Source organism: Arachis ipaensis, chromosome B8 (genome assembly GCF_059453495.1).
Source record: "Arachis ipaensis isolate K30076 ecotype BB chromosome B8, ASM5945349v1, whole genome shotgun sequence".
Classification (NCBI taxonomy): Eukaryota; Viridiplantae; Streptophyta; class Magnoliopsida; order Fabales; family Fabaceae; genus Arachis; species Arachis ipaensis.
In genome coordinates this window covers 69,186,826-69,258,914 of record NC_142443.1, presented here as the reverse complement: position 1 = coordinate 69,258,914, position 72,089 = coordinate 69,186,826, and the positions used below count along the sequence as shown (strand labels likewise).

At 37.0% G+C, this 72,089-nt stretch overlaps 1 protein-coding gene and 1 non-coding gene across 5 annotated transcripts; both read left to right on the top strand.

Moving 5' to 3' along the window:
* Positions 1-15,736: 15,736 nt before the first annotated feature.
* Positions 15,737-23,972, top strand: REV7 (DNA-binding HORMA family protein). Of its 4 annotated transcripts, none has more exons than XM_016315922.3 (5): positions 15,737-15,885; positions 15,966-16,046; positions 16,168-16,280; positions 17,764-17,953; positions 23,647-23,972. In XM_016315922.3, exons 1-5 carry the CDS (start codon positions 15,855-15,857, stop codon positions 23,847-23,849), a joined length of 618 nt encoding a protein of 205 aa, XP_016171408.1. In that variant the 5' UTR covers positions 15,737-15,854; the 3' UTR covers positions 23,850-23,972. The 4 variants fall into 4 exon arrangements, 3 of the variants coding, with proteins under 3 accessions (XP_016171408.1, XP_020965187.1, XP_088353711.1); XR_015896898.1 differs by having other exon boundaries at positions 15,745-15,885; positions 17,774-17,953; positions 23,668-23,790; XM_021109528.2 differs by having other exon boundaries at positions 15,745-15,885; positions 15,966-16,280.
* Positions 23,973-43,966: 19,994 nt separating this feature from the next.
* Positions 43,967-44,074, top strand: LOC148548461 (small nucleolar RNA R71). Its single transcript, XR_015898164.1, has one exon. It is a non-coding gene; the product is annotated as a small nucleolar RNA R71 (small nucleolar RNA).
* The last annotated feature ends 28,015 nt before the right edge of the window (positions 44,075-72,089 follow it).

The following is a 72,089-nucleotide window of genomic DNA, read 5'->3' as shown; positions in this document are numbered from 1 at the left end:
AGCATACTTTTGTGATTTCTCTGTAAATTGTGCTTAAATATAAAAATATGCTTTTTTATACTTAAATTAATCAATTTTATTCTACTTTTATTCTATTCAATGCCGTGATATGTTTTGTTGAGTGATTCCAGGCACAATAGGCAAGAATGGCTAGGTAGAAGTGGAAGAAAGCATGTAAAATGGGAGATTTCATGTGTAAAATTCGGTCAAACCGTAGGTTAATTAAGAAATAAATTAAATATGGAAAAAATGATTAGAAAATATAACAATCATAATTTGGCAATTTTGATATGATATTTGGACCTAGTGGATTTTTCTGAGTCAGAGAACATAGTTTTCTGAGTAAAAACACGAACCGAAAATTTGACTGGCAGTACCGGCTGAGATCTGTCTGGTAATGTAGCTGAGAAAACTAATTTTTAGTAAGAAAGATTAAAAAGTTAGAATTTATGATTTAGAAAGTAAAAATATCTAAAGCGCGATTTAAAATGCTAATCTTAAAGGTTTTGGCCCAATGGGTTATATACGTGAACTGGGCCCAAGTGGGACCCAAGCTCAAGGTATATAAGCATCATTTATGAGCATTGAAGCTCGTTTAACCCTAAAAATGAGAGGGAGGGGCGGATAGAGAGAAGAGAGAAAGAAAACCTAGCTTCCCAAACTTCAAATCACCATAACTTTCTCTCCGGAGCTCTGATTGATGAGCCATTTATGGTCACGCGTCGCTCTTGATGAGCTCTTCAATTTTATCTAGGTATTGTAGTAAGAAATTTCGAAAATTATGCCCAATTTCCATTTCTCTCTCCATTTCGTGTTTTTCGGTTGAGTTTTGAGGAAATCTTATAATTTTAGTTGTTTAGGAGTACTCTAATATGAGCTGTTGGTGATATTCATCACAAAATTCAGTGGGTTGAGGTAAAAAATCACTAACCCTTGTGATTTACTAGATTTTATAAACCCTAGGTTGATGTATGTATGATATTAGTTGTGTTAGAGTTGTTGGGTGAGATTTTGGTACTCTTGGAAACTTAAAATTGGCTTGTGAAATTCTTGGTGGAGCTTGGAGCTAGTGCTTGGTGAAAAATTTACAAGGAAGGATCAAATTGGTGTGACTATAAGAGGTATGGTTTTAGTTTGATTTAGATACCGTATAATGTGGTATGAAATCCTAAGCTAGATGCCCCTAGGATTAGGTTTGAATTGAGTATTTGGATGGATTATGGTATGTGACATGTTATAATAATTGATGTTTTGGATGATGCATTGTTGTTGGGTTGACTGAAATTGGTGTTGTTTAGGGAATTATATGATTATGAGTTCATGTATATTGATTTGATGAATATTGGGCCTGAGGCCGTAAATTTCGGGCCGGAGGCCGGGAAAAGGTAAAAACGGTAAGTAATGATTGAATTGTGTGATAATGTATGAGATTGAATAAAGAATTGGTATGAAATATATGCGAAATTGATTGATTAATGAAATAGTAAAAAATGAGGTTTTTGAAATGTGGAATTGATGTATTTGAGTTAAAATGTATAGATGGAGTAGGTTTGGATTTGGTTGTGTGTGAATATGTGACTTGAGTTGGTTTGGATTTATTTTGTTGGTTGAAAATGATTGAGGCTTGTGAATCATTGAAAAATTGGTAAATGTATTTTTTTTGGTAAAAATAGATTTTTGGCTAACTTGGGTGGGCCGTAACTTGGTCCTCGGAGTTGGAAAACTTTCAAAATTAGATTTTTATGAAAATTCATTTATCGATCCTTTCAATGGTTCAAGAATGGTTGAAAACAAAATCTTGTGAAAAAAGTTATGAGGTTTTGAAAAATAGACTAAAAAATTGATTTCTGTAACATATCAGATTTTTTGTTTTCTGATATGGATGCGTACGCAGCCTTTGACATGCGTACACTGGCATTGGCCTCTGCCAAGTGCCTCTGCGTATGCAGACACTACATGCGCACGCGGAATGGTCCAAAATTGGGGTCATGCGTACGCGACACGATGCATGCATATGCGACTTATTAAATTTTCACCTTATTTGTACGCAGACCTTTGCATGCATACACGGACACCCAAGTTTTCATCCTGTGCATATGCACACCACATGTATGCGCGTACACACACCTCCTAGAATTTGAAAAAAATGTGTTTTTATGGATTTTAACCATTCTTTTAGCCTCCTAAACCTTTATAAACTTCGATATGGGTCTAGAGCCGGTGAAAATGAGGATGGAAGAGTTAGGGATAGAACCCAATGGGTTGAGTTAGTAAAATTGAAAGAAATAAACAAGATGTTAGGTAAGAATGATGATTATTATGAGATTGATAATGAGAATGATGATGATCATGATATTGATAATGATAATGATGATGATTATGAGATTGACGATGAGAATGATAATGATTATGAGATTGTTATTTGAGCTTGATTCTGAATTTAATACACCTGCCTGGGTAGATGCAGTGGTATTGATCCACTTGCTCTGAGTTTGGTTTGAGCCTCCTAGGGTAGATGCAGTGGTTAGCCCCCCACTTGCTCCCAGTTGAGAATGATTTAAGATTTGTGAAATTATCTGAGTTTTGGATTTCCTTGGGTAGATGCCATGGGTCAACTCCACTTGCTCCAGGTAGAGATCCGAGATTCTGTTTAATCCTGCATCGTAAGTGTGGCTGGACACTTGTACCTTTCCGGATGAGCTCTCCCCCATGGATATATTATAATGAATAATTGAGATTTTGAGCTTGGGGATGCGCAGTCGCAGGGACTGTCCAACGGTTAGCTACCAGGACATGTCGGGTTGGCTATATAACCAACAGATGATATCATCAACCATAGGGCAGGCATACATCATTTGCATATGTTTGACTTGTATGGGTTTGCTTACATGTTTTGGACTGTCTAATTGTATATGCTATGTTACTTGATTATATGCTATTTGCTTTACTTGTACCTACTTGTGTATTACTTGTTTGAATTGCTTGTGTTTGTACAACTGAGAGGTCTCTCAGGCTAGTCATGGTTGACGCTGAGGGCTGGTACTGTCTCTGATTATGGCTCTGTTTGTTAGAGAATTGAGAAGGTTAAGAATTGTTGACTTAGACGTAGAGTTCCCCTTATGTTAGTTGCCAAGATTATGGATCAGAAATAAATTAAGATGGATAATATGATGTGTGGAGAATTAATGTTGCCTTATGCAATATTTATTTGGCACTTTTACCGTATTGGGAACCCATGGGTCAGGGGTTCTCATTCCGTATATATCTCTTATTTTTCAAATACAGGTCCAAGTGCTCAGCAATGAGCTGTGGTTCATCTGAGAGATGGCGAAGATTATTATATTTCTGCGTTATTTTGTTTAGAATCTCTCCACTTTTGTTTTGAAAAACTTCTGCTATGTATTTAATCCTTTTGAAAACTTGCCTATAGAGGCCTTTATGTATCTTTTGGGAGAGATAGGAGGTACTATTGTCAAACTGTTTTTAGTTCTGTACCCTAGCCGGCCTAAACTTCGCAGGTCGCGACTAGTGGCTAATTACTTATGTTATATATCTATATTCTGACTTTATCTTATTCTTCTTTATGGTTTTAACTTTATATTGCTTTCAATTCTCGCTTTATCTTTTGTTTTATCGATGCGTGAGTGTTACAACTTCGCGACTTTATTTTGTTCCTCTTCAGGCTTCTAGTTTAATATTTCCTTTCAATTATATATATGTATGTATGTATTATAATTCACCTGAGAGTCGTACCACCTTAGTATCATTGACTTATGACTCGAGCATAAGGATTTAAATATTAGGGTGTTACATTATGGTATCAAATCAGTTCATTCTTGTGAGCCTGAGGGAAGGACTGCTTATGCTTTAATGTATACTCTGAATTGTGCCTATGCTATTTAGAATATTTGATTGATATGTTTAGCATGAAGTTCATGAGTATACTTTTGGGAAATTGAAGTACTTAACTTGAGATGTTGAGACTGATTACCTTGATATCACTTATTTTGTGTGGATAGGACTCGAGATGGCAACTCGTGGACAGGGTCGCGACGAAGAGGAAATGAGGAACCCGCTCTTGCTGGTAATCAGGCCAAATTTCTGGCGGCAATGAACCAACTTGTCAATACTATGCAAGCTAATGCGGCGGCTGCCAACCAAGCGATGGAAAGGATGAACGGAAATGGGAACAGTAATGGAGCTGGAGGGAGCTCAACTGCAGGTCCGATGACATTGGCAACCTTTCTGAAGGTTAATCCTCCAACCTTTAGAGGATCGACTAATCCAACAGAAGCCGACAACTGGTTTAGGGTAATAAAGAGATTATTGCAAGTGCAGCAAGTACCTGAAGGTCAGATGGTGGGGTTTGCTGCTTACCATCTGACTGGAGAAGCTCAAAAAGCAGAAAATTAGGGAAGGAAAGAAAGGGAAAGAGTGCGAGTGAGGATAAGAGGAGAGGGAAGGAGGGAGACAGTGCCGGCGGGTTGGGTGCCGCCGTTGCCGCCGCTATCATGAGCAAGAGAGAAAGACAGAGGAAGGAGACATGATCCACAAAGGAGAGGGAGGAGCCACCGTCGAGCCACGCCTCGTCGCTGTCGTTCACGCGTTGCTGTTGCCGATCGATGAGGGTGAGACGCGGGGAGAAAATACTGTCTTACACCGCCACGCCTCACTGCCGTCATCGAACCTTCATCACTGCCGCACCTTGTTCTCGTTGCCATTAGGGTTTGTTGCTACTGCCATTAATAGAGTTGCCGCTGGGAGGAGAAGAATAAGGATAGGAGGTCACTGTCGCGTTCTGCCTGGTGTCGCCAGCGTTGAAGTCAGCCGCTACCACCGTCGAGCTTTGTTGGAGCTGGTGCTGATTTTGGGGGGGAGACTTGCTCAGTTCTGCCTCTGCTTCTGGTTCTCGCAGCTGCCAGAGCCTCTACCGCCATCAGAGCCATCAGCATCATCATCCTTCTTGTCTTAGTCTCAACTCTGTAATTCCTAAACCTACCATGCTTTTATCGTTATTTTATTTCAATTTTGTTGATCTCTGCCAAGTTCTAATTTCATCAGTAAATATATCTCTGTTTTAGTACTGGCATTGTATTTCTACTATTTCTTGCTGGTTCTAATGCCATTGCCGGTATTGCTGTTAATTCAAAATAAGTGGGTTTATCGCGTTTGATTCGTAAGTTCGGCTAATCGAGGTAGGGACGATTTCTTAAACTCAATTTACTATCAAGAATTGTTATAAGTAGATATTAATATAAAAAATACATTTTTATTATTTCGTATGTCTTATGGATTGAACTGCGTCTTAAATGGATGCAAATACTTGTTTGAACGGTTTATTGATTGATTGAAGATGTTTAGTCAGGTTTTTACTTGGTTTATGTTTGTTATGATGATTATTGGATTGTGACTATTCTGATTATTGAGTTGAAAAATTGGTTTGATTAAATACTATGAAAAGTGGTTTTCTTGGTTTGGAGTTAATTTTGATATTGAAAATGAACCGATACAGGAAGTGGATTTTGTTGATTTATCGGATATGATTCTGAGATTTGAAAATGCTTTTTGGTATTGAAATTAGTTTGATTTAATGGAAATGGTTGAAAAGAGTTTGAGAAATTGTTTGGTTGGGACTCGAAAAGGGTGGCAAAGTCCGAGTTTTAGAGGAGATGCTGCCAAATTTTTTAAAACTCTGATAATTTGTTTGAAGCATTCTTTAAAAAGAAAATTGGATTTAAGAATCATATTTTTTCATTTCGATTTATTATGGAAAGAGTTGTTTTAAGTTTGATTTATTGAGGAAAGAAGTATGTTTCAAGTTCGAATTATTAAGAAAAGAATTATGTTTGAGTTCGATTGTTAAGGAAATAACTACGTATGTGGTTTTGATTTATTAAGAAAATCTTTTATGTTCTGCCTATGATTTATTAAGAAAATATTATTCTTTGATTTTCAATTTAGTAAGAAAAGAATTATATTTTGAGTGTGATTTGTTAAGAAATGAATTATGTTTTATTTGGAATTATTGATGAGTAGAGTGAGAGGTGTGATAGTGAGAGTTTATGACGGTTTGGAATTTCACACAAATAATTCTGTTGATAGTATAGTCCAAACCGACAATCGATCCTCACAATCAAATTTTAATAGATTTTGGTTGTCACAAGTACAAACCCCAATGAAAATTAACCGAAGTATTTAAACCTCGGGTCGTCTCACAAGGAATTGCAATGAAGTGAATGATTATTGGCTATGAAGATGCAGGAGGGTTTGATTGATAAAAAGGGCAAGAAAATAAATGGCAACAAAAGTAAAGCAAGCAACTAAAGAAAGCAATTAATAAAGAGACATTCATGGCAAGGATTGAGTTATATGCTTTCTATCCTAGTCACTAACAATAATTAACAAGAATTTATCCTATTTTGTCATCTCTAACAATGGAAGAAGGTACAATATTATCTTCACACGAGAGAAAGTCAAATAAGACTAGCTAATCTCAATCCAAAAGTCCTAATCAACTTACTAATTGAATTAGCAAAAGATTAGCGTCAATGGAAACAATATTAGCTAACAACTCTAGATCACCAACGTAAGTTGGGTATTCATGACTCAAGATCACCTAATTTCTCTTTCCAAACCAAGAATGCTCAAAAAGCTACACTAACATCCAACCAAGCATTTTGTCAAACACTTGGAAGGCATAAAAGGAAAGCATAATAAATTGCAAGGAAATGTAAATCTACAATTATCCAATTATAAGAAAACAATAACAACAACTCAATTAACAATAAAAGAAAATCAAATATGAAAATGCATTAAATGAAAGCCAAATCCAACAAGGTGCTCATTAATGAAATCTACTACTATCCAATACAAGAAATTAACAACAACAACTAAGGAAAGCACATTGAGCATGAAATACCTCAAAATTTCATTAAAGATAATAAAAATTAACAAGAGTTCATGACATAAAGCAACCAAAATGAGAAATTAACAAGAGAAAAGAGAAGAATTAAGACAATACAACAAGGAATTGTAAAGAAAACAAGATGAAAACAAGGAATTAAATCTAGATCTAAGAGAATTTGACCTAATCCTAACCTAATTCTAGAGAGAAGAGGGAGCTTCTCTCTCTAGAAACTAACTACATGCTTCCTAATCTACAACTAATTGCTCTCCCTTTGCCCAAGCTTGAATTCTGCATGAAATAGCCTTAGGAATGAGTTAGATTTGGGCCTGAAAAGCTCAGAAATCGCCCCCAGCGTTTTCACTTTAATGAGGTCACATGCCTACTGTGACGCGTACGCGTCATGTCACGCGTACGCATCGCCTGGCGACCTCATCTTCACGCGTGCGCGTCTGTCACGCGTGCGCGTCGATGTATGCACTCCAAATCCTTGTTTTCCCATGAATTCTCCATTTTGCATACTTTTCTCTTCACTTCTTTGATCCATTCCTAGCCTTCTCAACCTGAATTCACTAACAAACACATCAAGGCATCTAATGGAATCAAAGATGAATTAAAATTACCAATTTAAGGGCCTAAAAAGCATGTTTTCACACTTAAGCACAAAATTAAGGAGAATTAAAAAACCATGCTATTTCATTGAATAAATGTGAGATAAGTTGATAAAATTACCCAAATTAAGCACAAGATAAACCACAAAATTGGAGTTTATCAAGGTGTGATGGGAGGAATTATAATGATAGAATGCGAATAAAGAAAAATGATGTTATGATCTTAAAGTATGACTTATGAATGATTATGAATGAACTAGAATGAATATGGTAAATGAGTCATGATTAAGGATGTTTGATGATGAGTATGTGTTTTCTCTCTGGTTATAAGGGTGACAGGGCACTTATCCCCTCTAATGGTGACATGGCACATATTTCCTCTAATGGTGTCAGGGCACATAATCTCTCTAATGGTGACAGGACACGTATTCCCTCTAATGATATTAATGCGCAACAGAGACACAGTGTCCGGGTTACCTACCGGACATGTTGGGTTTGGCTATAAAACTGACAAATGAGCTCATTAGTCATAGGCCAAGCATATATCATATGCATTTGTATGCTTTGCTTGAGTTTGAATTTGTTTTAGTTTGCCTAATTGCTAAACTTTTATTAATTGCTATCTATACCTGTGCTTTCTTTGTCTATTTTGCCTATGTTTATTCTAATGTGGTACTTTTGAGATTATTGGTGATGAATTGATAATTGTGTTGATTGATTATGTGATGGGGCTAAAGGCTGTGATTGGTTTCTGATTGAGGTATTAGTAAAGTATGAAAAATCAAGTTGGTTCAGCATAGACTTAATGAACCTATGCTTGGAATAAGTTGGCCATTCATACAATATAGGAAACTGATTGAGATTTTTCTTATAAGAAAAGAAGAGTTTTGGATTTCTGAAAAAGTTAAATATTGTTTCTTTGAAAAGGTTTTGAATGATTAACAGTTGGATTTTAAAAAGACTCATAAGACGAACGATAATCTCTGCAATCGAAAAACTGTTTTCTTTTAAATATCCTCTTATAACAATTCTTAAACCCTCTACTGAGAACCCTTTCGAGGACAATGTTCTCACTCCCCTACAAAATTTCTTTTTCAGTGACAGGTTCAGGAGCTTTGGCGCGAAGCCGCGACCGATCTACAAACTTTATATATATGTTGTACTTTCTGTTTGTTGATTTAATTGAGACTTTACCCCTCGTCAATTGTCATTTGAGATTTTAGAGGGGCAGGATTTGTATTTAAGAAGTTTTGTTAAGTTTATGTATTTATTATTATGTGAACATAATTATGTGATTAAGTGGGTTAACATAAAGAGTTTTTGATTTCGTAACTAAGGATTCGGTTTATATTCACAAAGACCCAATATTAAATAAATATAATATTAAATTAACAAATTAGAGGTAAGTAACACCTGAGCTTTTAGTACGATTATGAGGTGTTAAAAGTAAGGGTGTTACAAGAACCAGGGATTCTCGGCATGGTAATAATACCCACAAACATAATATATAAGGTCTTGGGAAAGCTCCTAGAACTCCGACACTCAGATTTAAAACTTAAAACTATAATTGAAAACCATAAGCAAGGTAAGTTATCTAAGGCATTTAGGCTCTAATTCCATTCTAACTTAACCCCTCAATTCTCACTTTCCTCCAATCCTCAAAAACTCTAGTGGAACTGCCCTCGTCACTCCTCCGCCAGATAAGGGGCCTCTCAACTGCACAGACAAACAATATAGACAAGGAAAATATAAGTAGGATATAGATACAGCAGGTAGAAAATTTAGCAATTAAGCATAGTAATCACGAAGGCAAACTCAAAGAATGCACAATCAGACAAAACAAACATATGCATATGATGTATGCCTGTCCTATGGCTGATGAGTCCCATCTGTCGGTTATAAAGCCAAACCCGACATGTCCGGTAGCTAGTCCTGGACAGTTCTTCGTGCGCGTATCTCCAAGAGTCTATGTATAGTTTTTTTCTCAATCATTTATCAAATTCAGCTCATTGGGAGAATTTTCGGGGAGTTAAAGTGCCCGGCCACATCTTGCGACGTATGGTCAATAGAGTATCGAGTCTCAACTTGAAGCGAGTAGTGGCTAGCCACTGCATCTACCCAGGGAAACTCGTGTCTCAGATAAGATGCAAATAATAATTCAATATTAATCATTCATTATCAATTTCCATCATCATACATAACATCATCATCACTACCGCACTTCCCCAACAACACATCATTTTTTTTCCAAACCTTTTTTCATCGCCAAGTTAACTTCTCCTCCAAGTTTACTCCTCTCCCAATAATTAGAAACTTAATTTATGACCTTAGAAGGTAACTATAAAGGTTTGGAAATTGGAAAATAGTTAAACTAACAAGAAATCCACTTTTTCCCCAAGAACAAGGGTTTGCGTACGCATGCATAATCTCACGTACGCGGGGGTGTAAATTGCCTAACTCGCGTACGCGACCATCATCCGCGTACACAGACCCCCCGAATAGCAAGGATATCCCGCATCGCATGGCTCTTGTCCGCGTACGTGGGCTTGAAAAATCACCTCTCACGTACGCATGCACACGCCCGCGTAGGCGAGATGTTTGGACAGAACAAAATGCTCGCATCGCGTGTGTGTGCCGCATACGCATGCCCCTCAAATTTTGTAAAAAGCTGTTAAGTTATGCAGAAAGTACTTTTACACTCTGAACCTCTGACATCCATAACTTTTTTGTTAAAAATTGTTTTTAGTCCGATCTTCAAAAGACGTAAACTTCACGGACCCAATTTTCATGTAAAACAAGTTTGACAAACTTTGAGGGTCCGAAAGCCAAGTTATGGCCCGCTAAAATTCAGTCAAAAATTAGGTTTTTCATCAAAATCACAAAGCTCTATTTTTACCAATTTCATTTCAAAAACAATGCATTATTCCTTAAAACAACACTCATTATGTATAGAACAGGTATATTATCATTCCATTTCCACCCCATTACACCAATTACTCAATTATCTCATTTGCTACTGCGAACAACCCAAATTCAAACCACATAACTCATCATTATACATTATCATCATCAGACACCAAACTCATCAAATAACAAAATCATCATTCATCAACTCATTCTCAATATAATTCCACGTTTACATCAAGATATTCACGCATTTCCAACATATCTTATGGTTATCTAACCTATGTTTTCACGAAACATTATATATTATCTACGAGAAACCAAAAACCATACCTTGGCCGATTCCTCCCTAAGCCAAAGCTACCTCAAAAAAGAAAAGTCTCAAGCCTCCACCACCAAGATTTCAGCACCCAAGGCACAAACCAAGCTTCCAATCTCCTCAATTATGCTCCAATGTCACATATATACTACCTAATTTATACCATTACATTCATATTTACAAACTCAATACTCGACCACATATAATCAAAGAATTTACTAGGGTTTGAGGGTTCTTACCTTACTCATACATCAATCAAACAAAACTCACTAATTTTCTCAAGTTAATTTTATCCTAAAACACCAAAATAACCACAAATCTCAATACCCATAGTTTAATTTTAAAAAATTAGGGAGAAGAGAGGATGATAATGAAATCAAGTTAGTGGCCTTTATAGAGCTCGACGCGGAGGACGCGTGACCGCAAGCGGTGCGGCAATCGAAGCTCTGGATCGAAAGTTATATGAGATTGAAATTTTGGATAAGGGTTTGAATGTTCTTATTTCTCCCCCCTAGGTGTTTTCAGCGTGAGTTTCATATGGTAAGGAAGGAAGATGAGCTAAAGCTCATATGTGTTAGTGAGTTGGGTTGGGCCTTGGGTCCAATAGGAGTCCGATTCGACCGGTTTGGCCCGTTTAGCCCAATTTTGGGCCAAAACCTTTAAAATTAGTGTCAAAATTTATGTTTTAATTATTTCTACTTCATTAAACTATAAAATTCATTTTTTCTAATTTTTTTATTAATAATTAATTTATTAGCTAATTATTCACTAATTACGCAGGGTTTATAGCTCCCACCTATCACTTTTCTTTAACGTCCTTAAGTTAGACGATCGGTAAAGCTCTTATTAGGCAGCTTGTGCTTGAATTCTTTCTTGAATCCCTACCAATTCTTGAATTTGATATATGCTCTGGGATCCCAAATTATGGATGCGATTCCTTGAAGAAATTCCAAGCTAAAGAAGAGCCTAAAAATGGTTAATCATTATAGTACTTTCTGGGGTCCCAAATTCTGTAAGAAAATCTACCTTCTTGTTGCTTATCATACTTCCCTTAGAGTAGTCAAGATTCTAAATGCCTCCTTAAGCTCCATATCTTAACCTTGAATTTTTTTACTTCTGCACCACTCTCAGATCTCATGCTTTAATCTTTTATCACCCATAAATGTTGGTTCTTGTTTCCAATCAATAACCAACATGTTCTCACTTTGTTTTTCACAAAGAGTTCTAAGTTGATCATCCGTTTCTAACGAAGCATATTGATGTAGGCCAAAAAAGTTAACAGATGAGATTTTTATCCACTCAAATTGTGTTTTGGATGGTGACTTAGTAAGAGAGAATTCTAATGGATGAGGCAAGGTGATATTCACTCCCTTTGACTCTTTCTTCACAACTTTCAACTCTTTGTAAGCTTCTACTTAAACTACTATTTCTTGTTTGCATACATTTTCCGAAGTTTTCTCCTTATCATGAAAGATATTCATGGAGGGTGTACACATTTCTCTCAAATAAAATTATTACTTGTCAAGGATGAAGGGACATCAAGGTCTTAAGGTGCCAAACCCACTTATTTTTACTACTTTCAAGTGTTCAACTACCTCCTCATAGTCAATAAACTCAAAGTTTCCATTCTTTGGCAATATATCCTCCAACTCATTACTACAAAGTGTGGTGAACCATGTTTTGAGTAAGCGAGCTTACGTCTATCCGATTTATCAATTCTATGGGTGGTCCATGTTCCTTTGTTATTTTCTTTGATACTCCTCTTGCTTATGGATTAACAAGTGGAGTACTTCTTCCATATACCGACCACAAGATAGAAATTGGGTTTGTTAGTCAAATAGAGGTGGTTGAAAAAGTGACTCATAAGAGCAATAATCTTGGAATGACGGAGGTGGTAGTTTGAGAGGTTCATATGAGTAATAGTGTTAGGATGGTTGTAATTTTAAAGGTAGATATTCAAGAGGTTCATGTAAGTGGTGGTAAGGTGGTTATAGATTTGGATTCCACAGAGCTATTTAATGATGATAGAGTGTGATTTGACACTACAAGAAAAATGCTGAATACCATCAAAATATGAATAAAATTCGACGGTAAGTTAATTACCGACGAAAAGAATCCGACGGTATAAACCTCGCCAGTAACTAGTTATCGTCAAATTTTACAATGGATTACCTTTCTGAAAAACCATTTGGTTACCGGCAGATTTTTCCGACGGTAACGTTGTTGCCACAATATCCTGTTTTTCACACTATTACCGTCGGATTATTCCCTCGGTAAATTGATAAATCCATATTTACGATGAATTTTGTATTGAGAAAAATGAATTTTATCAACTTATCTTGCATTTATTCATTGAAATTGTATGTTTTTGTAAATTTCTCCTAATTGTGCTTTAGTGTAAAAACATACTTTTTATACTTTAAAATTCCTAAATTTAATTCACTTCTATCTCATTCGATACATTGATGTGTTTGTTGAGTGATTGAAGGTTTAGAAGCAAGAATGACTTGAAGAAATGAAGAAAAAGCATGCAAAAGTAGAGGAATCATCAAGAAATGAAGATTGGAGATTTTCATAGTTGTACGTACGCATGGTAGATGCGTACGCATGACCCCAATCTCATCCCTCACTTAAAATGGCACGTGACTGGCGATTTCTAGCCCAATTTTAGCCCAATCCAACTTATTTCTGAAGTATTTGAAGGCATGAATACATGGGCATTGAACCAAGCCATAGTCTTAGTTTAGTTTAGAATCATGTTTTAGGATAAAAGTTTTAGAATCTAGGAATTTAGAGTTTTTAGTTTAATTCCTCCTTAAATTTAGATTTTGATCTTGTTTTAATTTAGTTTTCTTTACTTCTTATTATTCTAGCATCTTAAAATGTTTAGTTTTACTTGTTAGTTTCTTTATTTTTGCTAATTTTAGTTTATGAACAATTGTTGATTTCAATTCTTCTTTAATGATATTTTTATGTTTATTGATGTTTCTTCTAGTTGTTATTATTGCTTTCTTGAATTTGGTAGTTATAGATTTTATTGTTATTGTAATTTATGATATTTCCTTTTATGCCTTCCAAGTGTTTGCTAAAATGCATTTCTTAGTTTTACAGTAGATTTTTGCATTTTTGACTTGGAATTGAGGACTTAGGTGACATTGAGTCATTGATGTCTAATATTGATTGGTAACTTAGGGTTGTTAGTTGGTTTTATTTCCACTGACACTAGTCTTTCACTAAGTTTAATTAGTGAGTTGGATAGGACTTGTGGATTAAGATCAATTATGCCTATTTCACTTTCTCCCGATGTTTGGGAATGACGAAGTGGGATTAACTCTTCTTAATTATCATGTTTGCGGTCGATGACATAGATAGGAAACCTTAACTCTCAATCCTTACCAAGATGCTTTTTTAGCATTTGAATTTCTTATGTGCTTTTTAATATATTGTCATTTAATTACTTGCATTTTGCCATCAAAACCCATTTTCTCATAACCAATGATACGCATACCTCACTGCAATTTCTTTTAGAGACGACCTAGGATTTAAAACTTCCGGTTTTTATTGATTTGTATATTTTAAACTCCGACATGGGTTATTTGTTGGTTTGGAACTATACTATCGACGAAGCAATTCTTTTTGAGAGAATTCTGAACCAATGTTTGGCTCGCGTCATAAATTCGACGGTAATATCAATATTGTTTTTAAAAAAAAATATTATGATGCAAAATTTTTAAAATTTTTTCCTTTTTAGTTTTAATTTTTTATTTAAACTTATTTTTTCACACAATTAATAGTCAAATTATAAATAATAGATACTAATTATTTAATATTAAACATCAAATGTTCAAATAAATTAAAAGTCACATAAATTAAATATAATGAAACAGTAAAACAAAGCCCTAATCACCAAAGATAAGTAATTATGAGTAATTTATATTATTTTGTTTAAAAATAATTATGGAACTGTTCTTATTGTTCGGATATTATATTTTTTATTTAATTATTCAATATTGTGTTTATTATTGTTGCTAATTGTTGGTGTTTGATCTTGATGGTTCTGATTGTTGATTTTTATTCACTACTGTTTTTTTTTTATTGTTCTTGATTGTTGCTATTTTTTTTTACAGTGATGTTTATTTGCTGTGTTGTTGTTTTTCATGCTATTTTTGTAATCTTATACTTTGTGCATCTTAATTTTTTGCATTCTCTGAGTGATTATTTAATTAAAGAATTGCTCCTAATAAAGTTAAAATAGATGTTTGAGAGAAATAAATAAATCACCATTTAGGAGTGTGTGATTCGGCCAAGTAGTTTAAGGTTTTTGAATATGGCTCTTCTCTTTTAATTTTGATGATTAATAGCAAATTTTAATATTTGTCTTTGATATTGGATATTTATTTAGTTTGTATTTAGATTTAGATGAGATTATAATACTTTGGGTAATGTAATACTTTTAATTTGGATAAAATTTTAAAATTTATGTTAGAATATAATTATGTTTTAGTATGTTAATTTATATTTAATTTATTATTTTATTATAAAATGGTTATTTCGATTGAACCATAATTAAATTGATTAGACTAACAAACTAATGGTTTGTTTGGGTGAGTTTCTAATAAAAGATCTTTTTTTGAGTTATCTTTTTTAGAAGATCTTATAGAAAAGTAAAAGTAATTTTATATTTGGATATCTCTTACAAAAAGATTTATTTATCTATCAATTATGTTTGGGTATAACAATATAAAAATATTTTTTTGTTTATTTATTACATGAAAAGTATCTTTTTTTAAAAAAAAATCTTTTAAAAAAAATATAAATTACAACTTATCAAAAAAAATATTTTTTTTATTTTTTTAGTATTTTTATTTTTATTATAAAAAATTTACTAAACACATTAAAAAATAAAAAATATTTTTTTTATCTAAATAATGGTACCAAACGAGCACTAATAATCAGTAACTAAAATGGTTTAATGACCTGTCGGATTTTTATACGCTTGATAATTTCATGGCCCATTTTTTCGAAACAGATTTGAAGTTTAAGGTTTAAAATAAGCCCTTACCATCTCTCTGATTTGTAATTCGTCCAAATGTGTAGTTGAATAGCATTAGTGATTATGCAGCGCAAAGAGAATGAAACTCCACAAGGTTTTGGAATTTTTCAATTTTTATTTTAAGTTGTGCGTAACATGGTGATTGGTGAAGTTGTGTTTATGAAAAATTTGCAGGGCAAGCAGCTTCTGTTTTGGTTGAATTCTTGGAGGTGGCTATTACCGCTGTTGTGTTTCTTAAAGGCGTTTATCCTTCTGGTTTCTTGCTTCCTTCTTTGGATTCTCCCTCTTCCATGCCCATCATTTCTTTTCTTCTTCTTCTTCTTCTTATTATTATTATTATTATTATTATTATTATTATTATTTGGTGTTGGAAAAGGTGCATTTGAGAGGAGAAGGTATATGAATGTGGTGGTTCAAAGAGCACGCCATCCTCAACTTAGATATTACATACATGCTACTGTCTCAGGGCTTCTTCCCTTTTTACAAAAGGTTAGGGTTTCTTCATTTTGGGAGTTTCTATTATAATTCTTTGAAGTTTTACTCAGCCTTGTAAGGATTGTTGTTGATTTTCTTGCTTTGATATTAAATGAGCTGATATAGGATCTTTGGATTGTCATGTGGATTTCAGAATTAACATGAAATGGGGTATATATTGTAGTTTTACCTATTGTTAAGCAATGGCATTGTAACATTGTGATGATATAGCCTCCTAGAAGTATTCCTATAGATCCTCCTAATTCAAAATGTTGTAATTATACAATATTCAAGGATAATTCAATGTACATGGTAAGTATAAAGTAAGGAGGATTTTTAGGCATACCAATTAGCAGGTTTGATCGTTTCTTTTGTATTGAATAAAATCTATAAGTAGAGTCGGAGTGCAACTAAGACTAGCTTCTGCGAAATTTTTAAGATTTATATTTGGATCTGATCTCATCTCTTCTACATACTTATCAATCTTGAAGGTGATTTCAGTGAGTGTCTTGTCATGATATCTACTTAAAGGGGAAAAACAATAGTACTCTGTTGGATGAAATAGAGAGATGATTCGAGTGTTGTTATTGAATGATATAGGAAAGTCATCTTAAGTTCAGGAAAAATTTTGCTATACAGCTATAGGACCTAAGATCTTGTATGGAATTGAATGTATGAAAGGCCAACAGTGTAATAAGCTCAATGTTGTACAGGTTAGGATTTTGGAATGCATGAATGAATATACTATACAAGGAAGTGAATGTGATGAGAGGACCTATAGAAGCACCAGTAAGAACTAAGAAGAGTATAACTAAAATTCTAAAAGTGGCTTCGTGATCTTCATTTGATACATATAGTTCACCTCTCTTGGTAGAAAGTACTTTTATATATATTATGATAAAATCCTTTGAATTTTGGTAGAATGTAAAGTAAGGACATTTTGGTGTCTAGGCAATTATTTTTTGATAGAGTTTTTATAGAATTTTGTGCTAAAATTTTGTTCATAACTAACCAACTTAAAAGTTATATGTTTTGATGCTGTAGGCTTCATCTTACACCTAATTATACTTAATCTAAATCTTTGCTCTTTTCTTTACTTGCAATTTATATGCTTGTGTGCTAGTATGAAACAGCTCAAGGATGTTATCTATTAGAACTGAGTGCAATGCTTATATAGTTATGTCACCTATAATTGTCACCTATAAAGCCACTTATTATGCTTAGAATGTTATCTCTTTATGTTCTATTGGTTAGGTAGTGATTCCCGTGTTAGTTTCTAGTATGTTCGAATAAAGCCAGGATAATTCAATGTATGCTTAGAATAAAGCCACTCCTCAATGCACAAAATCTCTCGAATTAGAGTACCATCCATTAAATATTTACTTGTTATTCTTCTAAGAAATATTTGATTGCAGAATGCTTAAATAATCCAACTTTCTTTTCCAATTGCTTTCTTACGGAAACCTGGTTGATTTTCACTCATCCCTACCTTTGTTAGGGCATGGTAGATAGAGTAGCTGTTGTTTTTTTCAACACTGACAACGTTCCATTGGAGAAATTCATATTCAAGCTCACAGTGAACCAGTCGTATGGTTCAGCCGTGGAAGGGGTGGACCTTCAGATCTCTCTTAGATCATTCCTTGCCAAGCTGTCAGTCTCAGAATCTCTTACTAAGAAGCTTCCTCCAGGTGAATTTTAGTATCGTGCAAAGTATCTCTTTCTAGTTTCATAGTTTTTTTCCTGTGCTCTTTTGGTATAAATTCATGATAATCCCTCTCCCTCTTGTATGTATGAAAAAATGCATGTCCACATTGACATACCTCATGTTTTGTGGTTTATATAGATTTGTATTTTTGAATCAAATCTAATGGTCATATTTGAATAAGGCCTACAAAGCCATCAATTAGGAGTCAAGAGTGGATCAGATGGACAATAGTCCAGTAGGCAAGGTAGGAAGATACCCAAGAAAATTTTAGAAGATATTATTAAGAGTGATTTGATATAATTGGGTTAAACACAGTTGTTTTTAAGAATGTTAGATATATAATCATTCATATTTCTCTTCCTATCCGTTTAAATTTTTGAAGAAAATGGTATCATAACTTAATATCAGAACTTCTATGATCTAAAAATCTAGACTTTGATCCTTGTTAACTGATAAGAATATATAGACAAAATTGAAAGGAATAAGAAAAGATGGATGAACGATAAGAAAAGACACAACGGAAACACAAAAAAATAGATACAGGTTTTTCTACTAAATTTTTAAGAACCCTGTTTTTAGCAACCTAGGTCACCGAAAAGGATTTCTTACTAGACCTTGACCTTCAAACTTGTCCTTGACAACCTAAATCAATTGGTGAAAATTGAAAGATAATTTAAATCAGATTTGATTTTATTGTATTAGATCAAATTTGATTTAAATTTAAATTTCTAAAAATATGATAACCAATTTAAATCAGATTTGATCTTATTAGATTAAATCAGATTTAATTTCATTTTTAAACACCTAAAGATACTACTAAACAAATCAAAATCAAATAAAATCTTTTGATAAATCTTAGCAACAAATCAAACTAAAATATAGACCTAATAAATTTGAAACTAAATACTAATTTTGTGATTTCCACTAAACATGAAAAGTACTAGTGGGTTTCTAATTGTCGAGATTTAGCCCAATAGACCTTGTCATGTCTCCCTTAGTTAGCAATTGATGCATCTTTTCATGTATGAGTACTGTCAAGTTCCCAAAACTCTCCTTGAGCTTCTTTTCTTTGCACGTGCCCTAGTGATGGAGCTTTCTGGAAGTGTGAAATCTCCATTCTATCCTTTCGCCTTAGGATGCTTAGATTTTCCTCCCCCGCATGTATCATTCCCTCCTTCTTTAAAGAGATTTGTCCTCAAATCTGTATCCATATCAAAAGGAGAAAGATCAAAAACATTGAAAATGGTGGAGACATTATACTCATCTAATAGATGAACCTTATAGGCATTATCGTGGATTCTCTCAAGCACATGGAATGGGTCATCTCCTCTAGCATCAAGTTTAGACTTTCTTTGAGTAGAAAATCTCTCCTTACTCAAATGAACCCAAATCCAATATTCTGATTTGAAAACTATATGCTTTCGACCCTTATTTACCCTTTTAGCAGTGGTCTTGTTCTTCCTTTCAATCATGCCACGAGCCTTCTCATGTATTGTTTTAACACTCTTAGCCTTGCTTGCTCCATCTAAGCTAATAAGATCATTCAAAGAAAAAAATATTAAATCCAAAACAATTAGAGGGTTAACATATACAAGTTCAAAGGGCAAAAAATCAGTAGAAAAATGAATTGTCTTATTATAAACAAACTCAATAAAAGATAAATAATTTTTCCAAATTTTCAAATTCTTACCAACAACAGTATTTATTTACCACTTCAGTTTGACAATCAGTCTGAGGATGACAAGTAGTACAAACAACAACAACAACAACAACAAAGCCTTGTCCGACTAGGTGGGGTCGGCTACATGAATCAAACGACGCTATTGTACTCTGTCATGTATCATGTCTACAGAGAGACCGTTTATATGTAGATCTCGTTTGACCACCTCATGGATGGTCTTCTTAGGTCTTCCTCTACCTTTCATCCCTTGTCCATCTTCCATCTCATCCACCCTCCTGACTGTGTGTTTTATCGGTCTTCTTCTCACATGTACAAACCACCTGAGACGCGATTCAACTATCTTTTCTACAATGGGTGCTACTCCAACTCTCTCCCTTATATCTTCGTTCCTTATTTTATCCAATCGCGTATGACTACTCATCCATCTCAACATCTTTATCTCTGCCACACTCACCTTATGTTCGTGCTCCCCTTTGGCCGCCCAACACTCTGTACCATAAAGTATAGCCGGTCTTATAGCGGTGAGGATGACAAGTAGTGTATAATTATTTTGTTCCCAACTTACTCCACTAACACTTTTCAATAATGACTTAAGAATTTTACATCACGATAAAAAACAATAGTTTGGGAAATGCCATGTATGCATACATCTCAAAAAATCAGATCAACAATGTTTGTTGCATTATCAGTTTTATGACATACAATGAAATGGGTCATTTTACTAAATCTATATACCACAATAAAAAGAGTATTTCTATCTTTTCTAATTCTAGGTAAATCAAGAACAAAATCAATAAATATATCTTTTCTTGTTTACATGCAATACATTTAGCACAAAATTTTTTAACATCTCTACGTATGTGTAACCAGTAAATGTTAAGATAATACATCTCAAGTTTTATACACACCAAAATGACCCATCAAACCTCCACTATGCGATTCCAGAATAAGTAACTCCCTTATGGAACAAGTAAGCACACAAATTCTATCACCTAGAAAAAGAAAACCACAATGCTTGTATAATTTGTTATATACACCATTCTCACATACAGCATATATAGGGGGCAAAACTAGGATACAATTCCTTCATACACTTAAAATGTAACAACTTAGAAGGATAGTGATTAAGAAAAAAATTCAAGGAATTATACCCACTTGGCATGTCTTTTGTTCAGTTTTCTTGACCCTTCAAGTGTTTTAAGGATTCATGGTCAATATGCATCACAAATTCCTTAGGCAGCAGATAATGTTGCCAAACTTCCAACGCTCGCACCAAGGTATACAACTCTTTATTATAAGTTGAGTAGTTGAGACGAGCTCCATTCAAATTTTCATTGAAATAAGCTATGGCTCGCTTTTCCTACATCAAAACAGCACCTATACCCATCCCGAAAGCATCACATTCTATTTTAAAAGTCTTTAAAAAATCCGATAACACAAGAATTGGTCCAGAACACAACAAATCTTTCAAAGTGTTAGAAGCAATTTCTTGTTCTTGTGTTCATTAACTAAAATTATTAACAAAAGATGTAGGTTTTAGATGGGAATAAGAATAAGAACTTGCTTCTAACACTTTGAAAGATTTGTTGTGTTATGCATTCATTCTTGTGTTACCGGATTTTTTTAAGACTCTTGAAATAGAATGTGATACTTCCGGGATTGGTATATGTGCTGTTTTGATGCAGGAAAAGTGAGTCATAGCTTATTTCAATAAGAAGTTGAAGGTAGCTCGTCTCAACTACTCAACTTATGATAAGAAGTTGTATGCCTTGGTCCGAGTGTTGGAGGTGTGGCAACATTATTTGCTGCCTAAGGAATTTGAGGTGCATTTTGACCATAAATCTTTAAAACACTTGAAGGATCAAGAAAAGCTGAACAAAAAACATGCAAAGTGAGTAGAATTCCTTGAATCTTTTTCATATGTGATTGCCTATAAGCAAGGTAAAGAGAATGTGGATGTGGATGCATTATCTAGGAGGTGTTCCTTAATCACTACCCTTACTTCTAAGTTGTTAGGCTTTGAGTGTATGAAGGAATTGTATGCAAGATTTTGCCCCTATATATACTACATGTGAGGATGGTGCACATAACAAATTCTCTAAGCATAATGGTTTTTTTTTTCGAGGTGATAGGATTTGTGTGCCTATTTATTCCATAAAGGATTTATTTGTTCTGGAATCACATAGTAGGGGTTTGATGGGTCATTTTGGTGGATATAAAACTTTGGATATGTTATCTGAACATTTTTATTGGCTACACATGCGTAGAGATGTTGAAAAATTTTGTACTAAATCCTATTATCTGTTTCTATAATTTCATAAGTTGATATATCTACGAATTTTGTTCTTGGTTTCCTTAAAACTAGGAAAGGTAGAGATAGTATTTTTGTTGTGGTAGACAGCTTTGGTAAAATAGCTCATTTCAATACATGCCATAAAACTGACGATGTAACAAATATTGCTGATCTATTTTCTAAAGAGGTTGTGCACTTTCATGACGTTTTCAAACTATTATCTCTGATCCTTATGTAAAATTCTTAAGTCATTTTTGGAAAGTATTGTAGGTTAAGTTTGGAACAAAATTATTATACTCTACTACTAGTTATCCTCAGACAGATGGTCAAACTGAAGTGGTGAATAGAACATTAGGGACCTTATTGCGTGTTGTTGTTGGTAAGAATTTAAAAACTTGGAAAGATTGTTCACCTTTTATTGAGTTTGTGGTGAATAAAACAATTCATTCTTCTACTGGTTTTTTGCCGTTTGAACTTGTATATGGTTTTAACCCTCTAATTGTTTTGGATTTAATGCTTTTAGCTTTGAGTGATCTTGTTAGTTTAGATGGAGCAAGCAAGGCTGAGAAGATTAAAACAATACATGAGTATGCTTGTGACATGATTGAAAAGAAGAATAAGGCCACGGCTGAAAGGGTTAAAAAGGGTCGAAAGCATATAGTCTTTGAACCAGAAGATTGGATTTGGGTTCATTTGAGGAATGAGAGGTTCCTACTGAAAGGAAGTCTAAACTTGATGCTAGAGGAGGAGATGGCCCATTCCAAGTGCTTGAGAGAATCAACGATAATGTCTATAAAATTGATCTATTAGATGAGTATAATGTCTCCGCCACTTTCAATGTTTCTGATCTTTCTTCTTTTGATATGGATACCTTGAATCTTTTTGAGGAAGGAGGGAATGATACACACGCGGGAGGAAAATCTGAGCATCGTAAGGCGAAAGGGCACAATGGAGATTTCACACTTTCAAAAGGCTCCATCACTAGGGTAAGTGCAAAGAAGCTCAATGAGAACTTTGGGAAATTTGCAGCACTCATACATGAGGAGATGCATTAATTGCTAACTAAAAGAGAAAAGACAAGGCTCATTAGGCTAAGTCAGGACAGCAAAAAACTCACTAGTACTTTTAAAGTTCAGTGGAAGTCACAAAATTAGTATTTAATTTCGAATTTATTTTTGTCTATATTTTAATTTAATTTGTTGTTAAAATTTGTCAAAAGACTTGATTTGTTTCGTAGTCTTTAGGAGTTTTAAATTTAAATCAAATTTGATATAAACTAATAAGATTAAATCTGATTTAAATTGGTTATCATATTTTTAGGAATTTTAAATTTAAATCAAATCTGATCTAATTCATTAAGATTAAATCTGATTTAAATTAAGTTATCTTATGAAAATGAAAAAGAAATAAAAATGAAAGTTTATAAAAACAAAATTCACGCAAATCTAGAAAAAAAGTCTTGCCTGAGGAGCCGAGTTATATATATAACCATTTATATGTCTTCTACTAGCTTAAGTTTTGGGAGAAGTGATATCATAACAAGTACATTATATTATTGTTTGATTCATGTAACTAACCTCATCTTAGAAGATTAAGCTTAATTGTTAGAAATGGTTTGATGCATTTGTAAACCATGTGCTGAATTCTGTTCTGTCATGCTCAAACTGAATTCGATGTCTCAAACACTTTCATCTCTAAACAGATTGCAGGTGGGAGATCACAGGCAACTTCCAATTGCTTCCGGAGACAGGCACAAGCAAGGAAGCTAACTCATGGATCCCAACCGGCATTAAGCAGTGGGAGCAGCCCCCTTTTATAACTCCTATCAGGTCAATGAGTAGCGACCCTTTGTGCTTGCAATTTTACATTGAGCATCCAAGTTTATCAGAATCACCAGTGCTTTGAGAAGGGAACTCGGAGCTGTAGTGCATGTGCATATATATATATAACCATGTTATAGTAAGAAGCTTTAATTATGTTGCAAGTAACTATATATAGTTTAATGCAATTTTCAATTAGGTTTTTATAGTTGAAAAGTTTTTAATGATATTCTATAAAATTGAGTAACCAAGTCTTTTAAAAAAGCATAGTGCCAAAAAAAAAAAAAAAATTGGACAGAACAACTTACTCAATTCAGCCAAAAGTTTGGTAGCCATTTTTTTTCCCAATCAACATTTCAAATCTAAATTTATTGGTTTTATTGTCTTCTTGATTCTTCAGATAATGTTTGATACTGCATACTTCTGTTGGAGAAAAAGTGTTTTGCTTTGTTTTATAATGACCAATTAATAATGAGCTTGAATAGTTATCAACTTATCATCAATTATAAAATTTAACCAACCTCCAATATATTAAGTGGAACTGAAATGTACATTATTACTAAAAACAATATAAACTGATAATTGTCAAAGCACCTAGGATATGTACTATCATTCAATATTTAGATATTTTATTTATGATTTGTGAATTTGATAACCATAATTTTCTCTAATTTACAAATGATTTTCATATATTATTTTAGATGTCTTCAAAATCATATTTTATATATATATCAGTTCAGGTAATACAGTTGTTGGGTAGCTATCACATCAGCAAAGGCTAGATATTTCTTTTAAAGGGTGTTAATTTCATGGTGCATTCCTAAGTGCTAACATTGACTTGTGCTAACATTCCTAAGTGCTAATTTCATGGTGTTACTTTTTCTTGCTAATTGAAATGGCAAAGCATTTTGATTAATTGAAGTGATTCAATACCCTTTTTCTTTTTTTCTTTCTTTCCTATCAAATTATGGGTATGCAAATTCAGTGACTAAGAATGCAACAAGAAGGTAGATCTTTTTTTTTTTTTTTAAAAAAAGAAAAGGTACTATATAGAATTATGCCTTATAAATGAAAGAAAGTATTTACTATATTTATGAATGGATTTAAGAGCAAGGATATGATCATTGTTCAAAGCTTTTTATTGGTCCAAGCGAAGGTAGAGCATTTCCTTACTTTGAGCACTTTTTTTCTGCAATTCGTGTTATCAACTATGTCACCCACTTTTTCGTGCTTATTGGGTTTGGGAGGCATAATTGCAACCACCCACAATTTAATCTCATTTTCGAAGATTTTCTTGGGTGTGCTCAACACCATGAGACTAACTTTTTGAGTTGGTGATCATTCATATTAGTCTTCTTTCAATTCTTTCTCCATTGATTTCAAGCGATGTTAGAATAATCCATGTGCATTGAATATACCATATTGTACCATTCGTACTATTCTTTTTCGTCCGAATTTCCAATTTTGTTGTATTGCCACGGTTTCCTATGGTGTTGACCCTAATGTCTCGTGTTTATTTGAGATACTTATTATATCTTAAGGATAAAGAATATAGAAAAAATATGAGTAAATCGTCAAATTAATCTCCGAAAGATCATTCATTTTCTAAATTAGTTTTTTTTTAAAGATTTTTTTTAATCAAATTTGTCTTTCAAAGATTTTAAGTTAGTCATTTTAGTGCTACCATCACTTCCATTGCTAACGGCATCAAAGTTTGTTAACGTGACATGTTAATTGACTCCACAATACACACCTATTAGTCCTAATTGACAGTTAACATGATAAGTTTATGAAATTCGATCAAATAAACTCCAAATTAAGAGATTCCAATGCCTCAAGCTCTTCCTTCAATTAGATTTTGATTTGATCTAATTTCATAAACTTATCATGTTAATAGTTAATTAAGATTCCTATGTATGTGTTGTAGTATCACTTAATATGCCATATTAACAAATTTTGGCGCTGTCAATAAAAAGAATTATTGAAGAACTAATGCGATTAATTTAAAATATTTAAAATACAAATTTGATTAAAAAAATAAAGTTTGGGTGCTACAATCTAATTACCAATTACTAATTACAAGTTAAATGTATAAAATATCCATCCTTTTGTTAAATAGATATATTAAATTCATAATTCATTAGATACTTTTTATTTAATATCAACTAAGCATGTAGAATTTGATCAATTTTTTTCCTGTCATTAAAGTGGAAAACTGAACCAGCAATTCTCTTTTTTCATCGGAATATTTTTGTAAATAGAGAATTATTGTATATAATATACTAATCATAAGGTCCGAGCAAAATTTATTCTTTTTTTTAGTTGCATTCTGTTTTGCTATGTTTTAACATCACAAAATAACCAAACAAAAATTAGTCATTGTAAATATATATAGTTGCATCATTATATTAAAAGATTTCGAAGTGAACGTTGGTTTAAAAATAATATATTTCTTTTTGTTAAATGGATTAGACAGTTTTCAATATTAGGTATTACAAATTTACTTACCTCATATTCACACACACAATACTAAGAATTTCATTCACTACTTGGCCTAACCAAATTTTAAACCAAAATACATTTGTTACAAGACATACATGATGACTATTGAACAAAACTTTGTGTGCACAAACTTATTGTTAAAATGCATTGCTATGCTTCACAATATGATTGATGCTAAAAAAGCCCATTCAATGAATATATTAAAAAAAGGAAAGAAAGTGAAGCAGACTGAGGAAGGTAGAGAGTTCTCTGGAGACATGGCCATTCCGCCGAGGGTTGAGGAATGGATGATTGAAGATGAAGTAGTGATGGATACAGGAGTTGAAGGAGTCAACATAGAAGCAGTGGTAAGTATGGGAACAGATGGCCGAGAGAAAGAATGCGGAAGGAGAACTTTTGCAAGCATTGTGAAAACTGGCAGAAATGATCAAGCTGACCCTGCTCCAGAAAGAAGGGATGTTGAGGAGGAATACGCTTCAGACCAAGAGGAAAGTCAAGATGATGAGGAAAGTCAAGATGATGAGGAAATAGTCATAAAGCCTTCTCTTTATATGCAACTTGGTTATTGGTGAAAGCATTAAAAGAGAAATTAGGAAGGAATGGTGGGATTCCCTCATTGTCAAGCTTATGGGAAGAAGAATCTCTTTGCAAGCTATAAAGAGAAGGCTTGAAATAATGTGGGGAAAAAGAGAAAGTTTAGAAGTCATCAATTTGGGCTCTAATTTTTTTCTAGTAAGGTTTCTCAACTCTGAAGACCTCGATTTTGCGCTCACAGAAGGTCCTTGGAAAATTTTAGATCACTATCTTATAATAAGACTACGGAAACCAGATTTTGATCCAACGAATGCTACGATAGACAGAATAGCAGCCTAGGTTCGTCTTCCTGGATTGGCTATTGAATATTACAACAGAACTATTTTGGGAAGAATTGGCAACATAGTTGGAAGAACATTGAAAATTGACTCTAATACAGTAGAAGTCTCAAGAGGAAAGTTTGAGAGAATCTATGTGGAACTTGATTTAGACAAGCGCTTAGTATCGTAATACCAAATCAATGGAATTAATCATACTATTGAGTATGAGGGGCTGCACCAAGTCTACTTCGAGTGTGGAAGAGTGGGACATGAAAAGCAGAACTGTCCGGAGAAGAAAAAAGCTCAGGTAGCCATGAATAAGGATAATGCAGTAGCTATTGAACCAATGCAGGGGGTAGAAGAAAGGGGCAATGTGGTCCAACAAAAAAATAACAAGGACAAAGAGGTAATTTCTGAAACAACAGTAGGCTTTGGGCTGTGGATGTTGGTTCAATGCCGTACACGTGGCAGAAGAAATGCGAAAGCAGGAGAGGGTACAAGTAGTGGGGGGAATGGTAGAGGAAAATGACAGGTTAGTGGAGGGAATACCAGATTCGTTGTACTGCAAAATGAAGAGGTAGAGAATGAGAATGTTCCAACGGAAGGAATATGACCTAGGCAAAAAGGAGCGTGCTACTCAAAGAATTTCTAACGCGACCCACTGTGCTGATACTCGCAATACAACCAAACCCATTTTGAACCCAAAAACCCAGAACAACAACTCTACAACCCATAAAGCACAACTTATAAAGAAAAAAAAACACAACCAGCAACAGTTAACCAAAATATACCTACTCCTAGCCCATTTTTAATTTCATCCCCTTCATTTAACCTGAATGCTTCACTTGGATCCAAGCCCATATCCACAACAATCAACACTACTATCTTATCCCAACCAAAAACCCACTTCCAAGAGAATTGGAAGGACCAGACCCCAGATAGCCCACTCCCAACAAAGGTTATTAATGAAACACCATTATCACCCTCTCAAATGGAGGAACCTCCTGATCCGAAGCAAACAGAAATTGAATCTTAGATCCAGATGCTCTCTCGGAGGCTATAAGAGAAGTGGAGAGAATAGAAGAGAAGCATGCTGAAAAGCAAAATGCTGACATGCAAATGGAAGAAACTTTCCAACAAGGAGAGGAGATGCAATGTAATTAGTTTGTCTCTGCCTTTTGTAGCAGGAGTCATGTATAGAGGTCACTTTTCTTTCTACTCCTCTAGTGTTATTATGATCATTTTAGCCTGGAATATTAGAGGAATTGCGAATCAAGCTTCAATTCACACCCTTAAAGAAATTGTTAGACAGAAAAAACCTTTTATAGTGTTATTATATGAAACTCAGTGTAGTGGAAGAAAAGCTAAGGAGGTAGTTAAAGATCTGGGTTTTAGATTTTCTTATCGGGAAGAAGCTGCAGGTTTCAGTGGAGGAATTTGGGTGCTTTGGAATAATGATTCCCTTACGATTAATGTAAAGGAGTCTTATTATCAATTTGTTCATATGGAGTTAAATGAGCTTGGTCACAAGCCCTGGGCGTTAACTGCAGTCTATGCTTGTCCACAAGAAACTCTAAGAAGAGACTTGTGGGAGAAGTTATTTAATTTGGCTCATAATATGGGAAGACCTTGGATGTTGGTGATTTTAATGACATAGATTATGAGTATGAAAGGAAGGGGGAGCTTGGGTTGATACAAATGCTTGTCGAAGATTTCAGAATTGGGTGAATAAATGTAATTTGGTGGACTTAGGATATATGGGGTCCAAATTCACGTGGAAATGCTCAGCGTGATGGTATGGAAAGAGTCTTCACAAGACTAGAAAGAGCACTTGCGAATACAGATTGGAGGAGGAATTTTGGGGATGCTAGAGTTGAAGTCTTACCCAGGGTGAATTCTGACCATCACCCTCTCTTGGTCAGACTAAAGCCGGAGAGATTGGATTTGGGAGATAAGCCTTTTAGATTTGAAATTATATGGAGAACTCACCCTTCTTTCAAAGATTTCCTTAATTCAGCTTGGAAGCGTAACTTTTCTCTTCCCATGGCTATAAAGGACATCACCGAAGAACTCTAAAAATAGAACAAAGACGTGTTTGGAAACCTCTTTATAAGAAAAAGATGAATCCTTAACAGAATTGCAGGAATACAAAATGTCCGTTCCTATGGACGCAACCCCTTTTTAGATGATATGGAAAAGGAACTATCAGGAGAGTTGGCGACCATTTTAGACCAAAAGGAGTGGTTATGGTTGCAAAAGTCAAGACAATAATAAATAGTAGACGGTGATAGAAACACTCATTTCTACTATACCAAGACAGCCATGAGACGGAGGAAAAATAGAATAGTTAAGTTAAGAAAGGGAGATGGAACTTGGTACGAAGATGCTGAAGAAGTCAAATCTGCAGCTATGGAATTCTTCCATAATCTATATAAAGAAGACTGCCCAAACCATGCCTCTTTAGAAACAAATCTAACCTAACCCCCTTATGGAAGAGTGAAAGGACCGGAGTTTTCACGTAAAACTGTTTCAATAAAATAATAATTTTTAAGTGACCGGAGTAGATTTAAAATTTATAAGTTTTAGTTTGAAAATTTAAAGGTGAAATTTGAATTCAATGAATTTTTCTGAGTTAGAAAATGTATCTTTTGCGAAAGATTTTTGTAAAAATGCGTATCGGTACTTAAGCCAGCAGTACCGGCTCTAGTCTGTCCGGTACCGCATATTTTGGAAAATAAGATTTCGAAAGATTGAATTTATTGTTTTGAAAGGATGAAATATTTTAGAATTGAAAACCGGACACTAATCTTAAAGGTTTTGACCCAAAGTAGGTCAAACGGACTAAAAACGCTAACGAGTTGGACTAGGCCCAAATCGGGTCCAAGGCCCAACATATATATGCTCATTAAATGAGCATTTCAGCTCATTAAATGAGCATTTCAGCTCATTCACTCACCAAAGAGGGTGAGAGCACGCTGAAAAGAGAAGGGGGGAGGAGAGCTCCATGTTACTATTCATCTCCTCCTTTAAAGCTCCATAACTTTTTATCCGGAGCTCCGATTGACAAGCCGTTTGTGGCCACGCGAAGCTCTTGTCGAGACCGTCATTTCTAGCTAGGCTTTGTTGGTAAGAAATTGAAACTCGCACTCTAGTTCCCTACCCTAACAGTTTCACATTTTTTGTTCTAGTTTTTGAGTAGATTTTTGTGTTTTGTTTGTTTAAGAGTGATCTAGCATTGTAATATTGTTGGGTTTTACTCCTAATATCATTGGGTAAGGTAAGTCTCTTCAAACTCTTGTTGTTTGATATTTTGAGTTAGCCTTAGTGATGTTTTTGTATGTTATATGATGTTGTTTGAGCTTTGGTGCTTGTTGGAGTTGCCTTGGCTTTTTGGAAGCTTGTGGGATCCAAGTTTTGGTGTTTTGCGCATATTAGGAATCGGCCAAGGTATGGTTTCGGTCTCCTTTATGTAATATGTAATATTTCAGGACACTTAGGCTAGTAGACCTTAGGATAGGTTTGAATTGTTGATGAATTATGATGTTAAATGATGATGTTGTTGTGGATTGAATGATGTTGTATTTGAGTAAATGGTATGATGAGTGGATAAAAGTTATTTATAGTAGGTTGAATTAATGTAGAAGTGTTTTATTAATGTTGGATTGATGGTTATTGAGAATCGTGATTTATGAGTATGAATTTTGGAAGAATTTGATGAGTTTGGTAATTTATGGATAATGATAAGAATTATCTTGAATTGAGAGGTTGGAAGGGATTTGGAAAGTAGAAGGAATTGAGGAGGGTTTGGTATGAGTTTAATGTTGTTTTGATAAGGTTAAATTATGGTGGAAAGAGTAAGTGAAAGGAGTGTTGAGTTAATTGAAGTGTAATATAATGGTAAAGTGTAGTGTGTGGTAGTGTTTTATGATGTTTGGGTATGTTTTGAAATTTGGTTTGGTTTTGGAATTTGGAAACTAGAGAACTTTAATATTTTGGGTAAAACTTGATTTTTGGTGAAATTTGGCAGATCATAACTTGAGCCTCAGTTTTCAAAATCAATTGGTTTTTATCTTAAATTAAAGATGATTTAAAAAGATTTAAAATGATATAAAGTTTGGAGAAAATGGAGCTTTGTAGAGGAAGTTATGAGCGTTTAATTTTTTGGGTCTGATGTAGCATGCGTACGCAACCACCTGCACGCGACTCGACTAACCCTTTCGGGTTTGGTATCTCATGTACGCGAGCAAGGTGCATGCGTACGCGAGCAAACAAAAATGCAGCCACGCGTACCCGTGACTCCTGTTTTGCTGAAAATGTGTTTTCTTCACTTTTAGGGACTCTCTATCTTTCCAAACTCCCTTAACTTCTCCTTAGGACTTGTGGCTAGTAATTAGGCCTTAAGATTAATAGAGATGGGTTAGTGAATTAAATTGGTACTTTTCTGTATGAGTTTAGAAGACGAAGACTTATGTTCTGGAATGTTGTAAATAAAATTAGTGTATGTTGAGTTGTGAAGTATATGGTTCATCCGAGCCGCAGGAACATGTACATACAGAATACTTATGATGAAATTGAGAAATGGGAATGCTTATGATGAATTTGAGAAATTGGAAACCAGTGATGGTTATGATGAGTTGAGAACTTGAAAAGGAATGATGAAATTATTGGATTATGTGGGAGTGTGCGGAGCCTATATCTCCAGCGTGGCAGTTTTTCTGCTGCAAGAGTGTGCCCAACACTATATCCTTGGAATGATTTATGATGAGACAGTTGTTGTTGTTTCCTTCCTTACTGCATAAGTGTGCAAAGCCTATATCTCTGGCGTAGCAGACTCCCTGCTGCATGAGTGTGCGGAACCTATATCTCCAGTATGGTAGATTTCTCTGCTGCATGAGTGTGCAGAGCCTATATCTCTGGGCGTGGCAGAAAGGCTACATCCGAGAGGATGTGCCGGGTTGGAATTTATGGACCGACAAGGGATATCACGAGCGAATAGGAAAGGCATTCATCATATGCATCTTCTACCTGTTTGTGTGCTTTGCTTAATTTATATTATGCCTAAATGAATCACATGTTTACATGCTAATTTTTTTATTTATTGTACATGTACTTTACTTGTGCTTTACTTGTCTGCATTACCTGTGTTTTTTGCTGGGATTGAGGAGTGATGGGATTGCACGGAGGTTAGGTTGGTAAAGGCTGTGGGATACAGCGGTGTGATTAGTATTAGTTAGAAATCCCCCTAAGTTTAGATACCCCTGCTCATGGTTTACGATTTAAGTATATTTATTTATTTGTTATTGTTAAGCTTGAATATCTGTATTCGATGTGAAGTTCTAGGATTGCCTTCAGCGTCCCGGAACCTTACATCTTACATATTGGGTACTGTTACCATACTGAGAACCTCCGGTTCTCATACCATAGGTTGTTGATTTTTAGATGCAGGTCGTAATTCACCTCGGTGAAATTGCGGACATGGTGACAGAGTGGAGTATGGTTTCTTCCTTGTTTATTTCTATTTTATTTTTTTGTAGTACTTTCTCTCACCTTTTTATCTTAGACTTTAAGGCCTTAGAGGCTTGATTTGAGAGATAAGTTGTACAAGCTGTTTTAAACTTCCAAAACTCTGTTGTATTAAGTTTGACTAGCCGGCCTAAACTTCGCAGGCTGTAACCAGTCCTCTTTTGTATATCTTTGATAAATCCCAATTTTGTAGTTTATCTTGTGTGGAATTTAGGGGATTTTATCAACCTTTCTCACATTTATTCAATGAAATAGCATGGTTTTGTGAATTTATCCTATTTCGTACTTAAGAATGAAAACATGCTTTTTAGACCTAAAAATTGATAAATTTAATTCACTTTAATTCCATTCGATGCCTTGATGTGTTTGTTAAGTGATTTCAGGATTAGAATGCAAATATTGGGTTGAAGGAATGAAGAGAAAGCATGCAAAAATGGAGAATTCATGAAGAAATGAGGATTTCCTGAACTCAAGGCCACGCGCACGCGTCACCCACGCGTACGTGTGAAAAGGAGATTTGCCAGCGACGCACACGTGTCACCCACGCGCACGCGTGAAGAGGAATTTTGCCAATGACGTGTACGCGTGACCAGCGGCACGTGACTTCGCTAAAGTCAATACGCTGGGGGCGATTTCTGAGCTCAAGGAGGCCCAAATCCAACTCATTTCTGATGCTTTTGAACCCAAGAATTGCAAGGGAATTGGGGGGGGGGGAGGGGGAGTAGTCATAGTATAGTTTTTTTTTTATCATGTTTTAGGGTAGAATTCTAGAGAGAGGCTCTCTCCTCTCTCTAGATTTTAGGGTTCTTATTTCAATTCTTTTTAGATTTATATTTTAATCTTGTTTCATTTTAGTTTTCCTTTACTTTTATTTGTTCTAGCACCTTGGTTTATCTACTTCTCTTGTTAATTTCTTATTTTGCTCTCTTTTTTGTTGATGAACCCTTGTTAAATTTCAATTCCTTTTTAATGCAATTTCATATTTTCATGTCTTTTTTTGTTTATCTTAGTTGCTATTGTTGATTTCTTGCTTATATGTTAGTTATGGATTTTATAAATTCTTGCATTTTGTGATGTTTACTTTTATTGCACTCTAGGTGTTTGATAAAATGTTTTCACTAGTTTTAGAGTAGTTTTCTTTACTCTTGGCCTAGGCTAAGGGAATTGGGTGACCTTGAGTCATTGGGTCTCATTGATTTGGTGATTTGAGAACCCTTAGTGGTCAATTTGATACACATTAACGCTAGCCTACTACTAAGTCAATTAGTAGTTAGGTTGGGACTTATGGGTTGATGTTGATCAAGCCTATTTGAAATACTTCAAGCATAGAAGTAGACTTGATAGGTTGGCCCCTCATAATTGTCAATACATAGTTTGTAGACAAGAATGGTGATCTCAATTTCCATGCCTTAGCCAAGAGTTCTTTCCCTTTCCTTTATTAGTTAATTGTCATTTACTTTCATGTTATTTACTTTTCTTGCCAATTACCAAATCAAACCCCCTTGTTCCTTCATAGCCAATAATTGAGCACTTCATTGCAATTTCTTGTGAGACGACCCGAGGTTTAAATAATTTGATTTATTTTATTGGGGTTTGTGCTTGTGACAACCAATATTAAAACTTTGATTGAGTGTTGTTTGTTGGTTGGGAACTATACTAGCAACGTAATTAATTGTGTGAAATTCCTAACCGACATAAATACTCTTTCAAGTTTTTTTGGCGCCGTTGCCGGGGAATTGCAATGGTGTTATGTTATTGGCTATTGTATATATGTTCACATTGTGAATATGCTTCTTTGTTAGTTTTTGCTTGCTTTAGGAGTTAGTTTTTATTAGTTCTTATTAGTATTTGTTTTTATTTTCTCTTGTCACTATGAATTCTCATCACTTTGGCTATGAGTTTGGTTACAATTATGTTGTAGGGAATGAAAACTTCAATGAGGAACCACATTGTGGGAATGGATATCAAATTAGGGAGGAGCCACATGTTTATGGTCAACCTTCATGGCAACAACCTCCTCCAATCTCTCATGGCTACAATCTACCCCATAATGTACATAATTGTGAACCAATCCCTCAACATTGTTGTCAACCTCACTCACAAGTCTCATACCACCATTCACCTCCATATGACCCATATCTACCATACCAACCACCATATGAACCATACCTAGAGCCACCGCCATTCCAACACCAATACTCCCAAGAACCATCATTTTCTTATATACTACCTCAAGACTTTCACCAATTTGAACCACCTTCCAACTATGATACTTTTTCTCCAAACAATAAACCATCTCTTCCACCACCACCTTCATTGGACGAATCTTTCCGACCCCTTATGCAAGAACAACAAGAACTTCTAACTCGTTGCCAAAAGCAAGAGGAAGTGGTGGCTAGCTTAACCGAAGTGATGAGCCAATTGGCCTCATCGTGCACAATTATCCAAGACACCCTTATTGTTAAATGTGGGAGATTAATTGAAGAGCACAATGAGAAGGAAAATTTGGAGCTTTAAGGAGAAGAAGAGGAGTTGAGGCAAGAAGTGCAACAAGAGGAGGAAGCCGAGATTGTTGAACAAGAGGAAGGAGTGGTTGAAGATTTAGGAGATGTTGAGTGGAAAGAGGAATCTCAAGTTGAAAAGCCTTCTTCCATGGATTTTGAAAGTGATGTTAAGGAGGATAGTGCACAACCTCCAAGGCACAATGTGATTGAAGAGTTGAAAAAAATGGTACAAGCAACAAGTCCTCTCATCTATGATGATTCCACATCAACATACGGTCCTTTTGAGCTTGATGAATCCTTCCCCATTGAACTTGGAATTGATGTTGAGGTAGATTTCACTCAACCTCCTATTTATGATTTGAGTGATGGGGAAGAGCTTGAAGAAATTGGTGAGGAAGAACCTGAACTTGAGGAAGCTTGGCAAGAGGTGGAGCATGAAGTATCTTGTCAAGTGGTAGAAGCCCCTAGAAGAGGATGGACGGGAGTTGAATATGCTTTATCAAGATCGTTGTGAACTTCTCTACCTAAGTGGCCATCTAGTCCTTTATTTGAGTGGGTAAAACTCATCACTCTTAGCTTGATTATCCAACTTGAATTTGGTTTGCTTGAAACGGATGGCCAACTTAGGGCGCTTTGTGGAATGAAGCATAAGAGAAGGATGTTTAGTGGTTGGCGTTGTAAATCTAGGCTCATTATGGTTGGAAGCTCAAAATTGAGGAGCAAGGGGTGGACTAGTGCTAAATTGTATGGGTCTAGGAGGATAGTTTGGTGCCTTAGTGAGAATTCGGCTTGCTTTCCACCCGGATGGAACAATGATGATCAATTAGAAGACGGGTGAGAAAATAAGATATGGGATCCCAGATCACAACATGAAGACCAATTTTGGGAGCTCATATCTTGGGAAGAACTTCACCCAAACTTGGTGAAGTCGGTTGGAAGTTCTGACAACCGTTTGAGGAGCAAGCATCCTTGGGAGTTCAAGGATGAGTACAAGCATAAACCACCTTGACAAGGAGCCTCCCAATTGTGCAATTTAAGAACAATAAATAAAAGTGCTAGGTGGGAGACACCCCACCATGGTAAACTCTTTCTATTCTCTTGTAGACATCATAAATGGTGAATTGAGTTGCCATTGTAGGTAGTTTTTCTTATTTTCTATACCCTTGTACATATTGCTTTGATTGTTAGGTTACTTGTTGGGTTCATGTTTTGATTAGGATAGTTGTTTTGAATTGCATTTTGCTTGAAGTGCAAGTTTTGGTTGTTTTGTCTTTGAAAAATTTTCAAAAACTAAAAAGATTTTTGTTAAATTTGAATTTTGGTTGCTTTGGAATGTTTATAGGTTAGGAAAGTGCCCTATTTCTATTTTATACTTCTATAAAAAAAAAGATGGGAGCGCCACGCGTGAGCGTGGCCCACGCGCACGCGTCGTATGCTATGTTGGGACTCTTGGTACAAAAACCAGAGAGTTGTGCTGGAGTGGTGCTGCTTTTGTGCGAATAGCAAAATTTAGCTCCACGCATACGCGTGGATGACGCGTACGCGTCACCTCTATTTTCTGCGATCTACGCGTACACGTGTACGACGCTTACGCGTCGCTTCCCCCTCCTGCTTTTTGTGCGCACGCGTCGCCCATGCGACTGCGTCGCCGTCGCACCCTGTTTTTCCCCTGTTCCTTTTCTTTTCTCTCCTTCTTTCTTTCTTCTATTTCTCTCTTCCCTTCTCCCATTTCTTTTCTCCCCTTTCTTCTCTTCTCTTCTCTTCTCTTCTCACCTTTCTCATCATTTCTTTCTTACTTCTCTTTATTTCTTCTTCTCCCTCTTTTTAAATTTTCACTTCTTATTTTTCTCATCTTTCATTTTCTTTTGTTTATTGCATTTGCATACTTTTATTCATTGCATTTTAACTTTGTTTCTTGTTCTTATTTTCTTTTCTAAGTTGTTATTTTCACATTGGTGTTGAATTTCCTACTCAATTATTGAGGATTTCTTGGATTATTTTGGTGCTTCTCGACTTGTTTGATATTGTTGGGTGATGAAACTTTTAGGTCAATGCTTAATCTTTGATGACCCTTGCATCCTTTGTGTATTGATATGAACTCACATTTTTTTTCACGACCCACTCTTTCCTATTTGAACTTGATGCTTCTGAGTGTTCTCTTCATTTCATTCACTTATGCTTTGATTTTACTTTTACATCAAGTATTAGTTGATATGCTTTAGCTTATATTGCTGGTATGCGAAATTGTTACTCTGAGGTTGTAAAATTTATTGTTCGTTCTCTCCCTGGCAATGGCGCCAAAAACTGGTGCACAATACCATGGTCCAAACATAACTTCACAACTTCGCACAACTAACCAGCAAGTGCACTGGGTCGTCCAAGTAATAAAACCTTACGTGAGTAAGGGTCGATCCCACGGAGATTGTTGGTATGAAACAAGCTATGGTCACCTTGTAAATCTCAGTCAGGCGGATATCAAATGGTTATGGAGTTTTCGAACAATAATAATAAATAAACAGAAAATAAAGATAGAAATACTTATGTAAATCATTGGTGAGAATTTCAGATAAGCGTGTAGAGATGCTTTCGTTCCTCTGAACCTCTGCTTTCCTGCTGTCTTCATCCAATCAGTCTTACTCCTTTCCATGGCAAGCTTTCTGTAAGGGCATCACCGTTGTCAATGGCTACATCCCATCCTCTCTGTGAAAATGGTCCAAATGCTCTGTCACGGCATGGCTAATCATCTGGAGGTTCTCGATCATACTGGAATAGGATTTACTATCCTTTTGCGTCTGTCACTACGCCCAGCACTCGCGAGTTTGAAGTTCGTCACAGCCATCCCTTCCCAGATCCTACTCGGAATACCACAGACAAGGTTTAGACTTTCCAGATCTCAGGAATGGCCATCCATGGGTTCTAACTTATACCACGAAGACACCAACAACTCAGACTCAGTCCCCTGTATTAGATATCTAAGAGATACTCATTCTAGCTTGTTTGCATGTAGAACGGAAGTGTTTGTTAGGCACGCGTTCATAAGTGAGAATGATGATGAGCATCACATAATCATCACATTCATCATGTTCTTGGGTGCGAATGGATATCTTAGAAGCGGAATAAGTTGAATTGAATAGAAAAATAGTAGTACTTTGCATTAAATCATGAGGAACAGTAGAGCTCCACACCTTAATCTATGGAGTGCAGAAATCTACCGTTGTAAATACATAAGTAATGAAGGTTCAGGCATGGCCGAATGGCCAGCCCCCAAACGTGATCAATATGATCTCCAGATGAACTAAAAATCATAAGATGATCCGAAGATCTAAATATAATAGTAAAAAGTCCTATTTATACTAAACTAGCTACTAGGGTTTACAGAAGTAAGTAATTGATGCATAAATCCACTTCCGGGGCCCACTTGGTGTGTGCTTGGGCTGAGCTTGAAGTTTACACGTGCAGAGGGTTCTTCTGGAGTTGAACGCCAAGTTGTAACATGTTTTTGGCGTTCAACTCTGGTTCGTGACGTGTTTCTGGCGTTTAACTCCAGACTGCAGCATAGAACTGGCGTTCAAAGCCCTTTTGCATCATCTAAACTCGGCCAAAGTATAGACTATTATATATTGCTGGAAAGCCCTGGATGTCTACTTTCCAACGCAATTGGAATCGCGCCATTTTGAGTTCTGTAGCTCTAGAAAATTCACTTTGAGTGTAGGGAGGTCAGAATCCAACAGCATCAGCAGTCCTTCTTCAACCTCTGAATCTGGTTTTTGCTCAAGTCCCTCAATTTCAGCCAGAAAATACCTGAAATCACAGAAAAACACACAAACTCATAGTAAAGTCCAGAAATGTGAATTTAACATAAAAACTAATGAAAACATCCCTAAAAGTAACTAGATTCTACTAAAAACATACTAAAAACAATGCCAAAAAGCGTATAAATTATCCGCTCATCACAACACCAAACTTAAATTGTTGCTTGTCCCCAAGCAACTGAAAATCAAATAGGATAAAAAGAAGAGAATATACTATAAATTCCAAACTATCAATGAAATATAGCTCCAATCAGATGAGCGGGACTTGTAGCTTTTTGCCTATTGAACAGTTTTGGCATCTCACTTTATCCATTGAGGTTCAGAATGATTGGCATCTATAGGAACTCAGAGTTCAGATAGTGTTAGTGATTCTCCTAGTTCAGTATGTTGATTCTTGAACACAGCTACTTTATGAGTCTTGGCCGTGGCCCTAAGCACTTTGTTTTCCAGTATTACCACCTGATACATAAATGCCACAGACACATAATTGGGTGAACCTTTTCAGATTGTGACTCAGCTTTGCTAAAGTCCCCAGTTAGAGGTGTCCAGGATTCTTAAGCACACTCTTCTTTTGCTTTGGACCTTGACTTTAACCGCTCAGTCTCAAGCACATGATTAGGGACAGCTTGGTTTAGCCGCTTAGGCCAGGATTTTATTCCTTTAGGCCCTCCTATCCACTGATGCTCAAAGCCTTGGGATCCTTTTTATTTACCCTTGCCTTTTGGTTTTAAGGGCTACTGGCTTTTTGCTCTTGCCTTTTAGTTTTAAGAGCTTTTGGCTTTTTCTGCTTGCTTTTTCTCTTTTTTTTTTCTATTTTTTTCGCTATTTTGTTTTTTTTTTTCTGCAAGCTTTTGTATTCACTGCTTTTTCTTGCTTCAAGAATTATTTTTATGATTTTTCAGATTATCAAATAACATGTCTCCTTGTCATCATTCTTTCAGGAGCCAACATATTTAACATTCTTAAGCAACAACTTCAAAAGACATATGCACTGTTCAAGCATTCATTCAGAAAACAAGAAGCATTGTCACCACATCAATATAATTAAACTAAGTTCAAGGATAAATTCGAAACTCATGTACTTCTTGTTCTTTTGAATTAAAAACATTTTTCATTTAAGAGAGGTGATGGATTCATAGGACATTCATAACTTTAAGACAAAGTTACTAAATACTAATGATCATGTAATGAAGACACAAACATAGATAAGCATTTAACATAAAGAAAATTTGAGAACAAGGAATGAGTCCACCTTAGTGATGGTGGCGTTTTCTTCTTGAGGAACCAATGATGTCCTTGAGCTCTTCTATGTCTCTTCCTTGTCTTTGTTGCTCCTCCCTCATAGCTCTTTGATCTTCTCTAATTTCATAGAGGATGATTGAGTGCTCTTGATGTTCCACCCTTAGTTGTCCCATGTTGGAACTCAGTTCTCCTAGGGAGGTGTTGATTTGCTCCCAAAAATTCTGTGGAGGAAAGTGCATCCCTTGAGGCATCTCAGGGATTTGAGCTTCTTCATGCGTCTCTTGAGATCCATGAATAGGCTCTCTTGTTTGCTCCATCCTTTTCTTAGTGATGGGCTTGTCCTCATCAATGAGGATATCTCCCTCTATGTCAATCCCAGCTGAGTTGCATAGATGGCAAATGAGGTGGAGAAAAGCTAACCTTGCCATAGTGAAGGCCTTGTTAGCCACCTTGTAGAGTTCTTGAGGTATAATCTCATGAACCTCCACCTCTTCTCCAATCATGATGCTATGGATCATGATGGCCTGGTTTATAGTAACTTCAGACCGGTTAGTAGTGGGAATGATTGAGCATTGAATGAGCTCCAACCATCCTCTAGTTACAGGCTTAAGGTCCAGTCTTCTCAGTTGAACCGGTTTGCCTTTTGAGTCAATCTTCCATTGAGCTCCTTCCACACATATGTCCATGAGGACTTGGTCCAACCTTTGATCAAAGTTGACTCTCCTTGTGTAGGGGCGTACGTTCTCTTCCATTGTTGGCAAGTTGAACGCCAACCTCACATTTTCTGGACTAAAATCTAAGTAATTCCCCCGAACCATGGTGAGATAATTCTTTGGGTTTGGGTTCTTACTTTGATCATGGTTCCTAGTGATCCATGCATTAGCATAGAACTCTTGAACCATTAGGATTCCGACTTGTTGGATGGGGTTTGTTAGAACTTCCCAACCTCTTCTATGGATTTCATGTCGGATCTCCGGATACTCATTTTTCTTGAATTTGAAAGGGACTTCGGGGATCACCTTCTTATTGGCCACAACATCATAGAAGTGGTCTTGATGGGTTTTGGAGATGAATCTTTCCATCTCCCATGACTCGGAGGTGGAAGCTTTTGTCTTCCCTTTCCCTTTTCTAGAGGATTCTCCGGTCTTAGGTGCCATCAATGGTAATGGAAAAACAAAAAGCTTTATGCTTTTACCACACCAAACTTAGAATATTGCTCGCCCTCAAGCAAGAGAAGAAAGGAGAGATGAAGAAGAAGAAGAAATGGAGGAGAGGGAGAGAGGTTTGTGTTTCGGCCAAGAAGAGGAAGAGAGGGTTGTGTTGTGTGAAAATGATTTTGAATTTTGAAGGTAGGTGGGGTTTATGAGGTAGGTTTATGGGGAAGAGTGGATGGATGTGAGTGGTGAATGGGTGATAGGGAAGAGAGCTTAAGGTGATTGGTGAAGGGTTTTGGAGAAGGATGTTTATTGGGAAGAGAGGATGAACATTGAGAAGAGGGAAGAGTATGAGTGGAGATAGGTGGAGATCCTGTGGGGTCCACAGATGCTGAGATGATCCTGTGGGGTCCACAGATCCTGAGGTGTCAAGGAATTGCATCCCTGCACCAATTAGGCATGTAAAATGCCTTTGCATGCAATTCTGGCGTTTAAACGCCGAATTGGTGCTTGTTCTGGGCGTTCAGCGCCCAGATGCAGCATGTTTCTGGCGTTGAACGCCAGTTCTATGCTTGTTTCTGGCGTTCAGTGCCAGCTTTCCTCAGTGTGCATTCCTGGCATCTGAACTCCAGGATGCTGCTTGTTTTGGGCGTTCAACGCTAGATCCATGCTCTGTTCTGGCGTTGAACGCCAGCCAGATGCTCCTTACTAGCGTTTAGCCCTTCCTCCAGGGTGTGATTTTTCTTCTGCTGTTTTTGATTCTATTTTTAATTTTTTTTTTATTTATTTTGTGACTCCACATGATCATGAACCTAATAAAACATGAAATAACAATAAAATTAGATAAATAAAAATTGGGTTGCCTCCCAACAAGCGCTTCTTTAATGTCAATAGCTTGACAGTGGGCTCTCATGGAGCCACATAGGTGATCAGGTCAATTTTATAGACTCCTAACACTAAACTTAGAGTTTGGATATGGGAGTTCAACACCAAACTTAGAGTTTGGCTGAGGCCTCCCAACACCAAACTTAGAGTTTGACTGTGGGGGCTTTGGTTGACTCTGCAGTGAGAGAAGCTTATCGTGCCTCTTTTCCATGTTTTCAGGATGATAACCTTGTGCTTTAAACACAAGGGAGTCCTCATTCAATTGAAGGACTAATTCTCCTCTGTCAACATCAATCACAGCTCTTGCTGTGACTAGGAAGGGTCTTCCAAGGATGATGGATTCATCCTCATCCTTCCCAGTATCTAGGATTATGAAATTAGCAGGGATGTGAAGGCCTTCAACCTTTACTAACATGTCCTCTACTTGTCCATAAGCCTATTTTCTGGAATTGTCTGCCATCTCTAATGAGATTTTAGCAGCTTGTACCTCAAAGATTCCCAGTTTCTCCATTACAGAGAGTGGCATGAGGTTTATTCCTGACCCAAGGTCACATAGAGCCTTCTCAAAGGTCATGGTGCCTATGGTGCAAGGTATTAGGAACTTTCCAGGATCCTATTTCTTCTGAGGCAATCTCAGTTGATCCAATGCATTTAGTTCATTGGTGAACAGGGGAGGTTCATCTCCCCAAGTCTTATTACCAAATAAATTGGCATTCAGCTTCATGATTGCACCAAGGAACTTGGCAACTTGTTCTTCAGTGACATCCTCATTCTCTTCAGAAGAAGAATACTCATCAGAACTCATGAAGGGCATAAGGAGGTTTAATGGAATCTCTATGGTCTCTAGATGAGCCTCAGAGTCCTTTGGTTCCTCAAAGGGATACTCTTTATTGAACACTGGACGTCCCAGGAGGTCTTTCTTACTGGGATTCACGTCCTCAACCTCCCTTACAGGTTCGGCCATGGTAATTAATTCAATGGCCTTGCACTCTCCTTTTGGATTCTCTTCTGTATTGCTTTGGAGAGTACTAGGAGGGGTTTCAGTGATTCTTTTACTCAGCTGGCCCACTTGTGCTTCCAAATTTCTAATGGAGGACCTTGTTTCATTCATGAAACTCACAGTGGCCTTAGATAGATCAGAGACTAAGTTTGCTAAATTAGAGGTATTTTGTTCATAGTTCTCTGTCTGTTGCTGAGTGGATGATGGAAAAGGCTTGCTATTGCTAAACCTGTTTCTTCCACCATTATTAAAGCCTTGTTGATGCTTTTGTTGATCCTTCCATGAGAAATTTGGGTGATTTCTCCATGAGGGATTATAGGTGTTTCCATATGGTTCACCCATGTAATTTACCTCTGCTATTGCATGGTTCTCAGGATCATAAGCTTCTTCTTCAGAAGATGCCTCTTGAGTACTGTTGGATGCAGCTTGCATTCCATTCAGACTCTGAGAAATCATATTGACTTGCTGAGTCAATATTTTATTCTGGGCCAATATGGCATTCAGAGTATCAATTTCAAGAACTCCCTTCTTCTGAGGCGTCCCATTACTCACAGGATTCCTCTCAGAAGTATACATAAACTGGTTGTTAGCAACCCTGTCAATAAGTTCTTGAGCTTCTGCAGGCATTTTCTTTAGGTGAATGGATCCACCTGCAGAAGTATCCAATGACATCTTAGCTAATTCAGACAGACCATCATAGAATATATCCAGGATGGTCCATTCTGAAAGCATGTCAGAAGGACACTTTTTGGTCAGTTGCTTGTATCTCTCCCAAGCTTCATAGAGGGATTCACATTCTTTCTGTCTGAAGGTTTGAACATCCACTCTAAGCTTACTAAGCTTTTGAGGAGGAAAGAACTTGGCTAAGAAAGCCTTGACCAGCTTATCCCAAGAGTTCAGGCTATCCTTAGGTTGAGAGTCCAACCATATTCTAGCTCTGTCTCTTACAGCAAAAGGGAAAAGCATGAGCCTGTAGACTTCAGGATCTACTTCATTAGTCTTAACAGTATCACATATCTGCAAGAATTCAGTTAAGAACTGAAAATGATCTTCAGTTAAGAACTGAAAATGATCTTGCAGTTTTGTTGCATCAGAGAAACTAGTTGAGGCTTAAGCTCAAAATTGTTTGCTCCAATGGCAGGGATGGAGATGCTTCTTCCATGTAATTTGGAATTAGGTGCAGTAAAGTCACCAAGCATCCTCCTTGCATTATTATTTTCAGCTGCCATCTCCTCTTCTTGTTCGAAAATTTCTGTAAGGTTGTCTCTGGATTGTTGTATTTTAGCTTCTCTTAGTTTCCTCTTCAGAGTCCTTTCAGGTTCAGGGTCTGCTTCAACAAGAATATTCTTGTCCTTGCTCCTGCTCATATGAAAAAGAGGGAACAGAAAAATAATAATAATAGGGATCCTTTTTACCCAGGTATAGAGGTTCCCCTTTGTGAGTAGAAGAAGAAAAAGAATGTAATGTAAAGAAGGAAAGAAGAGAAAATTCGAACATAGATGGAAGAGTGGGTTCGAATTTGGGTGAGATGAAGTGTTAGTAGATGAATAAATAAATAGAAAGAGATGAGAGGTGAGAGGATTTTCGAAAACTAAAAATTAAAATTTAAAGTTAAATTTCGAAAATAGTGTTTTTGAAAAAGGTTAGTAATTTTCGAAAATTAGGAATGAAATAAAATTAAAATTAAAAATTGAAACAATTAGTTAATTAAAAAGAATTTTTGAAAAAGAGGGAAGAGATTTTTGAAAATTAGAGAGAGAGTTAGTTAGGTAGTTTTGAAAAAGATAAGAAACAAACAAAAAGTCAATTAGTTAGTTGAAAAAGATTTGAAAATCAATTTTGAAAAGATAAGAAGATAAGGAGTTAGAAAAGATATTTTAATATCAAATTTTGAAAAAGATAAGATAAAAAGATATTTTTGAAAAGATATGATTGAAATTAGTTTTGAAAAAGATTTGATTTTTAAAATCACAATTAATGACTTGATTCACAAGAAATCACAAGATATGATTCTAGAACTTAAAGTTTGAATCTTTCTTAACAAGTAAGTAACAAACTCGAAATTTTTGAATCAAAATATTAATTGTTGATGATATTTTCGAAAATATGATGTAAAATTAAGAAAAAGATTTTTGAAAAATGTTTTTAAAATTTTTGAAAATAAATAAGAAAAATGAAAAAGATATGATTGTTGAAAAAGATTTTGAAGAAGATATGATTTTTAAATTGAAAATTTGATTTGACTCATAAGAAATAACTAAATTTTAAAAAGTTTTGAAAAAGTCAACTCAAATTTTCGAATTTATGAGAAGAAAAAGGGAAAGATATTTTTTTTATTTTTGAATTTTTAATGAAGAAAGAGAAAAACATGAAAAAGACTCAATGCATGAGAATTTTGGATCAAAACATGTGATGCATGCAAGAACACTATGAATGTCAAGATGAACACCAAGAACACTTTGAATGTCAAGATGAACACCAAGAACTTATTTTTGAAAATTTTTTTAAGAAAAGAAAAACATGCAAGACACCAAACTTGGAAATTTTTAATGCTTAGACAATATGAATGCAAGAATGCATATGAAAAACACCATACAACACAAAACAATATAATATGAAGATCAATCAAGAAGGTTTATCAAGAACAACTTGAAGATCATGATGAATGCAATGCATGAATGCAATTTTTGAAAAATGCAAGATGAGTATGCAATTGACACCAAACTTAAAAATTGACTCAAGACTCAAACAAGAAACACAAAATTATTTTCTGATTTTATGATTTTATTAATTTTTTGGTATTTTTCGAAAATTATTTGAAAAAGAAAAATAAGGATTCCAAAATTTTTAATATGAATTCCAGGAATCTTGCACTCTTAGTCTAAAGCTTCAGTCCAGGAATTAGACATGGCTCACTAGCCAGCCAAGCTTTCAGTGAAAGCTCCGGTCCAAAACACTAGACATGGCCAATGGCTAGCCAAGCTTCAGCAGATACCTATCAAGCATACAACAGCTGATACTTCATCCAACTTCATATACTTATAAGTGGAAGCCTCAGTCCAAGAATTAGACATGGCTTTACAGCCAGCCAGGCTTCATCATGCTTCATGAAACTCTAGAATTCATTCTTAAAAATTTTGAAGAACATAAATTAATTTTTTTTTTTGAAAATAAAGGAGAAATTTTTGAAAGATTTTTGAAAAATTTTTGAAAAGAAAATTACCTAATCTGAGCAACAAGATGAACCGTCAGTTGTCCAAACTCAAAACAATCCCCTGTAACGGTGCCAAAAACTTGGTATGCGAAATTGTTACTCTGAGGTTGTAAAATTTGTTGTTCGTTCTCTCCCTGGCAATGGCGCCAAAAGCTGGTGCACAATACCATGGTGCAAACATAACTTCACAACTTCGCACAACTAACCAGCAAGTGCACTGGGTCGTCCAAGTAATAAAACCTTACGTGAGTAAGGGTCGATCCCACGGAGATTGTTGGTATGAAGCAAGCTATGGTCACCTTGTAAATCTCAGTCAGGCGGATATCAAATGGTTATGGAGTTTTCGAATAATAATAATAAATAAACATAAAATAAAGATAGAAATACTTATGTAAATCATTAGTGAGAATTTCAGATAAGCGTGTAGAGATGCTTTCATTCCTCTGAACCTCTGCTTTTCTGCTGTCTTCATCCAATCAGTCTTACTCCTTTCCATGGCAAGCTTTCTGTAAGGGCATCACCGTTGTCAATGGCTACATCCCATCCTCTCTGTGAAAATGGTCCAAATGCTTTGTCACGGCATGGCTAATCATCTGGAGGTTCTCGATCATACTGGAATAGGATTTACTATCCTTTTGCGTCTGTCACTACGCCCAGCACTCGCGAGTTTGAAGTTCGTCACAGCCATCCCTTCCCAGATCCTACTCGGAATACCACAGACAAGGTTTAGACTTTCCGGATCTCAGGAATGGCCATCCATGGGTTCTAACTTATACCACGAAGACACCAACAACTCAGACTCGGTCCCCTGTATTAGATATCTAAGAGATACTCATTCTAGCTTGTTTGCATGTAGAACGGAAGTGTTTGTCAGGCACGCGTTCATAAGTGAGAATGAAGATGAGCGTCACATAATCATCACATTCATCATGTTCTTGGGTGCGAATGGATATCTTAGAAGCGGAATAAGTTGAATTGAATAGAAAAATAGTAGTACTTTGCATTAAATCATGAGGAACAGCAGAGCTCCACACCTTAATTTATGGAGTGCAGAAATCTACCGTTGTAAATACATAAGTAATGAAGGTTCAGGCATGGCCGAATGGCCAGCCCCCAAATATGATCAATATGATCTCCAGATGAACTAAAAATCATAAGATGATTCGAAGATCTAAATATAATAGTAAAAAGTCCTATTTATACTAAACTAGCTACTAGGGTTTACAGAAGTAAGTAATTGATGCATAAATCCACTTCCGGGGCCCACTTGGTGTGTGCTTGGGCTGAGCTTGAAGTTTACACGTGCAGAGGCTTCTTCTGGAGTTGAACACCAAGTTGTAACGTGTTTTTGGCGTTCAACTCTGGTTCGTGACGTGTTTCTGGCGTTTAACTCCAGACTGCAGCGTAGAACTGGCGTTCAACGCCCTTTTTCGTCATCTAAACTCGGCCAAAGTATGGACTATTATATATTACTGGAAAGCCCTGGATGTCTACTTTCAAACTCAATTGGAAGCGCGCCATTTTGAGTTCTGTAGCTCCAGAAAATCCACTTTGAGTGCAGGGAGGTCAGAATCCAACAGCATCAGCAGTCCTTCTTCAACCTCTAAATCTAGTTTTTGCTCAAGTCCCTCAATTTCAGCCAGAAAATACCTGAAATCACAGAAAAACACACAAACTCATAGTAAAGTCCAAAAATGGTAATTTAACATAAAAACTAATGAAAACATCCCTAAAAGTAACTAGATTCTACTAAAAACATACTAAAAATAATGCCAAAAAGCGTATAAATTATCCGCTCATCAATTGCTCTCTCATTTATTTGTTGTAACTACCATGTAGTTGAGAACCCTGCTCTTATTTGGCATTAGCCCCGCCTAGGTTCTGTTTGCTTTGACATCTTTGCTGTGGGCTTAATTTTCTTTCTTTTTCTCTCCTTTTAGGCTGGCCACCAAGAAAGGGAAAGGAAAAACTTCAAAATGAGGCAACAAAAAAGTTCACCCGCACAATCTTTTGAAGAAGCTCATCAGTTGTAGCAACTCATCCACCTTGCTCTTCTTTGCATGCACCGAGGACGGTGCAATCTTCAAGTATGGGGAGGTCGAGGACCGACCTCCGTGGGTAACCACTTCCTTTTTCAACACCAATTCTTAATTTCCTTTGTTAGCTAGTTGTTGCATTGCATGATAGGTTGCATGTTAGTTAGAATTTGTATATATTCCACCACTTCTTTTTATGTTAGGACTACTTGGTTGAAGTGATGACTTCTCTTGCAAGAAAACTATTTTAGGGCACCCTACCAATTTAAAAAATTTTTGTGTTGAACTTGCTTGAAGGAATTAATTTTGGAACATGATTTTTGATCTAAGAACACACAAGCATGTGAGTTTTGAGCCCAATTATATGGTTACATTATATAACCACTATATTCCATTCTTGAGCGTATTATTCCCTTTCTATGATTATAATCTTTGATTTGTTTGATTCTTTATGTCCATTATTCCATGTATACATACATTTATATGATTGAGGCCATCATTTCATTTAGCTCACTTACCCAAATAGCCGACCTTGCATCAACCATTGTTTGCCAATTTTGAGCCTATTTAATCCCTTTTGTTCTTAATTTTAGCACATCACTATCCCTAAGTGAAAAATAATAAATGTCCCTTAATTTGGATCTTTAATTATCTTAGGCTAGTGAGGGCGTGTATCATTTGGGTATGGCAAACTTGGGAACATTGGTTGAGGTAAAAGTGTATTTTATATTTTTGTTGAAAATAATGGGATTGGGTATATATTCATGCACTAAATGTTTCAACCATATGCATTGATACTCTTGTATACATTTCATCTTGAAAAAAAATAAAAAAAAAAAGAAGAAAAGGAAAAGAAAAATAAAAAGAATGTAGAAAAAAGAAATATAGAAAAATGAAAGAAAGAAAAAAATATATAGAAAAAGGAACAAAAAAAGGGGACAAAAATGCCCCAGAGTAAAGTAATAATAACAATGCATATGGGATGTGATTGAAAAGGGAATGCATCAGTATGTGGAAAAGAAAGTGGGAATCATGGGTAGCTAGGTATTGTATTAGAATTGTATAGGTTGTTATATGTGTTTGGTGAGAGCTTAGGTTAATCAAAGATTCAAATTTCAAGCTCACTTGGCCATATATGCATCCTTACCTTTACCCTAGCCCCATTACAACCTAAAGATAAGTCCTCATGATAAATGTATGCATGCATCGAATAATTGTTGATTGTTAGATGAAAAACAAATCTTCGAAAGCATGATTAAAGGAGAATTGAGTGAATCAACCCTATACACTTGAGCGACTAGAGCGGATACACTTCCAGTGAGGGTTCGATGCTCAATTCCTTGTTCCCGGCTTTCATGAGCTTTCTTCTTGCAAGTCTGTTTGAACTTCATTTTGATATTTGAATTGGTGGGATTCATGAAACGTCATATGACCTTAGCCCTACTTGTTCATATATGTTCTTGAAGATTGATTTACTTTTAACCAAGTAGGTAGAAGCATCTTGCACTTAGTTGCATGCATGTAGATAGGTTCATATATTTTATTTGCATTGAATAAATGTTCATACCCCATTTCTAGTCTTTCTTGGTTTAGCATGAGGACATGCTTAGTGTAAGTGTGGGGAGGTTTGATAAACCCAAATTTTATGGTTTATCTTGTGTTGAATTTAGGGGATTTTATCAATTTTTCTCACATTTATTCAATGAAATAGCATGGTTTTGTGAATTTATCCTAATTTGTGCTTAAGAGTGAAAACATATTTTTTAGGCCCAAAAACTGATAAATTTAATTCACTTAAATTCCATTCGATGCCTTGATGTGTTTGTTAAGTGATTTCAGTATTAGAAGGCAAAGATTGGGTTGAAGGAATGAAGAAAAAGCATGCAAAAAATGGAGAATTCATGAAGAAATAAGGATTTGCTGAACTCAAGGCCACGCGCACGCGTCACCCACGCGCATGCTGTAACAGTCCAGACCACCCGCTAGCACGATATTGTCTGCTTTGGCACACAAGGCCTCACGGTTTTGCCTTTGACGATAGGGATGATAGCTGAAACCCCCCACACTCACTCGTCAAAACGCGTCATGCTAGGGAGTGGTATCCACACCCTTATAAGGCATGCTTCGTTCCCCTCCCCAACCGATGTGGGACTTTACACACGCGTGAAGAGGAATTTTGCCAATGATGCATACACGTGACCAGCGACACGTGACTTCAATAAAGGCAATACGCTGGGGGCGATTTCTGAGCTCAAAGAGGCCCAAATCCAACTCATTTCTGATGCTTTTGCAAGGGAATTGGGGGGGGGGGAGTATTCATAGTATAGTTTTTCATCATATTTTAGGGTAGAATTGTAGAGAGAGGCTCTCTACTTTCTCTAGATTTTAGGGTTCTTATTTTAATTCCTTTTAGATCTATATTTTAATCTTGTTTTATTTTAGTTTTCCTTTACTTTTATTTGCTCTAGCACCTTGGTTTATCTACTTCTCTTGTTAATTTCTTATTTTGCTCTCTTTTATGTTGATGAACCGATGTTAAATTTCAATTTTTTTAATGCAATTTCATATTTTCATGTATTTTTATGTTTATCTTAGTTGCTATTGTTGATTTCTTGCTTATGTTAGTTATGGGTTTTATAAATTCTTCCTTTTTGTGATATTTACTTTTATTGCACTCTAGGTGTTTGATAAAATATTTTCACTAGTTTTAGAGTAGTTTTCTTTACTCTTGGCCTAGGCTGAGGGAATTGGGTGACCTTGAGTCATTGGGTCTCATTGATTTGGTGATTTGAGAACCCTTAGTGGTCAATTTGATACATATTAACGCTAGCCTACTACTAAGTCAATTAGTAGCTAGGTTGGGACTTATGGGTTGATGTTGATCAAGCCTATTTGACGTACTTCAAGCTTAGAAGTAGACTTTTGACGTACTTCAAGCATAGAAGTAGACTTGATAGGTTGGCCCCTCATAATTGTCAATACATGGTTTGTAGACAAGGACGATGATCTCAATTTCCATGCCTTAGCCAAGAGTTCTTTTCCTTTCCTTTATTAGTTAATTGTTATTTACTTTCTTGTTATTTACATTTCTTGCCAATTACCAAATCAAATTCCCTTGTTCCTTCATAGCCAATAATTGAGCACTTCATTGCAATTCTTTGTGAGACGACCCGAGGTTTGAATACTTCGGTTTATTTTATTAGGGTTTGTACTTGTGACAACCAATATTAAAACTTTGATTGAGTGTTGTTTGTTGGTTGGGAACTATACTAGCAACAAAATTAATTCTGTGAAATTCCTAACCGACATAAATACTCTTTCAATCATATATATATATATATATATATATATATATATATATATATTTCTTGTTCAATCTAAGTGAGTTCTATTTTATGATTTTATTAATTTTTGATATTGGTTTGTAATTTAACTCATCAAAATGGATTCAAATTGAAAAGCTATGATTTAAGAATTTTAATGAATTTAAGGAAATCATGATTTAAAGTAGCTGATTTATGAATAAATGATTTTTGAGTCTTTTGAAAAAGCTCTGACATTAAAAAGGTTTAGATTGAAATTTTTTTGAAAGCTTTGCAAATTGTTACAAAAACGGTATTTGTTTTAAAGTAAAAATTTCTGTTCGAGGTAGTAGAGTAAGTTGGATTCTTAGTGATGAATAATCAGAGTGACGCAGCGGAAGGCGAGAGGGAACATTGACACGGTAGAACTTTGGTGGACGAGGTGCTTTGACGACTTGTTTGGGTTGACAACATTGGTAGCAGACTGCTTCGTGGAGGATATATCACGTAATTCGAGTTTTGGGGACAAACTTCCTAATTAGGAGGGGAGAATGTAAGGATCGGAGTTTTCACGTAAAACCACTTTAATAAAATAATAATTTTTAAGTGTCCAGAGTAGATTCAAAATTTAGAAGTTTTAGTTTGAAAATTTAAAGGTAAAATTTGAATTCGATGAATTTTTCTGATTTAGAAAATGTATCTTTTGCGAAAGATTTTTGTAAAAATGCATACCATTACTTAAGCCGGCAGTACCGACTCTAGTCTATCCGGTACCGCGTATTTTGAAAAATAAAATTTTAAAATATTGAACTTTTATTCCCTCATTGGGATTCTAGTATTACTATATTTTTCAAATCTTCCAAACTATTAATAGGCCACTTTAAACAATTAATAATGAAATGCATAACTTCAGTAGAATACAAGATATTATGGAATGGCTGCCAAACTAAAGCTTTCCTCCCTACAAGAGGAATCAGGCAGGGAGACCCTATGTCACCCTACCTGTTCGTAATAACCATAGAAAAATTTTATCACATGATAGAGGAAGAAGTGGTAAAATAAAGCTGGATCCCTGTCAAAGCAGGGAGGGAAGGGCCCCTTATATCTCACCTTCTGTTCGTAAATGACCTTCTCTTGTTTGCAGAGGCTTCCAAAAACCAATTGAAGAAACTCCTGGACACATTGAATAGATTCTGCCAGGCATCTGACTGAAAGTTAATACAGCAAAATTGTCAATAATCTTCTCAAGAAATTTTGAACGTCATCTAAAAGTAGAAATCACTAGATGCAGTGGACAACCAGCTACAAAACATAGGGAAATATCTTGGAATCATGATAACAAATTGCAAAGTTAAAAAGGAGAATTATAGAGGAGCAATAGAAAGAATAAAGAATAAATTGAGTGGCTGGAAAGCTAATTACCTCACCTTTGCAGGAAGAATAACTTTTGCACAGTCGGTTATTTCACCTTCCCTAAATTATGAGATGATACATAGTCAACTGCTAAAAGGAATATGTCAAGAAGTGGAGAAATTACAGAGACAATCTATATGGAGTGATAAACAAGGAGAGAGAAAATTTTATAGTTTGGGATGGAATATAATTTGCAAACCAAAAAGAAATGGTGGATTGGGTTTTCGAAAACTAATCTGGATGAACGAAGCACTTCTGACAAAATTGTGTTAGAGGCTTCTAACAGAAAAGTAGGCGAGATGGGCTCAAGTGATCTATGATAAATATGGCAAAGGTAATAATCTTCCGCAAAAGATTGAGTGTAAAGCAGCAGACTCTGAGCTATGGAAGAGCATAGTGAAGATTTGGAAAAGGTTCAAGCAGAATATCTCATATGCTGTTGGAGATGGAACTTCTATAAAAATCTAGCACGATAGCTGGGTTAAAGGAGAACAAGCATTAATCAATAAAGTTTCCAATCCAATCTTACCAGACCTCCAAAATCTCACAGTAGCAGAAGCCATTAATCAAGAACAAGAATGGGATCTACCTTTTTAAGAAGATTCTTGCCTGAAAATATTGTTCATCAAATCCACGCCATTCACCCGCCTATGGATGAATTAGGGGAAGATAGGATCCTATGAAACCTATCGCAAAGTGGAGAATTCTCTCAGTGGCATCCATGTATCCCAAAATTGCTAACCAACCTGAGACCCAGGATCAAATTTGGATGATGATATGGAGATAGAAAGACCCCAAAAACTGAAGTGCTTTGCTTGGATGTTAACCCATAAAAAAATAATGACAACAGAAAGAAGTAGTAGGATTTTTGGAGCATTCCCTTTTTGTCATAGATGCTATGGTACAATTGAGGATCGCACACATATTCTGAGAGACTGCTCGGCAGCTTCGACGGTTTGGACCCAGATAATTCATCCCTCTTACCTCCAGAACTTCTTTAGATCTCCCTTCGAGGCTTGGCTCAGATGGGGTCGGGCGCCATAACCAAATTCCTTGGATAACACAATTCCTAACCACTTGTTGGTGGTTGTGAAAATGGAGAAATAAGAAAATTTTTGAACCCCATTTTCAGAGATCTCTAAATTAGCTTTTTGTGATTAAGTCATATGGAAAAGCTATTTTAGAAGCTTTTAGGAAGGAAGAGATAATAAAGCCTGTGGAAAGAAGAATAGAACTCAATATTGCTTGGGTTTCCCCTCCCAATAGCACTTGGATGAAATTAAATACTAATGGGGCTTCAAATGGGAATATAGAAAATGCAGCTTGTGGAGGACTAATTAGAAACGAACTAGGAAAATGGGTGGCGGGATTTTGTGCTAATATAGGGAGATGCTCGGCTTATCAAGCTGGACTTTAGGGAGTTTTGTTGGGACTCCGAACAGTGTGGGACTTCGGTTTTAGGAGAATAATTCTAGAACTTGATTCAAAAGCTGTTCTTGAGACAATAGAAAAGGAAAGAGGAGGAAGCAGGCCTCCGAATGGTCTCATTCAAAATATAAGGAGATGGTTGAATAAAGATTGGGTGGTGAAAATGGAGCACACCTTCAGGGAAGGAAACAAGGCAGCAGATTGTTTGGCAAAAGAAGGACTAGATCAAGTTAGGATACCATTTTGTAGATATGCCATATCTTGAGTTAAGTCTCATACTTGAGGATGACTGCAGAGGGGTTTCAATGCCCCGTGCAATTAGAGTTATATAAGAGTTATGTTTTTCCTTGTGAGCTCCTAGATCCTTGTTTTTTACCAAAAAAAAAAAAAGAAAAACTATTCAATTTTTTCACTTAAGGATACATTAATGAGACTCACTCCTAATAACATGATGCACCCTATAATAAATAAATAAATAAATAAGAAAATAATAATGGATTGCAATAAAAGACTTGAGGAAACATTTGTTTTTGGTATTTATGTCTGTCAAAATATAGAAACGCAAGTATATATATAATGTTTGTTTATTGAGATCAAAATTATAAAAGACACAGTCATACACCAGTACCCATCAAAATTGTATTAAATGGATCAAAATGAACAAAGGTTCATAAGCATAGAAGCAACAAAAATAGAAGAAATTAACAAGTAAATTAAGATAATTAAGATGCTAGAACAAGAAATTATAATTAAAACTAACTTAAAACAAGATCAAAACTTAAATCTATGGAGAGAAATAACCTAAAATCCTAAATTCTAGAGAGAAGCTCTCTTCTCTCTCTAGAAATCTAACCTAAAACATCACAAAAACTATCTTAATTGCTCTCCCCTCTTCCTCCTTGAGTTTGCCTTGAAATATTTCAGAGATGAGTTGGATTGGGTACAAGAAAGCCCTGAAATCGTGACCCACGTGTTCACTTAAGTGAAGTCATGTGCTGACAGTCATGCGTACGCATGAGGCATGCGTATGCATGAATTCGCGAATTTCCAAAACATGCATATGCATGAGGCATGCATACACACAACTTGACATTTATGCGTACGCATAAGGCGTGCATACGCATGACCCTGAAATGCTCCATACTTCATTTCTTTATAAATTCTCCAATTTGCATTCTTTTTCTTCACTTCTTCAATCCATCTTTGCCTTCTAAACCTGAAATCATTTTAACAAACACATCAAGGCATCGAATGGGATTAAAGTGAATTAAATTTAGCAAATTAAGAGCCTAAAAAGTATGTTTTTAACCTTAAGCACAATCTAGGAAAAATTCACAAAACCATGCTATTTCAATGAATAAATATAGAATAAGTTGATAAAATTCACTCATTTCAATACAAAATAAACCATCAAATTGTGATTTGTCATATACCAAAACACGAACCTGTTTCTCTAAAAAAAAAACTATAAGAGGGATATAACATATTCAAAAGTGGAGAATAGATATACTAAGTATAAAATACAATCCCAGAATAGTCTTCGCTTTACAAAGAGAAATCTAGCACACTCAACGGGGTGCGTCACGTCCTGTATCTGAAAATCAACAAATTCCACAACGGGTGAGAACCTAAAGGTTCCTAGTTGAGTAATAGTTTCAAATAGAGACTATGTAAAACTATATGAACCCGCTAGGAAATTCTAAACTCCAACATCCAAGATTCAAGCTTAGGGTTTTACTAACCAAACAGGGTCAGAATATACTAAGTCCTCATCTATATCAGTGGTCCTTAATCTCCGTTCTCCCCAATACCTCCCAGCATCTTTCTTTTCAGTATCACAGTTGATCAGTATTTAATTCAGTAATCAGTTTGATAGCAAAAAACACAAGTAATAAGATTTAAATACAAACAGGAGCAAATACGACAAATATGGCGATTAGCAGTTAAACAGAGTTATTAATATAGGCAATCCAAGAACAATATTAACACATGTTCATACCATGGGTCGAGTTAGGTGAGTCGAGTTGAATAAAGATAAAAATGATCGACCTCTGATAAAGGTTAGACGATACCGACCTCTGCCCAAAGAGCTTGGCCAAAGGGCCCAAGTAGGCCAAAAACAGAAGATCACAGTCCACCTAAAGGCGGCTGGCCTAAAGATAAGGGGGCCCACCCATAAAAGATAAGATAAGATAAACAAACTTATCTCAAGGGAGGTCATCCCAGACTACTATAAATACACTCGAGCACCCAGGTATAACTCATACTCTGATCCTACACAAAAAATCTGCCTAAAGCACGTGCTAACTTAAGCATCAGAGTCTCTTGCAGGTACTACCACCCTCCGGTGATCAAGGATCAGCAGCATCACCAGATCCCACAAGTCAGACATGACAGCTCTGACCACCACAGCAGATCTCCTCCGAGATCAGCCTTTAGTTTCAGGTAACCCTCGGAATATTGGCGCTGTTGCCGGGGAACCTGGAAGTTATCCCATCATCATGGAGGGAAACCTCGACAACGATCACAACTCTGGCTTGGAGGACAGAACGCCGCATAAGAACACGAATGCCACACTGAAAGAAACACCTCAAAACAAGGGGGATAAACAACCCCCAAACACAAAAATCTTGGAAGCTATTTGAGAACAACAACATCGTCTTAAACAGCTGGAACAAGAAGCCGACCGACAACGGGAGGCTGAGCGAGACCTTCGTAGAGAAACAAGATGACGTCGAGAGTTGGAGGATAAGCTCCTAAAACTCGAACCTGATCTCAAAACTAAGACCACTCGATCCAGCCACGAGGACGACCCCCACAAGGAACAAGATCCGCTCACAAAAGAGATCATGAAGGCTAAAGTCCCGAAGGATTTCAAAACCCCCGAATGACTCTGTATGATGGAACGTCCAATCCAAGCCATCACCTCAGCAATTTCAGAAGTCGGATGTATCTTACGGATGCCTTAGATGCAATCCGTTGTAAAGCTTTCCCGACCACTTTGACCAAGACGGCAATAAAGTGGTTCGACAGCTTGCCGCCAAGATCAATAGCAAGCTTCGATGATCTCGCCAAAAAGTTCCTAGCCAGATTCTCTATCCAGAAAGACAAAGCCAAACATGCCCCAAGCCTGTTAAGGATTAAGCAAGGAGATCGGGAGAGCCTCCGTAACTACATGGAAAGATTCAACAAGGCATGTTTGGACATACAAAGTCTGCCCACAAAAGTAGCCATCATGGGTCTGATCAATGGCCTGTGAGTAGGACCTTTTAGCCACTCCATATCCAAAAAATACCCCACATCTCTAAACGAGGTACAAGAACGGGCTGAAAAGTTTATTAATATGGAGGAAAACTCTCGACTAGGAGAAACCTCAAAATCCGGATTCTCCTACCCACCTCGGGACAAGGATAAAGAGTCTAGGAAAAAAGAAGACCAACCTACTGAAAAGCCCAGAAAATACCACAACTACACTCTCCTCAAGGTGTCCCTTGTGGATGTTTACAGAGAGATATGAAACACTGAAAGGATCTCGCCCCCTCATCCGATTAAACACAAAAGAGGAGGAAGTCGGACTGAGTATTACGAGTACCACCGAGTCTACGGGCACCATACCAATGAATGCTACTTCCTAAAGAACGTCATAGAAAAGCTGGCCCGAGAAGGAAGATTAGATCGGTTCTTAGCCAACAGAATGGACGAACCAAAGAAGAGAAAAAGGGACGAATAGGCCAGACAAGCTGAACGTCCCCTCACACCCCTGAGAGGCATGTTCACATGATAAACAGAGGATTCGCAGGAGGAGGGATCTCTAAGTCGTCCCGCGAAAGACACCTTAAAGAGGTGTTCCATGTAGAAGGAAACAGGTTGGTCGACCTCCCCACTATTACCTTCACTCAAGAAGATGCCACGGGCATCATTCTGGGGCATGATGACCCCGTGGTCGTTACCATAATACTTGCCAATGCCAACCTCCACCGAACATTGGTCGACCAAGGAAGCTTTGCGAATATACTGTTCAAATCCGCTTTCGACAAGCTCGGCTTACAAGAAAAAGAGCTCAGAGCATATCCAAATAGTCTATTTGGGCTAGGAGACGCCCCAATTCAGCCATTAGGGTACATCCCACTACACACAACCTTTGGAAAAGGAACTCGGTCTAGGACGTTAAGCATAGACTATATTATAGTCGACGTAAGCTCAGCCTACAATGCGTTAATAGGTCGGACAGCGTTAAACCAGCTCACTGCTGTGGTCTCCACTCCACACCTATGCATGAAGTTCCCCACTCCAGAAGGGATCGCTACCATAAAGGGAGACCAAAGACTCGTGCGGCGCTATTACAACTAAAGTCTGAACCTTAAAGGCGACCCTAGAGGAAAAGAAACCAATACTATAGAACTCGGGGGAATCCGAGCTCGCGAAGAACTCCGCCCTCAGCCAGAAGGAGAAACCAAAGAAGTCCAGATCGGGGATGCCCAGGATAAAACAACAAATATAGGGGCAACCCTAAAGGAAGACTTAAAGGAGCCACTGATACAGCTCTTAGAGGATAATGCCAATCTCTTTGCATGGAAGGCTGCAGACATGCCCGGCATAGATCCCAAGTTAATGTGTCATAAGCTGGCGGTGTATCCTGGATCTCGCTAGTGCAACAGAAGCGCAGGAAGCTTGGCCCAGAAAGGTCCCAAGCTATGGAAGAGCAGGTACAAGCCTTACTGGAGGCAAGGTTCATAAGGGAGGTCGAGTATCCATCATGGCTAGCCAATGTCGTCTTGGTAAAGAAGTCAAATGAAAAGTGGCGAATGTGTACCGACTACACCGACCTCAATAAAGCCTGCCCTAAGGACCCCTACTCGCTTCCGAATATAGATACTCTAGTGGATGCCTCTTCCAGATACAAGTACCTCTCTTTCATGGATGCTTATTCGGGATACAACCAAATTCCAATGCATCCACCCGACCAAGAAAAGACCTCGTTCCTAACTCCAAAGGCAAATTACTGCTACATAGTCATGCCATTTGGACTCAAAAATACAGGAGCTATATACCAAAGATTGATGAATAAAGTCTTTGCCGACCACATCGGGAAGTTAATGGAGGTTTATATAGATGACATGCTGGTAAAAACACAAAGTGAGGAATCATTGCTATCCGACCTCACTAAAGTGTTCGACACCATAAAAAAGCATGGCATGCAACTTAACCCCGCAAAGTGCACCTTCGCAGTAGAAGCTGGCAAATTTCTGGGCTTCATGCTCACCCAAAGAGGCATCAAAGCAGACCCAGATAAGTGCCAGGCTATACTTCGCATGAAAAGTCTGACCTGTGTCAAGGAGGTCCAGCAGCTCAATAGAAGACTAGCGGCTCTGTCTAGGTTCCTAGCTGGATCAGTCTTAAGATCTCTCCCCTTCTATGCAACATTAAGGAAGGGAAAGAGGTTCGAGTGGACCCCAGAATGAGAACAAGCCTTCCAAGATTTCAAGAAATTTCTGGGGCAACCACCTGTCCTTACTCGACCTCGGGAAGGTGAAGAGCTCATACTATACCTCGTAGTAGGAAGTCGGGCAATAGCATCAACACTAGTCAGAGAAGACGAAAGTGGACAATAACCCATCTACTTCATTAGTAAGGCTTTACAAGGGGCTGAATTAAACTATCAAAAGATAGAAAAGTTTGCCTACGCCCTCATACTCACTTTCCGACGACTCCGACCATACTTTCAAGCTCACACTATCAGAGTATGGACCAACCAACCCATAAAGAGGATCTTGCAGAAAATAGACTTAGCTGGAGGAATCCTACAATGGGCAGTTGAATTATCCAAATTCGACCTCAAATATGAAGACCGGACGACTATCAAATCTCAGTACCTGGCCGACTTCATCGCAGAATACACTGACACCCCGGGCGCCCCCACAGAGTAGAACCTTTATGTGGACGGCTCCCCAAACAAAATAGGGAGTTGCACATGCGTCATTTTAGAAAGCGATCAGGGAACACAAATCGAGCTCTCCTTAAAGTTCGAGTTTCCTACCTCAAATAATCAAGCTGAGTATGAAGCACTACTGGCTGGTTTAAGGCTAGCTAGAGAAGTGGTAGCTCAAAGACTTACCATTTTTAGCGACTCCCAAGTAGTCACTTCGCAAATAGAAGGGAGCTATTAAGCTAAGGATCATACTGTGAAAAAATACCTTGACCAAACCACAGAACAGCTCAGACAATTTAAGGGATATGAGGTCCGACACATACCCCGAGAACAGAATGCCTGAGCTGATGTACTCTCAAAACTAGCCAGCACCAAACCAGGGGGCAACAATAGAAGTCTCATCCAAGAAACACTCCGAAGTCCATCAACCGTGGAGGAAGAAAAGATCCTAGCCATATCAGGACAGGATCAAGGATGGATGACTCCCATAATCAACTATCTCAAGTCAGAAACACTTCCCACAGACAAAAAGGAGGCAAAAAGGCTAGTACGAGAAGTACAGTACTATACTATAATACAAGACGTCCTATATAAGAGAGGAATCTCTACACCTCTCCTAAAATGCGTCCTGACCTCCGCTACAAGGGAAGTTCTCAAAGAAGTCCACAGTGGCATGTACGGCAATCACCTTGGGGCACGAGCCCTTGCCAAAAAGGTACTCTGAGCTGGTTTCTACTGGCCGACCTTGCAAAGGGAAGCAACAGAGTTTGTAAAGACATGCCCATGTCAGAAGCATGCCAACTTCCACATAGTTCCACCTGAGGAGCTCATCTGCGTTACTTCACCCTAGCCATTCACAAAGTGGGGGGCTTGACCTCCTTGGACCCTTCCTCCAGGAATTCGGACAAGTCAAGTTTCTCATTGTAGGCATAGACTACTTCACAAAGTGGATCGAAGCGGAGCCGTTAGCTAACGCCACCACCCAAAGAAGTCAAAAATTTCTATACAGAAACATTATCGCAAGGTTTGGGTTCCCATGCTCCATCACCATAGATAATGGTACTCAATTTACTGACACAGGCTTTAAAAATCTGGTAGCTGATTTAAAAATCAAGCACCAGTTTACTTCTGTAGTGCACCCACAAGCCAATAGACAGGCGGAAGCCGCCAACAAAGTCATACTGACCGCGTTAAAACGGAGATTACAAGACGCCAAGGGAGCTTGGGAAGAAGAGCTCCCACAAGTCCTACGGGCATATCGGACAACACCATATTCAACCACTGGAGAATCACCATTCCAGCTTGCTTACGGAATGGAGGCAATGATTCCCGTGGAGTTAGAAAAGGGATCTCCTAAGATGATCCTCTACAATGAAGATACCAACCCCCAAGCTCAAAGGGAAGAGCTCGACCTACTTCTAGAAGTCCGAGAAAGGGTTCGGATTAGAGAGGAAGCCCTAAGGCGTCGATTGGCTCTGAGGTATTGATGAGCGGATATTTTATATGCTTTTTGAGGTTAATTTCATGTAGTTTTTAGTATGTTTTAGTTAGTTTTTAGTACATTTTTATTAGTTTCTAGGCAAAATTCATATTTCTGGACTTTACTATGAGTTTGTGTATTTTTCTATAATTTCAGGTATTTTCTGGCTGAAATTGAGGGAGCTGAGCAAAAATCTTATTCAGGTTGAAAAAGGACTGCTGATGCTGTTGGATTCTGACCTCCCTGCACTCGGAATGGATTTTCTGGAGCTACAGAAGTCCAATTGGCGCGCTCTCAATTGCATTGGAAAGTAGACATCCAGGGCTTTCTAGCAATATATAATAGTCTATACTTTGTTCAAGGATAGATGACGTAAACTGGCGTTCAACGCTAGTTCCATGTTGTATTCTGGCGTTAAACGCCAGAAACAGGTTACAAGTTGGAGTTAAACGCCAGAAACAGGTTACAACCTGGCGTTCAACTCTGGAAACAGCCTAGGCACGTGTAAAGCTCAAGTCTCAGCCCCAGCACACACCAAGTGGGCCCCAGAAGTGGATTTCTGCACTATCTATCTTTGTACTCTTTGATGGCATGGGTGTCTAAACTCCATTGTTGGGGATGAGGAGCTCTGCTGTGTCTCGATGAATTAATGCAATTATTTCTGTTTTCTATTCAAACACGCTTGTTTCTATCTAAGATGTTTATTCGCACTTCAATATGATGGATGTGATGATTCGTGACTCATATCACCATCCTCAACCTATGAATGCGTGCCTGACAACCACCTCCGTTCTACCTTCGATTGAATGAAGTATCTCTTGGATTCCTTAATCAGAATCTTCGTGGTATAAGCTAGAACCCATTGGCAGCATTCTTGAGAATCCGGAAAGTCTAAACCTTATCTGTGGTATTTCGAGTAGGATTTAGGGATTGAATGACTGTGATGAGCTTCAAACTCACAAGGGTTGGGCGTAGTGACAAACGCAAAAGGACCAATAGATCCTATTCCAGCATGAGTGAGAACCGACAGATGATTAGCCGTGCGGTGACAGCGCACCTGGACCATTTTCACTGAGAGGACGGATGGTAGCCATTGACAATGGTGATCTACCAACATACAGCTTGCCATAGGAGAAACCTTGTGTGCGTGAAGAAGAAGACAGGGGAAAAGCAGAGATTCAGAAGATAAAGAATCTCCAAAACTCCAACATATTCTCCATTACTGCAGAACAAGTATTTATTTCATGCTCTTTTATTTTTCGCAATTCAAACTGATAATTATAATTGATATCCTGACTAAGAGTTATAAGATAACCATAGATTGCTTCAAGCCAACAGTCTCCGTGGGATTCGACCCTTACTCACGTAAGGTATTACTTGGATGACCCAGTGCACTTGCTGGTTAGTGGTACGAGATTGCAAAAGTGTGATTGTGATTTCGTGCACCAAGTTTTTGCCGCCGTTGCCGGGGATTGTTTGAGTTTGAACAACTGACGGTGAATCTTGTTGCTTAGATTAGGAAATTTTTATGTTTTGGGTCAGAGTCTTTTATTTTCTTTTCAGAAAATTTTCAAAAATATTATTTTTCTTTATTGATTTTTAGTTTTTCTGTGAGTTTAGTGTCATGTTTTAAGTTTTGTGTCAATTGCATGCTTTTCTTTGTCTTCCAATTTTCGAATTGCATATTCTTGTTCTTCCTTGATCTTTAAGTTGTTCTTGTCAATTTTTCTTGTTTGATCTTTAGTTTTCTTGTTCTGTGTCTTTTCTTGTTTTTTTTGTGCTTTTTCAAAATATCAGTTTTCAAAAATTCTTTTTTTAAATACCTTATTAAAACACTTTAAATTTATAGCTCAATTGGCTAGAGCGTTGTGCCTATGCTCTTGCTAGTTGGCTATCTTCTTTTTAAAATTTTTTCAAAAATAATTTTTCTTTGATTAAATCTTGTGCCAAACTTTAAGTTTGGTGTTTTCTTGTTGATTTTTCCTTAGTTTTCGAAAATTTTATTTTGGTTTTCTAAAAATTTTAAGTTTGGTGTTCTTGCTTCATGTTCTTGTTGTTCTTGTGAGTCTTCAAAGTTTTCTTGAGTCTTCCTTGTATTTTGATCTTAAAATTTTTAAGTTTGGTGTTCCTTGGTGTTTCCTTCCAAAATTTTCGAAAATAAGGAACATTAGATCTAAAAATTTTAAGTTGTGTGTCTTTTGTGTGTTTTTCTCTTTCATCATAAAATTCAAAAATAAAAAAATATCTTTTCTAACTATTTTTAAGCAAATATTTCGAAATTTTTTTCATAAAAATTCAGATCTCAATTTCAAAATTTTATCTTATCATATCTTTTTCAAAATTCCCTAACCACTTTTTCTCTCCTCATTTTTTTTGAAAATCCTCATAAAATATTTTCAATTCTTTTTTTATTTTTTTTATTTGCAGTTTTTATTTGATTTTATTTTATTATTCCAAAAATTTTTTTCTTAAAATAAATAAAATAAATCCACATCATCTCCTTTTCTCCATCATGGATCTAAGTGGAAATGGACAGTCCATAAGGACTCTGGGGTCATATGCTAACTCCACTACTGCTTCATATGGGAGTAGTATCTGTATACCCTCCATCGGAGTCAGTAGTTTTGAGTTGAATCCTCAGCTCATTATCATAGTGCAGCAAAGCTGCCAGTATTCCGGTCTTCCACAGGAAGAACCTACAGAGTTTCTGGCACAGTTTTTACAAATTGCTGACACAGTACATGATAAGGAAGTAGATCAGGATGTCTACAGATTATTACTGTTTTCATTTACTGTAAAAGACCAAGCCAAGAGGTGGTTAAATAACCAACCTAAGGCTAACATAAGGACATGGAAACAGCTATCAGAAAAATTCCTGAATCAATACTTCCCTCCAAAACGGATGACACAGCTAAGGCTGGACATCCAAGGCTTTAAACAAGGAGATAATGAATCTCTTTATGATGCCCGGGAGAGATACAGAGAGATGCTAAGAAAATGCCCCTCTGAAATGTTTTCAGAATGGGTGCAGTTAGACATCTTCTATTATGGGCTTACAGATAAAGCTCAAATTTCTCTAGACCACTCAGCTGGTGGATCTATACACATGAGAAAGACAATTGAAGAAGCTCAAGAGCTCATTGATACAGTTGCCAGAAATCAGCATCTGTACCTAAGTAGTGAATCTTCCATGAAAGAAGAGGCTAAAACAGTAACTGCTGAACTCAGTCTTGCAGAACAAATTACTGAATTTAATCAGCAATTGGACTTTCTAACAAAACAGCTGGCCGAATTCAAGGAGATACTACAAGACACAAGAATGCTAATATAAATATGGAAGTACAGTCGAAGCAAACAGAACAGCAGTTATAAAAAAAATAACAGAAGAGTGTCAAGCAGTTCAATTAAGAAGTGGGAAAACATTAAATACCTCACTTCAAGGCAGCAGGAAGCCAAGAAATGAACAAATTGCTATCCAAAATCCCTCTGAGGACAGTAAGAGCCCAGAGAGGAATAACTCTGGCGTTCAAACGCCAGAAACAGGCAAGGAGTTGGCGTCAAATGCCCAATGGAAGCTCAGTTCTGGCGTTCAAATGCCAGGAACAAGTAAGGAGTTGGTGTCCAACGCCAATCCAGCTTCCAACCCTGGCTTTCAAATGCCAGTGAGGGATCAGACACACACAAGTGCTGATAACAATCCCTCTAAAAAGGCTTCTCCAACCACCTCTGTAGGAAATAAACCAGCAGCAACTAAGGTTGAGGAATACAAAGCCAAGATGCCTTATCCTCAAAAACTCCGCCAAGTGGAGCAGGATAAGCAATTTGCCTGCTTTGCAGACTATCTCAGGACTCTTGAAATAAAGATTCTGTTTGTATAGGCACTTGAGCAAATACTCTCTTATGCCAAGTTCAAGAAAGAGATCTTGAGTCATAAGAAGGATTGGAGAGAAACTGAAAGAGTTCTCCTCACTGAAGAATGCAGTGCAGTCATTCTGAAAAACTTTTCAGAAAAGCTTAAAGATCTCGGGAGCTTTATGATACCATGCATATTAGAAGGTGATTGCACCAAGACAGCATTATGTGATCTTGGGGCAAGCATCAACCTAATACTTGCATCCACTATCAGAAAGCTTAGTCTAACTGAAGAAGTCAAACCAACCAGGATATGTCTCCAACTTGCTGATGGCTCCATTAAATACCCATCAGGCGTGATTGAAGACATGATTGTTAGGGTTGGGCCATTCGCCTTTCCCACTGACTTTGTAGTGCAAGAAATGGAGGAGCACAAGAGTGCTACTCTCATTCTAGGAAGACCTTTCCTAGCAACTGGACGAACTCTCATTGATGTCCAAAAGGGGGAAGTAACCCTGAGAGTCAATGAGGATGAGTTTAAGTTGAATGCTGTCAAGGCTATGCAGCATCCAGACACACCAAAAGACTGCATGAAAGTTGATCTCATTGACTCTTTGGTAGAGGAGATCAACATGGCTGAGAGTCTTGAATCAGAGCTGGAAGACATCTTTAAAGGTGTTCAGCCTGATCTGGAGGATTCAGAGGAATTGAAAGAGCCTCTGAAACTTCCTCAGGAAGAGGAAAAACCTCCTAAACCCGAGCTCAAACCATTACCACCATCCCTGAAATATGCATTTCTGGGAGAAGGTGACACTTTTCCGGTGATCATAAGCTCTGCTTTAAATCCACAGGAAGAGGAAGAACTAATTCAAGTGCTAAGGACACACAAGACATCTCTTGGGTGGTCCATAAGTGACTTTAAGGGCATAAGCCCAGCTAGATGCATGCACAAGATCCTATTGGAGGATGATGCTAAGCCAGTGGTTCAACCACAGAGATGGCTAAATCCAGCCATAAAGGAAGTGGTGCAGAAAGAGGTCACCAAGTTACTGGAGGCTGGGATTATTTATCCTATTTCTGATAGTCCCTGGGTGAGCCCTGTCCAAGTTATACCCAAAAAGGGAGGCATGACAGTGGTTCATAATGAAAAAAACAAACTGGTTCCTACAAGAACAGTTACAGGGTGGCGCATGTGTATTGACTATAGAACGCTCAATACAGTCACCAGAAATGATCATTTTCCTTTACCATTCATATACCATATGCTAGAAAGACTAGCAGGTCATGATTATTACTGCTTTTTGGATGGCTATTCAGGCTACAACTAAATTGCAGTAGATCCCCAGGATCAAGAGAAAACAACATTCACATGTCCATCTGGAGTATTTGCCTATAGAAGGATGCCATTTGGGCTATGCAATGCACCTGCAATCTTTCAGAGATGCATGCTCTCTATTTTCTCTGATATGGTGAAAAAATTTCTGGAAGTCTTCATGGATGACTTCTCAGTATATGTAGACTCATTCAGCTCCTGTCTTGATCACCTGACACTGGTTCTGAAAAGATGCCAAGAGACTAACCTGGTTTTAAACTGGGAAAAATGTCACTTTATGGTGACTGAAGGGATTGTCCTTGGACACAAGATTTCGAACAGGGGAATAGAGGTAGATCAAGCTAAGGTAGAGGTAATTGAAAAATTACCACCACCTGCCAATGTTAAGGCAATCAGAAGCTTTCTGGGGCATGCAGGATTCTATAGGAGGTTTATAAAGGATTTTTCAAAAATTGCAAAACCTCTAAGCAACCTGCTAGCTGCTGACACGCCATTTGTGTTTGACACAGAGTATCTGCAGGCGTTTGAAACTCTAAAGGCTAAGTTGGTCACATCACCAGTCATTTTTGCACCAGACTGGACATTACCATTCGAATTAATGTGTGATGCCAGTGACCATGCCATTGGTGCAGCATTGGGGCAGAGGCATGACAAGCTTCTACATGTCATTTATTATGCTAGCCATGTTTTGAATGATGCCCAGAAAAATTACACAACCACAGAAAAAGAATTGCTTGCAGTGGTTTATGCCATTGACAAGTTTAGATCATACTTGGTAGGATCAAAATTGATTGTGTACACTGACCATGCTACTCTTAAATATCTACTTACAAAGCAGGATTCAAAACCCAGGCTCATAAGATGGGTGTTGCTTCTGCAAGAGTTTGATATAGAAATAAGAGACAGAAAAGGGACAGAAAACCAAGTGGCTGATCATCTGTCCCGGATAGAGCCAGTAGAAGAGGCGTCCTCTCCCTCTATTGAGATCTCTGAAACATTTCCTGATGAGCATTTGTTCGCCATTCAGGAAACACCATGGTTTTCAGACATTGCAAACTATAAAGCTGCAAGGTTCATACCCAAGGAGTACAGCAGGCAACAAAAGAAAAAAATTAATTACTGATGCAAAGTACTAATTGTGGGATGAACCCTATCTCTTTAAGAGATGTGCAGACGGAATAATCCGTAGGTGTGTGCCTAGAGAAGAAGCACATAAGATCTTATGGCATTGCCATGGGTCACAATATGGAGGCCATTTCGGAGGTGAGCGAACAGCCACCAAGGTCCTTCAATGTGGTTTCTACTAGCCTACCCTCTATAGAGATTCCCGAGAGTTTGTACGTAACTGTGACAGTTGCCAGAGAGCTGGTAATCTGCCTCATGGTTACGCCATGCCTCAACAAGGAATCTTGGAGATTGAGTTGTTTGATGTATGGGGTATTGACTTCATGGGGCCTTTCCCACCATCATACTCAAACACTTATATTCTGGTTGTAGTCGACTATGTATCCAAATGGGTAGAGGCCATTGCCACACCCACTAATAATACTAAGACAGTGCTGAAGTTCCTCCAGAAACATATCTTCAGCAGGTTTGGTGTCCCTAGAGCACTAATTAGTGATGGGGGCACTCACTTCTGCATCAAACAGCTTTACTCTGCTATGGTCCGGTATGGAATTAGCCACAAGTGGCAACTCTATATCACCCACAGACAAATGAGCAAGCTGAAGTCTCTAATAGAGAACTAAAAAGAATCCTAGAACGGACTGTAAGTACCCGTAGAAAAGATTGGGCGAGAAGCTTAGATGATACTCTGTGGGCTTACAGAACAACATTCAAGACTCCTATAGGGACCTCTCCATACCAGCTTGTGTATGGTAAGGCCTGTCATCTGCCCGTGGAACTAGAACATAAGGCCTACTAGGCAACCAGATTCCTAAACTTTGATGCCAATTTAGCCGGAGAAAAAAGATTGCTCCAGCTGAATGAGCTAGAGGAATTCAGACTCACTGCTTTCGAAAATGCCAAGATCTACAAAGAGAAAGCAAATAGGTGGCATGACAGAAAGTTGTCATCTAAAGTCTTTGAACCAGGATAGAAGGTTCTGCTGTTTAACTCTAGGCTCAGGCTATTCCCCGAGAAACTGAAATCCTAGTGGAGGGGACCATATGTGATTACAAGTGTGTCACCATATGGCTATGTGGAGCTTCAAGACATTGATTCTAATAAGTAGTTCATTGTTAATGGACAGAGAATCAAGCATTATCTTGAAGGCAATGTTGAGCAAGATTGCTCAAGGCTGAGGCTAGATTAAAAGCTCAGCAAGGTCCAGCTAAAGACAATAAAGAAGCGCTTGCTAGGAGGCAACCCAGCCATTAGCAAAACTATTTCTTATTTATTTTTTTTTGTTTTTTTATATACAAGTTTAATATAAATAATCTTCAAGGTAAAAAATCAATTGCATAAGTTCACAGGATTGCAGAAGGATTCAGAATACAAAACAGCAAAAAGAAGCTCACTGGTGCGAAAAAAAAGCCAGTAAGAGCTGTTTTGGGCGTTAAACGCCCAAAAGGAGAATCTACTCGGCGTTTAACGCCAGTAGAGATAGCCATCTGGGTGTTAAACGCCAGAAAGAAGTAGCTTCTGGGCGTTTAATGCCAGATTTACAGCATCCTGGGCGTTCAGAAAAATGCCCAGTGACAAAGGAGTTTCTGGCGTTTAACGCCAGCTAGAAGCAACAGCTGGGCGTTAAACGCCCAGACCAAGCACCAACTGGGCATTAAACGCCGAAAACATGCAGCAGTTGGGCGTTTAACGCAAGGATTGTGGGGAGTAGGTAATTTCGTTTTCACTTCAATTTTTTCTCACTTTTCATGTTTTAATTCATGATTTCTTGCATAAACATATTACAAATCCTAATTTTTCAAATCCTTTTTCAAAGATATCAAATGTATCTTAATTCTAAACATAAACCTTTTTTTAAATACTCATCAATATATTTTTCAAAACAAAGCTATCTTTTTCAATCTTTCATATTATTCATATCTTTTAAATTTTAAAGTGAATCATTTTCCTATCATACTTATTTTTTACAAATCATATCTTCTTCAAAATTTTCGAAACCCACCCCCTTCCCTTTAAATCCTAGTTCAACCCCCCCACCTTCACCATTCGGACTTGGCTCTCCTCATCTCCCTCTTCTTTCCTTTCTTTTGCTTGAGGACAAGCAAACCTCTAAGTTTGGTGTGTTTATCCATGATCACTAAGCCAATACCCACTAAGATCATGGCTCCTAAGGGAAAACAAACCAACTCAAGAGACAAGAAAGAGAATATTCCAAAACCACTTTGGAATTAAGGGAAGTTCTTAACCAAAGAACATTCAGACCATTACTACAAAATAATGGGTCTAAGGTCAGTGATCCCGGAAGTTAAATTCGATCTGAAAGAAGACGAATATCCGAAGATCCAAGAGCAAATTCGAAACAGGAGCTGGAAAGTCCTAGCTAATCCTGAAACAAAGGTGGGAAGAAACATGGTTCAGGAATTCTATGCTAATCTATGGCAGACAGACAGGCAGAGAATAGCTGGAACCGCATTCTATGACTATAGAACTCTGGTCAGAGGGAAGATTGTTCACACCCACCCTGACAAAATAAGGGAGATCTTCAAGCTGTCTCAACTACAAGATGATCCAGACTCCTTTAATAGGAGAATGATGAGATCAAACCTGAGCTTGGACAAAATCCTAGAGGACATATGCCTCCCTAGAGCCAAATGGACAACCAACACAAAGGGTGCCCCAAACCAACTTAAAAGAGGAGATCTCAAACCAGTCACCAGAGGCTGGCTGGACTTCATTAGGCGCTCTATACTGCCCACTAGCAACCGTTCTGAAGTCACCATCAGAAGAGCAGTAATGATTCATTGCATTATGCTGGAAAAAGAAGTGAAAGTTCATCAGCTGATTGCTTGTGAGCTCTACAAAATTGCAAACAAGAACTCCAAAGATGCCAGATTGGCTTACCCAAGCTTGGTCTCTCTGTTATGTAAAGATGCTGGGATAAAAATGGGAGTAGATGAGTACATCCCAGTTGAGCTACCAATCACCAAAAAGTCTATGGAAGGACAACAAGTGCAGGATGACCCCATCAAGAGGAGAGCACAGGAGTTCTTCCCGGAAATCCCTCAAATTGAATACTGGGAGCGCCTAGAAGCATCTGTCACCAAGGTGCAAGAAGCTATGGATCAACTGAGAGAAGAACAGCAAAATCAAAACAGCATGCTCTGCAAACTGCTTAGAGAACAAGAAGAGCAAGGGCGTGAACTGAAGGAATTGAAGCACCAGAAGCTATCTCTTGAAGGGCTAAGCATCCCACAGACTAAAGAGGCATCCACATCCCAAATTCAAGGTTGTTGAGTTCTAATCTTAGCCTTAACTCTGTGATAATTGTTCTTATTAGAAATTTACCTTAGAAGTTATATATGAGTAGTAGTAATTAGTATCTCTATTTTGATTTTATCTCCAATTAAGCTATAATTTATTTTTCTCATCATCATTAAACATGAATAAAATAGCAGATTTTCTTTAGAATAAGGAGGCAATATTTTTTCGAGTTTTTAATAAGGAAAATTCTAATTATTTACATGTGGTGGCAATGTTTTTTGTCTTCTGAATGAATGCCTGAACAGTGCATATTTTTTATATTGAATTTTATGAATGTTAAAATTGTTGGCTCCTGAAAGAATGATGAACAAGAAAAATGTTATTGATAATCTGAAAAATCATGAAATTGATTCTTGAAGCAAGAAAAAGCAGTGAATACAAAAGCTTGTGAAAAAAAAAAGAGAGAGAAAAGAAAA

What these genes read in the sequence shown, in the direction of transcription:
- REV7 (XM_088497585.1), top strand. Translation starts at nt 15,927, where the DNA reads ATGGTGATTGGTGAAGTTGTGTTTATGAAAAATTTGCAGGGCAAGCAG. An exon ending in TTCTTCCCTTTTTACAAAAG is followed by an intron (nt 16,281 to 17,763) that starts GTTAGGGTTTCT and finishes TACCTTTGTTAG; the next exon opens with GGCATGGTAGATAGAGTAGC. An exon ending in TACTAAGAAGCTTCCTCCAG is followed by an intron (nt 17,954 to 23,646) that starts GTGAATTTTAGT and finishes ATCTCTAAACAG; the next exon opens with ATTGCAGGTGGGAGATCACA.